The sequence below is a fragment of the Sturnira hondurensis genome, unplaced genomic scaffold, assembly GCF_014824575.4.
Source record: "Sturnira hondurensis isolate 20B ecotype Veracruz unplaced genomic scaffold, ASM1482457v3 Scaffold0013537, whole genome shotgun sequence".
In the NCBI taxonomy this organism is placed as follows: Eukaryota; Metazoa; Chordata; class Mammalia; order Chiroptera; family Phyllostomidae; genus Sturnira; species Sturnira hondurensis.
Genome location: NW_028086168.1, coordinates 1,457,125 through 1,518,072, shown reverse-complemented (window position 1 = coordinate 1,518,072; position 60,948 = coordinate 1,457,125). Strand labels below are relative to the sequence as shown.

Genomic DNA, 60,948 nt, shown 5'->3' with positions numbered 1-60,948 from the left:
GCCTTTGCTCTTGAGGAGCTCATGGTTTAATGGAGACGAAACACAGCTAAGAACTGGCAGTGGGACATGGTAAAGGCCATTCTAATGAACCAAGAAGGGGGGACTCAGGTGACAGGACAAGTGATCAACCAGTTTGGGGTGTCTGAGAAGGTTTCCTCAAGTGGAAGGTAATTTTCTGGAAGAAAGGGGAGAAAGACTTTCTGGGCTGTGGGAGGGGCTGGGGCAGAGACAGACAGTCACGAGCATGGTGTGTTTGGAAACCTGGAAGTTCAGGGAGATGGAGTGGAGGGTGCCTAAGGAATGTTCATAGAGGAGCCTGTCAAAATCTGGGTACTTGCCACTCTCCCAGGGGTCAGAGAAGGGGTTTCACCTTCTGTTGCTGGCCTGGTTCTGTCCTCTTCCAGGTAGCCTATCTCTGTGCCCCTGCTCCCTGCCCAGCTGCAGCTGCTGAGCAGGGGTGGACATCTGCAGAGATGGACTTGGGACAGGCCTGAGGCCCCAGTGTGCTGTAGATGCTCCCGAGCCATGTGTCTGGTCTCACCCAGCCTCGCAGAACCGGGTCAGAGTTGTTTTGCATCAGTTTCTTCCTCCTGGGGAAAGCCAGGATGCAACCAGGGTCTCTGGGTCAGTTGGGAGGAGTGAGAATATCTATCCTTTACCTTGCTCCCCACAAGAATGCCTGCATCTCTGCCTCAGAGCAGCTATTCAAGCTTCTGCTCCTGTATGTTCTTGTTTTTTTCACCATGAAGCAATTCTGAGTAGGGCTCTTGCTGTCTTTCCACTGACCCCCATCTCCTTGTGGCGACCATGTAGCTCCTGAACCAGGGACAGGTCAGTGACTTTTAGAGAGGGGCAGACTGACTGGTGGTTGGACGTCAAGCAGACCCTCTCTGAGGCATGTGGGGTCAGTGGCAGTGGTGGAGGGTACAGGTTAAAGGCACTGGGCAGGAGCAATGAGGATGGGAGAAGACCAGAGAGAAGAATCTGTCTGTTTCTGGACTGCATTCCAGACTCCAGAAGCCTATGTATATGGCGGGACCTGTACTCCCAGGAGCAAAACTAGACACACACACTTCCCTGTCCCCTTACCTATCCTAAGGCAGAACAGTGACAGGAGCTCTGCTGTCACGGGTTTGAATGCTGGTTCTGCCGCACTTACTATGGCGTGAACTTGGGCAGGTAATGACCTCTCTGTGCCTCAGGGCTCTCAGTTGTGAACTGGGCAATGCTGCTGTCACCTCATAGAGTTGTGATGACTGAATGACTTACTGGACATAAATTTAGAGAAGAGCCTGGGATGTACTAAGTACGCTATCACTAGGTAGCAGGCTGGGCCTGGGCCTGGGGAAGCTGCTCAGTGTGATGGTTGAGGAGAATGTGAGGGACCATGCACAGGGTGTGGGTAAGCCGCAGGGACACGGGCAGGGGACAGTGGAGCACCCCAGAGCTAGTACCTCAGGGGGCCTTTACTCTTCACTGTCCCTGGGCCTGACAGGGTGTGGGGCGGGGCAGTTACCTGACACCCTACGGGGTGGGAGTGGAGGGCAGACATACCCCAAGCTCTGATCTCCTGCCCATACCCCGCAAAGACCAGTCCAGTTGGAGGCCAACGGGCAAGGCAGTTAGGTGGCTTTAAACACAGAAGTCGGCCTGCCAGGCCCAGAGCAGGTGTCGAAGGGTGGGCAGATCAGGCAGCCAGTGCCTTCCCGGCACAAATGCCCATTAACGTGGCTGCTGCCTGTCACCCGAGGACGTCACTAATTTCCATTCCTGCCAGCACAGCCCAACTCAGAGGACGGCAGTCAGAGGGCACAGAGCCTTTGGTAGGATAGATAGCAAACCGAGGCAGGGAGGAGGAGGGATGTGTGTCCCGCCCACTGACTCAGCGGTCCTTGAAACTCTATATCTTTCCCATTATCTGGGAAAGAAAGCCTGGGAAACTATGCTTTCATCCCAGGGCCTGAAGGCTGAAAAGGGCCCATAGTGCCTAAAAGAAGAAGCCCATTAGTAGCTTTGGTTATTCAGGCTCCAGTCAAGGAAAGCTAGCACCACCTTTACCTGTCAGTCAATGTGTAACCTCTTCACCCTCTCCCATCCTGCCACCTCTGTAAGTCCTCAGGACAAAGGACTGGGGGAGGGCGTGGTGGGGGCAGCGGGCAAGGTGTGGGGGCTCTGTGCTCTGGGCTCTCTGGATGCTCGTATCTGCCACTCCGGTCCTCACCATCCCTCTGTTTGCCATGTCAGCCTTTGGCCGCCCTGACCCTGCTTCACCCTGAGCCTATGCCTTTCAGCCCTCTCACCCTCACCTTAACTAGGCCCGTTCCCTTCCGTGAGAAGGGATCACCAATAAACCCTGCTTCACGCTACTAGACTCGCTGGTCTCTAACTCCTTACTGCACTGGTGAGAAGAACAGTTTCTAGGAGTTTCTCCTGTAACGTGTTCACCACCCCAATCAAGTCTTCTTCCATCGCCATTTATCCCTCCACACCCTCTTCTACCCGTCTGCTGCACTGGGATTTTTATTATATTTCATATTTTATTTTAAATGTGAAGGGTTTTTTATTTAAACCACAAGCCGTTTGATCACTGTAGAGCCCATACAGAGGGTTAGGACTCTTCAACCAGTGTTCACTGTATGTATTTAGTTTACCTTACCTACTCTGAAAGTGCCCTTTCCGATTCCCCCCAGGCCTCACCACCCTGCCCAGGGAAGTAAAAATAAACCCCCCAAACAAAAACCCAACCCTTATGTAATCAACTGGCAGTGGGATGTTTATTCATCTCTGTCAGGGTGGCGGCCTGGCCTCCGGCAGGCACCAGCTCCTCCACTGGAGAGAGCCTAGGGGATGCTGAGTCATGGCCAGCGGGGGTGCCGGCTGCTGCGGCGGGGTGATTACTGAAGAAAGTGCTGTGTGTTGTGAGTATCTGCATTACTCCCATCCGAGGAAGTGGAAGGCGTTGCCGGGCTGGGGTTGGGGAGCAGGCCCGGCCCAGGCTCCTCCCCACGATCCCCCCCCACTTCATCAGTCAGGCCAGTTTGTGCTCAACTCCACACACCCCCACCCCGCCCCCGCCCCCGCCCCTGAGTTCACTGGGCCCTGACAGGAACCCTCAGGAGTCTGTGCCTGTCGCACGCACTGGGGCTGTCAGNTACTGAAGAAAGTGCTGTGTGTTGTGAATATCTGCGTTACTCCCATCCGAGGAAGTGGAAGGCGTTGCCGGGCTGGGGTTGGGGAGCAGGCCCGGCCCAGGCTCCTCCCCACAATCCCCCCCCACTTCATCAGTCAGGCCAGTTTGTGCTCAACTCCACACCCCCCCACCCCGCCCCCGCCCCCGCCCCCGCCCCCGCCCCTGAGTTCACTGGGCCCTGACAGGAACCCTCAGGAGTCTGTGCCTGTCGCACGCACTGGGGCTGTCAGCTCGAAAGGCCAGAGTTCATCAGGGATGTCTGAGTTTGAGTCCAGGCGAACGTCTTCAGAGCCTGGTTCCCCATCACTGAGTGGCCTTTCCCGAAGTGTCGGCATTGCGGTCCACCACTGTAGACTGCCACCTCTGTGCACAGGGCGGGGCAAATAGAGTTTGCAGTTGTTCTTATAGAAATTAATGCGATAATTAATAATGCAAGAATAAACTCTGCTTCACATACTCACAACCACAAACCTACTTTTGCCCCACCCTGTATTACCTGTATTATCATTTACTTTGTGTTATTTTTTTAATTGCTTTTTTGTACTTTAGAAAATTTTGTTTGAAAAGGAAACGGTATCACTGCCATGCATTGGAACTAGATTCCCCCACCCTAAGTAAGGTCACCATTGACATAAGCACAGAGGATTGTGCCTCCAGCCTGGCTGACTCCGAACCCCGGAGCAGGATGATTTCGAAATAACTCCGTGCATTGGCTGCCCTGAGAGCCTGGCTCCCACCCCTCCCTCTGCCCTGTCCCTAAAATGTGCACAAGCTGATTTGGAATTGGAGTGGAGCCAGGGGGTGCCAGGAGCTGGTAAAAGTTTCACAACCGCTCTGAGGATGTGGGGATAAAGGAAATGTCAGAGGTGGGGAGGGTGTGCCGGGGAGGGGGAGGCGGCCAAGCTGGGCTGAGGGACTGAGTGGATCGGGGTCTGTCAGGAGAGGCTGCTCCTTTGTCTTCGCACACATTCCCCACCGCCTCAGCCCTGCCAGCCCTGTCCAAACCTCAAGGCTCACATCACCTCCTTCAGGGAGCGTTTTCTGGCCCCCTCGTGAAGTCCATAGCCATTTGTATGTACTCTTACTTCAATTTGCTTTGTAATGACATTGTTTATGTAGTGGTGGCATATCCTATGTTACTGTAATTTGCCTCTTTGTCTAATACTTTCAGACTTCTTCTAGACTTCATAGTCTGTATCCTAGAAACACCTGCAGGCAGGCAGAGCTTCCTGTTGGAAGGGCCACAGTCCTGGGTTTTAATCCCATTCCCACCACTTGCAAGTTGTGTGATTTAGAACAAGTAACCTAGTCTCTTTAAGCCACTCTTTCTTCATTTGTTAATGGGAACAATAATTAATATCCACCTTAAAGTGTTTTGTGGGGATTAAATTATATTAAGGATATATAAAAGCACAGGACCAAACACAGAGCAATTGATTGATGTGTATTGAATTGAAGAGAGACAAGTTAGGCTTTGAAGAGCGAGCAGCATTAACAGAGATGGAAAGGTAAGGGGGGAAATGCATACCCAGAGCTATCCTCTCTGGTTCCTAGGGAACAGATGAGAGGGTGGGGTGGCTAGGGAGAGGACAGCAAGTGGGCCACACTCTAGAAGGGACCTCTCTTCACGTTGTCAGCAGAAGCCACTGTAATTCTAGGACTCAGGCAGCCCTGCACTTTCATTTGGTGTAATGGAAACTCTGTTCTGAGCTGCCTCTTCCTTGGTATCACTGTCCCAGGGGCCAGGTCAGTAACCAGAGCAGTGCTTAGGTCTTGTCACTCAGGTGAATAGAGTTGGACAGTCCTCAGGAAAATTCACCCAGGTTTATGAGGGAGACTGGAAAAACACCACAGCTTACTGAAGAGCAAAACTGTTTGGTACCTGGAATGTTCTAGACTGAACTGCATTCAGTACCTTTCTCCTAGGCAAGGCTGGATACGCATAGACTCAATCACCAAGGCCTTCTAAATATCATTTGCTTCAAACTTTGCTTTTAGTTTAATTTTTGAAGTTATAACCTCTCTCTCTTTTACTTTAGTGTCTTTTAATAGTGGCTGCTTCTTTTTTTAATTTTTAAAAATTTATTTTTTATTTATTTTAAAAATAATAAACCCATTACATATTAACATAGTACATTTTTCTAAATATGCATTTTTTAACTTTTTAATTTAAAAATGTTTCATTTATATCTTAGAAAAAGGAAGAGTAAAGAGAGAGACAGATGGATTTGTTGTTCCACTTATCTATCCACTGGCTAATCGATTTCCTGCATGTGCTCTCTTCATGGCGAGAGCCCACAATGTTGGTTTATCAGGATGATGCTCTGACCAGATGAGCTACCTATCCAGCCAGGGCAAAATGTGTATTTTATTAAAGTGAGAGGGGTGGCATTGTCTTACATTTCACAATCCTCTTTGATAGCAGGCTGTAAAAAACACAGCTGTTTTTTTTCTCCCATGCTTCTGCATTCAATCTGTTGCCTAATAGTGGCTGCTTCTTGATCATCTTAATTGCACAAGTAAATAATCTGCCTGGAAAACCCTGGTCTTGGTGGAGATTTTGCTCCCGCTATTACTGCCTCCTTTCCCTGCATCATCCAGTTCTCTCTCTCTTCTGGATTTTTCCCATTTGTAAAATACCATGCTCTCGCTGCTCCAACTTTAAAAAGAAAATAATCTGCCACTTGACTCCACTCTTCTGAAGCAACTCCATTCCTCCGCCCCTTCTCAGCATAACTCCCTGACAGTGTTGCCTATAGTAGCTGCCATGTCTCCTCACTCCCCCTGCACCTCCCCCACCAGCTGCTCTCTGACCTGCTCTGCTCTAGGCCTCCCCAACTCTGCTCCACTGAGCAGCTCCTGTCAACTCATCCTGACCTCCACTGTCTTTTCAGCAGCAGTCAATGGCCTACTCCCCCGCTCTGCTGGAACCCAATTTTCTCCCTCGGGACCCATGACACCACAACCTCTAGGATTTCCCCTCACCTTGACAGCCACTTGTAGAATTCTCATTTCCAGGCTCTGGTTCCTCATGTGAGCTTGAAAATGTTGGCGGTCCTGGGATGTGGTCCTGACTCCCAATCTCTTCTCTGTCCCCATTATCTCCTCATAGGGTCTTCTCATCCCACCCCACAGCTTAAGTACTATATATAGTGGTATATATAGTGTCCCCCCCCCACCCCATGACACTCCAGGCTGGCCTCTCCTCAGAGCTCCAGACTCATGAAACAACCATCTGATTGCTGCCTTCAACTATGTGTCTTTCTGGATTTCTCTCCTTGTTTTCCAGTCTCTTTATCTCCATAAATGGAACTTAACCTAGTTACTCAGGGTAAAAATCTAGTAGTAGGTTCTTCTCTCTTTCTTATTCCTGAAATCCGCATCCCACCCAGTCTCCCTTTCCAATACTTTAGCAACTCCTTTAAAAAACCGCCCAAATATGCCCACTTCTTTTTAGCTTACCTCTACTCGTCCTTTGCCGCCACACCTTACACCTCATTCACCTGGACTCATGCAATAGCTTCCTAAATGCTTCCACTCTTACATACTACCATCATTTTTCTTTACTGAGCAGCTAGAGCTAGTTTTAAAACTCTAAATCAGATTATTTGTGGTTCTTAGAATTTTCCACTGGCTTCCCATTGCACCTAGAAAGAAACCCAGACCCCTGGCCTCGCAGGGCAAGGAGCCAGCTCCTTACTGACCTGCCCTCGAACCAGTTCCCCCTGTGCACTGTGCTCTGGCTGCACTGGCTGGTTCTGCCTCAGGCCTTCTGCACTTGCTGTTCTCTCCCTACCTCCATGTGGTTTTTACACTGATTGGCATCCCTCAGCCTTCTCTGGCTGTAACGGGTTTTAGGCTGGGAGGCCCCAGGACCCCCCAAAGGGGGATTTGTAATGGGGTCCAGAACCTGGGGTGTCTGGGAATTTGGGATATCCACCCCCTGCAAGTCTGGCTGGGGGGTGGGACACAAGAGCAGGGTCATTGAGAGTTATTTTGCATATAAATAATAGCAGGATAGCTCCATATCAATATGCAGAAACGGTTATTTTGCATATCAGCAGCAGGCTAGCTAGGGAGATGGGTGTAACTTTGATTGGTGATGTAGCTGGAACAGGCACCTTGCCTGTTTTCATGCCCTGTTTTATCCTCCAGACCTAGTCTGAGCCCTGACACACACTAGGTGCTCTCAGGTCTGGAATTTTATTTTACCTCACATACAAGATAGTAAGTTAGCTTTTTACTTGTCTGTGAGTGCTAGCAAGAGACATGAGACTCCAGGGTCAGAAACAAGGGACTTCATTACTCCCAGGAGAGCAGGCAGTGTGAGCATTGGCATATTTGGGCCAAATCTCCCTTACCTCCAGCTCTCATGTGCAGGACATGATGTGGGCCAGATGGAGACTGCACAGGCAGTTGAGCAACTGAGCTTGGAGAATCCACAACTTTTATTTTTATATATTTTTAAAACATTTTATTATTTATTTATCTTCAGAGGGGAAAGGAAGGAGAGAGGAAGGAAACATCAATGTATGGTTGCTTCTCGTGCATCCCCTGCAGGGAACTGGCCCCTGCTGGAAACTGGCCTGCAACCCAAGCATGTGCCCTGACTGGGAATCGAACCCCGATCGTCTGGTTCGCAGGCCCACGCTCAATCCACTGAGCTACACCAGCCAGGGCCCCACAACTTTTATAGGAAGCAATAAGTTCCTTCCTTTTGGCCCCAGGGGAGAGTTTATACGATCGTAAGTTTGCTTGCTGACAACACAACCCTGAGAAATGGCCCAAGCATAGAGCAGTCAGGCCTTGTATCCAGGACATACCCAGGAAGATATGTAGAAGCATGAGAGTCTTGGAGAAGGGTGTCTCCTAAAAAGTATGTGGTGAATATTTGTTGAGTGAATGGATGAAAGAAACCTAGTCTAAGTCACCAGTTACCTGAGGTGAACAGCTGCCTGGATTCTCTCTCACTCATGGGTTCCCTTTAACCACCACTCTTATGAGGCCTTATGATGCCTCACTCCTACCTAGACTAACTGAGACTGAATTAGCATGAAACTGGTAGCATCTTCTGTCACTCTTTGAGCCAGATACCACCCTCTGCTTGCTGGATGAGGCTCCCCCCTCCTCTCTGAGGCTGGACCTGTCTCCTCAGAATCTGCCCATCCCACCCCCATATTGCACTGATGTTCAATGGTCCAAGGTTGGTCTTGTCCCAACACACAACATGAGAAGTGTTAACAATGATGTTAATGATGGTATTTTCTGGTACAAATGGGATATGTAGGACCAGCGGTATTTGCTGCAAGCTTGTCTCTCCCCACTCTAGAACCTACTCCATGATATGGCATAAAGTTGACATTTGGAATAATCCTCAGTCCAGACTTAAGAATTCGGAAGTTCAAATTGACAGCGTCCTGATTGACATGATTTGGTGATGCCGACTGACCAAAAGAGCTCTCAGAATGAAGAAACATTTGACAATGAATTACTTTAATTAGCAGAAAGGTGCACAACTGCCAGATAGCTGGAAAATGTATAACCGTCTACCTAGCACATCTTACTCTGTAGGCAGACTACAGGGGGAGTTAAATTGTACTCAGGAGGTTGTGTGGCAGATCCAGGCCCCAGCACCAGCAGCCAGGTGAGAGGGAGGTTGAATGGCGTCCTGTTCCGAAAGCCTGATCTTCACGTTAGAAACAAACCTGTCAGCTCGAGTCTTATCCTGTACCCTGAAGAGTTCTAGGTTTCGAGTCAATCTTTGTCTCTCAGATTCTCCTTTTTCAGTGTTATTAGGGTCGACAATTCTCCCTTTTTGATCAATGCATTCTTTTTCTGTGTTTTACTTCCAATTATTTTAATTCTTTTATCATACAACTAATGTGTGAACACATTTTGTTGTTAAAGATTCAAGCAACACATACACATATAGAAAGAAAAACCATGGAAAAGTTCTCCGTCACGTGTGTCTGCCATCTCCTGTCCCAGTTTCACGGGGCACTGTGAAAGGAGAGGAGCCGGCACATGCAAACAATCGGACAGGACCGCAGAGTGGGCCTGTGACTGTCTCTGGGAGAGGAGTTTGTGAGCGATTGTTTTCTTCACATTTTTGTGCATTCATTTTTGTAACAATTACTCATATGTTACTTCTATAATAAAAAGAATTTTTCTTGAAAAGAAAAAGAGCATTGCCTTTGGAGCCCGGCGGGCATGGCGTGCCTGCTGACTGCAGTTGCATCTCTCTCTGAGGCTGCGCACGGGCTATTTTAGCTACGGAAGCCTCAGTTTCCTCATCTGTTAAGGTCATGACACTACCCCCCCCTTCCAGGGTTGTTATGAATAAAGTGTGAGAGCCCTCCACACATGATTGTCACTCACCAAATAAATTTCTCCCCCACCCCCGCACACCCCGAGGGAAATGAGTGTCACCCTGCAACCCCTTTTCAGACCAATTCAGTTTTAAATGTGAAATGTTTCTGAACCACAGAATTGTGAGGATACTTCACGTACATACGTGGCTGTGTGCAAGAAGAAAAGGAAGAATAAATAAAATTGTTCAAAGGATGCACAACTATGTGAGTGTATTTAATATCACTGAACTGTATATTTGAAAGTGGTTAAAATGGTACTTTATATGTTAAGTACATTTTACTGTAAAAATGTGTGTGTGTGTGTTTTAAACAGCTAAAATGAGAGTGAGAAAAACCTCTTTTCTTTTTCACACCTTTGAAGCCCTAGACTTTCTAAGGTAATCATGCATAGTTACATTTTGTATTTTCTTAGAGAGTTTTAGTCACAGTAAAGGCGTTTCTTCAAAGGGGCTGTTTCTACTCATGTTAATTTTGCTTTTGTAGTAAATAAAGGTGAAAATGCAGTGTGGGAAGTATATTTTGTTTGTTTTAAAAACACTAACTCAATGATTATACATCTTTGACCGTAGGTACAGCTGCTTCTGTGGTCAGGGCAGCAAGTTGGAGCAAAGTGAAGCCAAGGGGGCCTAGGGTCATGGGCTTGGGGGCTGGAGGGAGCACAGGGGAAGAAGCCCCCTGTGACTTCTTTCCCTGTGGAACTTGCTTTCAACCGCTTTTCCCCCGCATCTTTTCATTAAGTCTTAACAAAAGTTACCACCGCACATTGGCTCCGCACATGGAGAATATACTGGAGAAAGGTATGGCGACGCATTAGGCTTCACTCTGCAGACAGCCATCTGCAGTCCAGGCCATCTGACCTGGGCAAGTCAGAGTCGCTGCCACTAACCGGGGTTCTACTGTGACGGTTCCGCCCTCTGTGCTTTGTGTGTATAACTCTCACGGTCACCTTCTCGGGTGCAGTTCTATAGCACAGGTTCTGTTCTGTATCCACCAGGCATCCTGCATCCCAATTTGTTACAAATAAGCGGTATTTCTGTTAATGGTCAATACACATGAAAATCAAACAGCGAAAATGATGCATTGTGCAACATGCTGAAGGGACACAGACTCTGCGATGTGTTCACATCCCAGTTTGGTTGCTTACCAGTTGTGTGGGTTTAGGCAAGTTACTTAATGTCTCTGAACTTTAATTTTCTCTTCTCCAAATTGAGGCTAATAAGCCCACATCCCAATGGGTTGTGGTTATAGGGTTATAGGGTTAATAAGCTCCCATCTCAATGGGAGGGTTAATAAGCTCCCATCTCAGTGGGAGGATTAAATGGGTTAATAGCAACAGGGCACTTTGCACCAATAGGTACCCCCAAGTGGCACCTGCTGCTATCTTGGTGGCTTTTGCAAGCTGATCTTCTCTTGTACTACAGTCCCTGCAGTTCAAAGAAAACTTGACCTGTGCCCTCTGCAAGCATCAGCCTTTGATCTGAATGTCAGGTGACACTNGAGGCTAATAAGCCCACATCCTAATGGGTTGTGGTTATAGGGTTATAGGGTTAATAAGCACCCATCTCAATGGGAGGGTTAATAAGCTCCCATCTCAGTGGGAGGATTAAATGGGTTAATAGCAACGGGGCACTTTGCACCAATAGGTACCCCCAAGTGGCACCTGCTGCTATCTTGGTGGCTTTTGCAAGCTGATCTTCTCTTGTACTACAGTCCCTGCAGTTCAAAGAAAACTTGACCTGTGCCCTCTGCAAGCATCAGCCTTTGATCTGAATGTCAGGTGACACTATGACATAAGAAGTTTCAGGGCATAGAGTGTTCAGGCCAGCATTTCTGTCCACATCTAGAGAATGACTTGGGCAGAGAACACTATTGTTTCCTCCCTTCTCTGGATTATAAGATTTTCTCCCTGCCTAACTGCAGCAAATTCCCCTGTGATTTTTGGTATAAAAATAAAATAGTAACTCTTAAGCTGTTAGCTTCAATTCTGTTATCAGACCAACCAATGGTAGTAATTTATCCAATCAGATATTGAGTGCCCAAGTCCCAGGGATACAGGGACAAACAAAAACTTCATAATCTCTATTGTCCTGAAGTTTGCCCAGGGGAAGCAGACATCAAACATAAAACAGGCACTTGCAACAATGGAGAGCAATGTGAAGGAGAAGATCACGGCACCCTGAAAGAAAATATTAGGAGCTTTGACACCACCCATTTTCATTTACAAAGAGCCTGCTGTGTGCCTCTGTGTAGAATGCACTGGAGCAGGGTGAGAGGAAGGACAAGTGGTTAGGAGTTCTCCCAGCTGGTCCAGGCCCAGGGGGAGGTGGAGGAGCTGGGCAGTGGGTGGAGTCAGGACTGGGAGCAAATTTCCTTCATTTGCCTTAATTACCATAAAATGGCAGTTTATGGTTTTAACAGTTTTGTAATTTTTTCCTTTTACTCATTACAGAATATACCGTGTTGTCATCAAAAAAATTCTAACCAGCTGTGTGGTTTGGGGCCAGTGACTTTCCTTTTGTAGGTCTTATTAATTCATAAATTTATTCATTTATTCACACTTTATTCTGTAAAACAGTGGTAGGGTAGAGGTGTCTAACAATTTCCCCTGACCTGTCATTTAGGAACTTCAAGACAAATTAAAGGTATTCACAAATACAATCTTTTAAGCTTAAAATTAGTAGCAGAAGTGGAAGGTTTAACAATAGAGAAAGCTAGATTTCCTGTTCTTTAAGAACTCTTCACTCCCTTTCTTCCAGGCCAGCACAAGTTAAAGGAAATTATAATCTTACTTTAAATACAGGCCACATGAGTCAGGAAGACTCAAGGCCACAGGCCTCTCAAGCTAGAACTGCAAAGCCGCATCCCTAGCTCTAAACCGTGGTATCTGAGGGCCAACTGGAGAGCTGACTCATCTGCTGACACCCACTGACACACGGTAGGTAGGTCCCAATTATGCCAGAACCACCCTATGCAAGGAAGGATTTACTCACCTTAACTTTTTATGTTATTTATTTTAGATTTTGTATCTTTACATTTTAACTTATTTTCTCCATTACCACTTATTCCCCTTATACTCTTGTCCACCTCCTCCCTCCCCACCAAGTACCTTAACTTTTTTAGTAGCTTGATTGTCTGACAGGTATTAGTACTATAGTAAAAAAAAAATATTAGAAAACAAACCTTCAAATGTTGTTAGCTGGGAAACTTGGGACCAGAGTAGTCAACTGCTAAACCTAAGGCCAGACTGCTGGCTACTTGGCAAGTCCCAAAAGCATGAAGATAGGTAGGTACAAGGATATTTCCTTGGGTGGCTGGGAGGAAGCTGCATGATTCTGCTGTTTAAGACCGAGACACTCAGCCATTAGTTTGAAACTACTGGTAGAGTTTAGGCTCTACTTGGTAGAAGTCCAAGATGGTTGGTGCCTCAGGGACCTCTCCTTGGGTTTCCCATAATTTGCAGCAGGCAGTTCACTGTGAGGACTCCACCCTCTCACTGTGTTAAACTGTAAAGATTCAGGGAAACCAAGACCAGCTCCTCTTCACACAGAGGCTGGGCATCACTGACCTTGAAGTTGGTTGGTTTAAAAATAATTTTTAAAAATATAGAACAATGCGAATACTAACATAACATACACCCAGAATCAATGACTGTTTTCTCCCACAGTATTTTGAGAATTTTGTTTCCATCGGAATGGAGGGCATCGTAAGGCACAGACTGAATCTACCATCTTGTTTGACCAGTCAGATTTCTATCAAATTAGAATGTAGAACTAGGGCAGGAAGAAAACAATTCTTTGTTTTAAAAAAAAATATGGTACACAAACGGACCATGTGATGACAAATGTCTATTGCTGTTTTAAATTGCATGTGAAATTGGGACTATATAAAGACATTTAGTTTACATAATCTTTTTTGCTGTTTTCACTTCCTCCTACAACAGGTACTGACCTGGGGTTTTTTGTCTGTTTTCTGGCAGAAAATGCTTAGTTTCAAAAGAGGCAAAAGTTAAGTTTACTGATTACCAGTGACAGAGACTTAAAGGAACTCCATAACCCTGGGGAGTAAGAGGTCAGAGCTTTGCTGCCCCAAACTTTATTTGCATTTGCTAAGTTAGAACCGGGTCTGAATTTGGAGTCGGGAAGTCTGAACCGTAGAATTGGGGCTGAATCGGGGCTGCCACCGGTGCAAGCGTGGCTGCTGGCCCCTGCCTTCACCTCCTGGGGCTAAAGAGCTAACATTTTATGCTTTGGAACAGCTGATTCCCCTTTTGAGTACAGGTTTACCCTTTGGTACCTTGTTGACCAATTGATCCTGATTTCCTCCATCACATATGATAAGAATGGTTAGGTGCGAACATGAAGTGATTATGACAAACTCGGCTGGGCTATGCACCAAAAACACTGCCTAGGGGCCCTGCCTGCACTGGCCAGAGACATCTGGATCAGCTCTGCTCTGCCATCCTAGTTTCCCCTCCACGGATCCTTCTAGATACTGACTTGCAATGTGACTGATTGGGTGAGCTGTCATTTCCTTTCATTCACCAAATGTGTTCTAAGCACCTTCTTTTGTTCAGGCCACTGCTTTTCACTTTTATTTGAAGATTATATAAGAAGATAAGCCACCTTAGCAATTCTTTAGCTGCCAGAACTCCATCCTGGCTAAAAACTCAACCCTGCATCTCACCTAAAAAACACAAACAACTCAAAAGAATCATTCCCATCTGGTGTTACTATAACAATGCCATTGGGCCACTAAGGTGAGCAGTCGTCAACCCTCACTGAGCATTCGGGGCTAACATTCTGAGTTCTTTTGAGAGTTTAGGGTTGGGACTGAGGGAGTGGGGCACCCTGGCTCAAACCCAGTATTTCAGCTCTGGCCAGGCCTCTTCCTTCTGATTCCGTAATGTATCAGAAATACTCTCCCACCAGCACTGGCACTGTCAGACAAATGATAGCTCTGAGGAGTTCTGTAACACCACCGACAGTCTGTGATTCCAAGAAGTGAGTTTAGACCCCATGCCACCCCTGGCCCGTGTTATGACCTTGGACAAATGACTGTTTCCTCCTGTGGAAACAGTGAGAGCTGCAAGCCCAAGTGGTGAAGTTTCACTGCACCCGCACACAGTAGGTACACGCAAAATACCCACTATTCAATTTGGAAAAGGAAGTACGACATTCATTTTTGGAAAATATTTATTAAAAAACTAAAGTGAATGTGGCAAAAAAACAGAAACAAAAACAAAATCAAGACATAACTTTAAATAGCAAGCATATGACACTGGTTATAAAGCTTTCCCAACTCTACGGACCTAGTCTTCCCCACTGTCTACAGTTGAGGAGGGCCTCCGAGGGAAGCCTTATGTAAACAGGTCATCTACACTAGTGAGCAAAAACTAATTACATGAGAACAGTCAATGGCAATATGACTCGCTTTCCTAGGCAATCCACCCCAAACGTAAGGGACCAAATCTTAGGAGCACTGTGGCTCTGGGGATCTGTGGTTCTAGTTTTAATTTAGGGGCATGGGCTGTTGGGGGATGAAACTGTGGAAAGACAGTGTCAGTAGAAGGCAATCTTAAAGCACCTTTAAAATCTGGGCCCTTCCCCACAATTTAACTGAGTAATTCTCAAACTCGACTGTTGAAAAGAATCACCTGATGAGATTGTTAAATTCACCAGCTTCCAAATCTGCACATCTAAGATGAGTTACCCAGGTGACTCTATGCACATTGGTTAGCCTTCCAGTTTGAGAAACACTGTTTACAATGCATTAAAACAATTCATATCCTCAAACATAAGATGAAAGCAATCTTCTGACAGTCACTGTGCTTTTGTCAATTTGGAGGGACCAATATGGGGGAGGAAGAAGTTCCAATTCCTAACACACCGGTCTACAGGAGCCCCAAGCAACCTGTCAAGGGATGTTCAGGAAGTAAAATTTAATAATCGAGTTACAGAACAGCCTCCAAATGACCAACAGGACAACAGCATTCATCCCAGTCAATGAACTCTGCTGGGTAGATGCCAAATGGGAAGCTGTCGTTCAAACAGAACACGAGGTAAGTGGGGACTCTGACCTGTGAAGTCATCGTGAATAAAACATCTGTAAAAACCTTTATTAACCATACAGCCCCACACCCAGATAATTTTGGTGCATCATGGACAACATGTCGAAATAGTCACATTGATTCCAAGGTTCCCATTATCTGCAAAAAGATGTGCTATGGCTGTGTCAAAAACCAGGCAATCGCTGTTCATGATGGCTGCGGCCACACCGTCATGGATGGACCGGGGTGTGGCCTCCCAGGTCAGTCTCCGCCGGTTTCCGTTCAACTCTAGTCTGTAGGCAAAGTTCTCGGCCTGCTTGCGGGTGCCGATGAGCAGAACGATGGCAAAGAACTGCTGGTGGCCCTCATACTTCTCCTGTTTCTCCAGCACCAGCATGAAGTGATGGCCGAAACAGGACTGCATCATCACCCAGTCGACAGCCCCCGGCAGGTTAATGTCTGTAGCTAGAAAGACGATGTCTTCTCCCTGAAGGGTGGTAATGCTCTTGTGGGCGTGCATGAGATGGGACATCACAGCCTCCAGGGACCCCTGCCACTTGCAGGAGGCACCAGGACAAGGGCAGGAGTAGGGGCGGTATTCACAGATGTCTTCGTGTTCTGGCTTCTCCGTATGGTGCAGGGTCAGGGAGCAGCCTGTGGTGGCATACTGTGAGGACAGAAAGAAATATGTTGAGCCTTCTCAAAAGTCCTACTGGTGTAGATCTTTACGAGTATCCACCCACTCAGGTCTCTGGGGCTTCAACTATGGTCTTATCTCAACTGTTTTTGCTTGGGAGGAGTTGACTATTTCAGAGTACAAGTCTCAGTTCCCACTCGCTATCCGTGTTGCCTGGCATAAAATGGGGGTCAGGTCCCGCACTTGGAGGAACGTGCTGCATTCCATACTGCCCATTCCAACATTCAAAACCTGAGGACTGAAGTGCTCTTAACATAAATACCTCAAACACAATTGTTGAGCCAGTCCTAGGAAAACTGGTCTTCCCTCTTCTTTTTTGTGAATTTAAAAATTTTTTTAAAGAATTAAAAATGGCTGAGTGCAGGCGTGCGAACCAGACGATCGCAGTTCGATTCCCAGTCAGGGCACATTCCTGGGTTGCCGGCCAGTTCCGGCAGGGGCCAGTTCCCAGCAGGGGATGCACAAGAAGCAATACATTAATGTTTCTCTTCCTCTCTCCTTCCCTCCCCCTCTAAAGATAAACAAATAAAATATTTAAAAAAAAAGAATTAAAAATGGCTTAGGGGTAGGGTTGGACAAGGAATACGTTATCTCCAGACTAGTTTTCACTTAAAGACAATTTTGAAAATAGTGTGATTCTTCCTTTTGGGGGGTCTCTTCCACTTTGTCCTGGCTCAGGTTGGAGACTGGCAGGCAGGCTGTGGGGAAGGCGGCCCTTTAAGGCCTCCTGCTCTTGCCTGCTGAAGTGATCAGCCTGGCTCAGACGAAGGCCAGAGACCCCTCACATGACAGTAATATCACCTCACCTTCTCCACCTTTGGAATCTCCCCTTGACAGCTCTGAACATATTTCTTGGGTGAAAGGAGATCACACCCCAGAGCTGCTCAATTGCCTTGGGAGGCTGCCACTCAGTTTGGTTCCAGCCAGTGCAGTTTAAAAGGAGAAGGGCCTCGAACTCCGCCCTCTGAACTTCCCCAGGCCACTCCCTAAAGTCTGACTGCCCACCTCTTCATGACCAAATATGTCAGGTCCTCCAGACAGGCCCAGGAGGAAGGGGAAGTAGAGTGGGCCCTGGTGTACATGAGTTTTCTGCTGTGGTCAATCTGCCCTGAAAATACTGCCCTTAACAGGGTACAAATAAAACCTTTTTCTCCCTTGCACTCAGGATGACATTTTTGATGGATAAATCACAGCTATAACAGGTAAAGACCACACTGAATGGAATTCAGGGGTGCCCAACCCATGGACCGCATGCAGCCTAGAATGGCTGTGAATGTGGACGCAACACAAAGTCATAAATGTTCCTAAAACATTATGAGATATTTTTTGTGATTATTGTCACAATGTATTTAATGTGTAGCCCAAGACAACTCTTCTTCCAGTGTGGTACAGAGATGCCAAAAGGTTGCACACCCCTGAATAAGACGTTTGCTCCCAACCTCATAAAAATGACAATGTTCATTCCTAGCTATCAGATGGAGAGTTGTCCCACAAGCAGACACCTGCCTCGAGTACTATGCTGTTGTCTTATCAAGGATAAGGCAGCCTGAATGACCTTTTTGGGTGAACCCAGAAGTACGCCTCAGCCCCATGGAGCAGCAGTGGTAGGGAAACTGCCTGCCTTACCGCACTTGGACTCCCCCACCCCCTTGGGAGACATGGGGACACCAAATGAGGGTGGGGTCAGGCTGTTTTCCTAACATGCTGCATCCAACTGCTAAACAAAACAGAACAAAACAAAACAAAAAACAAAACAAATAAAACCCCACAGCTGTTTTTGCTTCTCCCTACCCTGCCCTAGGGAATCAAGTCCTTATAAACTTTAAGTAGGTCAAATTCTAATTTTTACAGCTGAATTTACCAATAGCAACAAGCAGGCACAGAGCACCTTCTCCATACAAGTTCCCAAGTTGTAGGCACTGAGGGTACAGAAGCAAAGAAACCAGTTTGCACTCCCCTAATAAGGAAGAAGTGGCTTAGAGAAAGAAATGCAGCCCATTCCTCCCTGTACCTAAAGTGGACGGTGATAATCTTCAATAGAAACTGGCAGAAATTTCACTGTTATTTGCTTTGCCCACAGGAACTGCTTGTTCATATTTTTAACCATGGACTAATTTTAAAAGCACGGGTATAAAAAACTTAATCGGGAGAAACAAGTTTATTTTGTGTTCCTAACAAGGGTAAGGCCCTAATAAACACATTCCTATTAACTGTGTTTTAAATCCAGGGTACAGCTAGGAATAGAGAGCCTTCTGATGTTCTGATGGGCGAGGCATTTCTTCTGCCCAGAGTGTAAAACACACCATAAAAATAGCAAGAATTAACCCAGACCCTGGCAGGTTCTCTGGCTGAAACAAGTCCTCAGTATTTGGATCTGAAGGCATTTCAGAATGGGCTGTTTACCACAGCTGCCCAGGAATAATTCCAGGAATGAGATGAAGTTTGGCAAAGAGCGTAGAGAACAGTACCACCTGCATGGTAACCTTGCTCAGCAGCCTGATGTACAGCACATATCCATCACGAAGCAATCACTTCAGAAGTGTTTCTTGTATATCTCAGGTAGGAGTATTTATATTCTGAATTACTTGGTTTGCCTTACAATTCACACACTCTTCCTTCCACCCAAATATAGAGAAGAGGGAACCTCCCCAAATTACGCAAATAAAAAAGGTATTACTTAGCATTCGTACGGAAAATAACTTTATGAGAAAAGCTCTTGCTACAGCCTCCATTAACTTGAATAAGTTTTTTTTTTAAGTGTTAGGTGCTTACTCCGCTTTTTCTAAAAAAGTCGAACTTCAAAGCCGATCTATTCCTTCTCTTTTTCATCACAGGTGAGGGTGTGTCTTCATGATCACTGGTGCCACATTTGTGACGATTGGATTAGAAATGATTCTAAAAAGAAAAAATCTAAACTTTAAACATGTGTACACTCACACACACACACCCATGCACTCTGCTGTCACCCTTCATGCTTGTAACAGTCTCAGCGTGACAAGGACATTCCCGAACACTACAGTCCTGTTACCTGCATTAGGGGCTCACATTCGGGGACCAGAGGGAGGCTTTGGGGGATACCTGGAGACCGTACGCAAAACTGCTGGGTGCCTCTGAGCAGCAAGCCCCAACTGCACTGGCCCCTGGCCTTGTGTTTTCCTCACAAGGTCCACGGGTTCAACAGGCTGCGAACTCAGAGCTAGAGTGTAGGTGGGTAGCCAGACCTCGCTCTGTGACGTTTCCTGTTGAGAGGGGCCATCCCTTGCAACAGCAAAGTCAAATACAGCAGAAATACAGATAACCATGAGAGGAAGAAAGGGGGTGATTAAAAAAGTGAAGACATGGGGAGGAAAAGGGAGTAGGGAAAGCCTCACTGCAGATACAGGGACAGCGGATGGACTACTTCCATCTGGTTCCAGCACAGGATGAGTGGAACAAACAGTGGGGATAAAGCCTATATGGGAAGGCATGGGAAAGCAGGGACTTCACCAAATCTTTCTTTAGTTTATTTTCAGGGTTTTTCTATGGCGGCATTATTGACATTTTAGACCAATAATTCTTTGTGGTAGAAACTGTTTTGTGCATTGTGGGATGTTCAGCAGCATCCCTGGCCTTTGCACACTAGATGCCAGTAGCAACTGCCCTCTCCCCAAGGTATGCCAACCAGAAACGTCACCAGGCTTGGCCAAATGTCTCCCGGGGGGGCACTATCACCCAGGCTTGGAGGCTTCGATTTCAATGAGGGACAAAACCTGGCTGGGTAGCCAGTCACAGCTGTGAGGAGAGGCCCACTCGGGCAGCCGGGTCCAGCTGGTCACACTGCCTGGCCCCACAGGCACCGCCCAGGACAGCTCAGGGATGCCAGCCCCACGCAGAAGTAGGTCTTCATCGTCTGCAAAGCATGGAGGAAGGTGGCTCCTCCTGTGTTGCCGACTGACTCATCGGGGCTACAGGGCCATTTGTGGCCACCTGGGAGAGGAGCCGCTTCCCATGCTCCCTCTCAGGTTCTCTTTCCCTACCCAGGGCAGCTTAGGAGTCAAACAGAGAACGTTTTGAGAAAAAGAAACTAATTTATTTTTGCTTTGCATCCCCTTCCCCTAACCCAACAAACACAAAAACCAAGGTGAAGAAACACGCTGCTTTTACAAGCAGACTCTAAAATTAACCTTTCCCTTGGTTTTGCAAAGGAGAAAACAGCCCTGCAAGGCCTCTCCCTAAGGAGTGGGGAGCACACCTCACAAATAAGCAACCAGCAATTACGCCCTCCAGCCTCCTCTGGCATCTTGCCAGAGGTTCCACTTTTCCCACTCTGGCTAGAGCTTATCCCACTGAACAGGAAAGGTTCAAAGGTCACCTGCTTTCCTTCAGATGCCTGGTTCTGAGGTGCATGTTCTTGGTTTTGAGAAGAAGCACGGGGGCTGCCTGTGGGTCCTGGTATCTGTCTCCAGCTATAAACGAGATTTCTCCACAGGGAAATATCCTCTGGTGGGGTGGGAATATGCTTAAGTAAACCTCTTGGGGGAGGGGGAACAGGTGAAACACATCACACACAGAAGCAGAAAGCTAAAGAAGAATGCTGAAGAGGGAGGGGTAGGATGGCCCAGCGGACTGAGAAACAAAGAAATGTTGAAATAACATTTCTGACTTCTCTTTAGAAACTCTTTGCATCACAATGGCTCAAAAGTCTTGTGCAAACGTGTTCTGCCTGGAAAGGCAATGTGTAACCTCATGCTTCATGTTTAAGACTTTGCACAAAGCAGTAAATAGAGCTACCGTATTTTTTGGACTATAAGACACACTCCCCTCCCCTCCAACAGATTTGGGAGGAATAATGGCTGTTAATGCTGCTGTTGAATTCTGTTTACATTTACATTGGTCAAATATTATGTTATTTATGTTATTAAATATTTTACCACATTTTTTGCCTCAAAAACTTTTTTCCTATTTTCCTCCTCGAAAACCTAGGTGCATCTTATGGTCTGAAAAATACAAGTAATTCTTTTCCTGGGCACAGGGTTTGAAGATTGTATTTAAGATGGAATTTAGGTTGGGTTTTAGCAAAGCAACCCCTTTACGAACAAATAGGACCAGCTATGTCAGAAACATAGTCAAACCCTAGCACCTGTTAATTTACCTAATAAACAGTCACATTATATTTGTTTATGGAATGAGGATACAAATAGGACAACCCTTCTTAGCCAGGTGCTAGCTGAAGGTCATGGATCCTGTGACTGGTTTAGGACATTTAACCTATTCAATTATATGTGTCCAAGCAATTCAAGAACGATTTGTCAAACTCCAACAACCAACGTCCACTAGAGAGGCAGCCCCAGAAGCTCGGGCAGAAACGTGTCTCTCGTGGGGACTGTGAGGCAGCAGCCTTGCCTCCTTCTGCTTCCTCCTAAGAAAGAGTGAAATTTATTAGCAAAAGATGTGCCAGCACCTGGAATGAGAATATCTCAGGGAAAACAAAGCACAACTGATGTTTTGTTGTTGATACTCAAACTTCTGAATTAAATCCAAGATGGGCCCTTGTCTTGGAGTATGCAAAAGCCAGCCACACTTTGCTTCAATCTAAGTAAGCTGTAATGATCACCAAACACGCACTGACAGCTAAATGCAATGCATGACCGCACGCGCGGAGACAAAATTATCATGAAAGGGTGCAACTGGAGCAACAAATGAAATCTGAATACACTGGATTAGATAGTAGTATCTACTGCATGTCAAATTTCCTGATTTTGGTAACTAGACCTTCGTTATGTAAGAAAATGCTTTTAGGAGAAATACAATGAAATGTTAAGGGGCAAAGGGGCAGGATGCGTGCGATTTACATTCAAATGGTAAAAAATATACATATTTGCACAGAGTGAGCACAAATGAAAAGGCAAATGGGGCAAAAAAGGAAACAACTGGTGAATCTGAAAAAGGAATATATGGGAATTTTTGTACTCTTATTGCAACTGACTGATGTATAAGTTTGGAATCATATAAGAATAAAAATATGTTAAAGAATCCAGGGATATAGTTAGCATATTAATCCCGTACAGGATAGAGAGTCCTTTTGCAGAACTGGTTGAGCAAATTAAGTTTTATCTAGTAGTGTTTTTTTTTAAAGAAAAAAATTTTTAACTATGTATTCATGTATAAATGCAACTAAGTTAGTTTTTCTTTTACTAGAGTCTCTTTGAGACTCATTTGAGTGAACCAACAAAATTTCCCAATGAAGGTGTCAGTGCTTATAATAAATAAATAGCACTTCTCTGATCTCCATGAAGCCACTGCCTTTTCCTTGCTCTTTGGATGCTTCTAAAGGTTTGCGTGCACCTGACAAGTCTGTGGTCCAAGAGTGTAGTTTCCAGCCACCACCCTCAGTGGTCCAAGGTCCAAGGTTTTCCATTCCGGACCACATCTGAAAAAGGAGCCCCAGGAATGAAAGTTACCCTCCCTTCCCCCCCACCCCACCTTTCAGCCCCTTTTAGCACTGGGGAGGCCCACAGAAATGGAATCGGAGTTATCTGAGTTCCACCGGGAGGAGAATTCCCGGCAGCGTAACTTCCTAGGTGTGATAAGCAGATAACTAGGGGACTATGGGTTACAGTCTCTAGCTTCTCAACACTCTTCAGACTTGGTCAGATGAGAGCTATAGCTAGATCTAGTATAGATTCAAATCATGGTAAAACTGACCATTTAACCTGCTGTTAAACTTAAATTCTGCCACCTTTTTAAAGCATGTCTAGCAATTCAAGCTAGCTCTTCAGTGACTTAAATTATTTGTCTATCTCTATATACCACTGAGTGATCACAGGTTGCTTTCCAGTTCATTTATGGACCTATTAATTTTCTTCATTGATTTACTGATTTACTGCCTGCTTCCCAACCTCCTGATATTTGTTGGCAAATGAATATTAGCTTTATCTCCAGAAGATAATTGTTCCTCACCATCTGAATTTCACTTTATTGAAAAGCCTTACTGTGGAAAGAATTGAAACAAAAATTCAATAGACCTTGAGATCATGTAAGGAAAAATGTTTCTTCTGGACTTGTTAACCGGGGTTTGTTTTCTAATTCTTGATAATGCCATTTTATTTACAGGAACTACCAGGGGTGAGGGTGTTTATAGCTTTCTGTCAATCTTCCACAGGTTGGGAAACAAAGGTGCCATTGTCATTTGGACAGCTGTATGCTCTTCTTGCTCTAAAGGTGTTTCCAACCATTGGTAGAGTAGATACAATTAGAACTCAAGCACCCAGGGTCCTCTGTGACCTTGAACTGAGACTGCCAGGTCACCCTTGAGTGCATCTACACATCCGCCTGTGACTCACCCCTTGACTCTCATCAACAGTGGAGCAGTTGAGATGTGGACAACCACAGGTGAAGTGAAATCTCTCCTTGTGAATTAATTATCATACTCAACTTGCATCTGTCTAGCATCCTTCCTGTAAGAGTCTTAGCAAATTTTCACTTAAATCGAAGGCTAACTTCCTCACCTCTGCTATGATGTAGTGCAGAGAGAGAGTTACGCACCAGGAGCACAGTAACAGTTTCACAGATAATAATAGAACAGAACAGTATCACTCAGGACCAGAACTGTTAAATAGTGAAGGGACCAAGAAAATACTGATATTTAACTTTCACGAACTATCTTATTATAGAGAAGGCAATTCTAGTCAAAATCTGGGGCTTGAGAAGTCCGCCTGAGAAGGCTGACAAACACCACATTGCAGACAGCTTTCTTATTAAAGGTATCTTGGTAGAAGACTTCGGCATAATGTTATCTCAGTAATCTGAGAACATTCTGGTTTTGGGGAAATGGGGGAGTACATTTAACCTTACAAAGACTCCCTGGGCTGGCAGGGGTTTATTTTTAATTCTTAGCAGCTTTAAACAAAAGTTGACTTTTGACCAAGTATGTTTCTCATCTGACTGTAGCCAGAGTTAGCAGGCAATCAGACACTACTGTCTTGGAGAACCTGTTTTGTAAGGTCCCTTAGGAGTCTATGTTCAAGCAAACAAAAGCACCTTAAAGAGCCATACTACCAGTATCTTGCCCACCCTTTTCAACGTGCCCTGACTCTTCTATGCTAGGCTCCCACCGGCATAATCAGGTCAACTGCCCGAACAGCTTGTCAAATAGTGCGACATCAGCCCCAGCAGTCCTTATTTCTGGACTAGAGATTTTATTTATTTTTAGAGAGAGGGGAAGGGAGAGAGAAAGGGAGAGAAACATTGAGGCATGAGAGAAATGTATATCCGTTGCTTCTCACAAGCCCCCAACCAGAGACCTGACCTGTAACCCAGGCATGTGCTCCAGCAACTGCCTGGGAATCGAACCTGCGACCCTTCGGTTTGTGGGATGACAGCCAACCCCCAACCCTCTGAGCTACACCAGTCAGGGCAAGAGCAATTGCATTCACCAGGAAACTTAAGTGGTAGGGTTGCCAGATTTAGCAAATAAAAATACAAGATGCCCAGTTTGTCCAGGCGATATTTGGGTTGTATTTACACCAAAAATTGTTTATCTAAAATTCAAATTGAACTGGATATCCGGCAATCCTGATAAGAGGGCCATTCTGGTACCACTGCCATCTCTCCTAAAGCTACTGTGAGAGTGTGGATTGGAAGATCACTGTTCCTCAGCAGGGTGGAGTGGGCAGCAAAAAAGGCAGGAGATTGTAACAGGACACTGTACATGTAAATCACAAGGCCCAGACTATAGTTTCTGCTCCCCAAACTTTCAAACCATGTGACTTTGGGCAAACCTCTTGAGAGGGATACTAACATCGTCTTATCTCCCTTAAAAGTAATTAGGAGAATAATATGAGAAAATATACCTAGGTAAGCAAAGGTAAGCAATGTTTTCTAGCGACTCCAGTGGCCTGCCCATATAACCTCACCAGATCTTCCATCCTTTCCTTCGTGGGCAAACTGCCACTCATCCTTCCAGATGCAGCTCTGATACCACATTGCTGTAGGGGTCTCCAGCCTCCTCTGCTCCTACCACTTCAGAAGGGCCCTGATGCTCTGATAGACTCAGTTTCAGAAGGATGAGGTACAAGGGGAGGCACTGGCTGGCTAGGCAGCTGGGTTTTAAGACGAGGAGGGCTTGGACTGCAGGGGGTGGCAGGGCGTTGCAGGGGTGAGTGCAATGAAAAGTTAGTAGGTAGTCAGGAGGAGCCACCTCTGGCCTGAGGCTGTATCAGAGAGAGAAAACAGGTAACAGCATCAAGAAAACCAAAAGGATAACACCCAGTGCTGGGGACAGACTGATACTCCACTGTAAATGATTCTAAGTGAGAAAGCAACTTGGCTCTGCTATCAAAAGTCTTTAATTTCTGCATATACCATTTGCCCTTCCACTCTACTTCTAGGAATTTATCATTAGGAACTAATACTTTTCTTATACACAAGGATTCAGTTATAGCAGTGCTGCTTCTTCTTTTCTTAAATCACAGTAAGAAAAACAATCACTTATATGACCACAAACACGAACCTGATTAAGTAACTCTGGTACTGCTATAAAACTGCAATACTGTGCAGCCACAAAACATGACCTGAAAGACTATTTATTAATGTGAAGGAAGTAGCCACATTGTTAGATGTAAAAATAGGTTATGAAACAGTGTGTGGATTCTCCATCTTACCTATGTTTTTTTTAATGAAAGAAAAATTCTATGGATGTAGAGGTAAATTGGCAAGGGCATATAAAAACAGTGTAGTGGTGATTACTAGGCGGGGGGATTATAGGGGATTAAAATTTTATACCACTTTCTATGTTCTACATTTTAAAATAATAATAATTTTAACAACATATTCTATAATGTGTAAAAACACACATACACACATTAAAAAACGTTGCTTAATCAAACCAGGCTTTCCCTTCTAAAAGCATTAAAGAAATGAAAAAAGTCTCTTCACTGAAAAACCTATGCTAAAAACAATCTACTGAGCTCTATGAAAACCCTACAGCAGGGAGGTCAAACTCATTTTCACCAGGGGCCACATCAGCCTCATGGTTGCCTTCAAAGGGCTGAATGTAATTTTAGGACTGTGTAAATGTAACTACTCCTTAACTAGGGGCAAGGAGCTCGGTGCTGCTGCCCGGTAGAAACAAGGTGGAGGCCTTGTGTGCGCCACCTGTGCCCTACAGGATTAGGGTTATGGAAGAGCAGCTCAGTGGGAGACTCTATGGGTTCCTAAAATAAAGAGTCCTGTTTTCTTTTTAAAGTTTATGCCTGGCCTGACCTCACACACTGGCCATTGCTTTCTGTCAGCTTCTAATTGTGCACATCTGTTAGTGTTTACTCATGCTGGGGCTGAGCATGAATTATTACCAAATTTGAGCCTTACAACAACCCAATCATCACTCCATTTTACCAAGAAGCCACAGAGGCCTGGAAAGGTCACCTGCCAGTCACAGTGGGATCGGGGCCAGGAGGCCCAGTAGGTAAGGCCTGACCTCAAAACTACCAGAGTCAGAGGTAGCCTGGGGCAAAGCTGTGACCTGAAGACACTGCCTTTGTTGACTCAGAATTTTAAAATAAGGCCCCGGCCCACACCATTATACACATTTAGAGGTGTATATCCCATTCACCTCTATAGAGTCTGTGGCTGAAAACTTAACTCACAGACACTATGGAGTCTAAAAATCATTACAGAAAATCGGTACCCAACTGGAAATGAGAATAACATTTTCTCAATTTTTAAGAAAGTAGTGGAGAATGATGGGCATCTGGGGCAAAGTTAGTGAAAGTCTGCTGGAAGATTTTTAGCATCTCTCGTAACTCTTAGACAACATGCTCTAAGGTTTAACATAAAGATACATTTGACCAGAAAAAGTGTTCAGCTTTCTTATTTTCTGTTTCTGGATGTCCAGAGTGCAACCCCATTCTAATGCCCCAGGTCTGATCACGCCCTGCACGATTTGCCCAATGGCCCCAGTTGCTGCCATTGCTTTGGCAAATGTGCACCTACTATGTGCCCATTTAGAGGAGTGTAGACCTTCTGGGTGTGAATGAAAATGCCAGTTTTTACAGGTGTCATCAGATGTATGTGTCTAGGTCCTAACACATTTCAGTATGTGGGGCTTCAAATGCAGAATGAAGAATCTAACTCAGTCTTAGGCTGGGGACTTTATAGGCCAGACCTGCTGTCCTTTTGGGTTCACTTCCACTCTGGTTGTGCTAAAGATCAACTTTAAGTAATAATGATTTATGCCAGTTCCAGGCCATGATGACCTGTGAAGAATCTTTGGCCAACTATGTGTGGAGTCAACATTAAACTTTAGTACTCCCACAGAGCATTATAGAGCCGTTGTTCTTAATTTGACACCTAAAAGCTGTATTTTCAATGTTGTGAGCCTCACTGTAACTGTGTGTGGACTCCAGTACTTGCCAGCGCATGCTCCTATGAGCCAACCTGGTCAACTGCAGCTTGTAGAGAGGACTGCAGGGGCAGTTTCCAAAATTATTTTGTCTTAGGGGGTGGTTTGAGGCTAAGAAGAGATCTCTGAAATGGTTCTGGCACACTGGCTCATCCCCTCAGAGTCCCAGATGGTCAAGCACTCTCACCTAGCAACAACCCTAGTGCCAGTCCTCTCATATTTGATGTAGTAAGCAAAAGCCCTCTATACTACTTCCAATCTTTTAAAAATTTTTGAAGATTTTATTTATTTATTTTTAGAGAAAGAGAAGGGATGGAGGAAGAGAGGGAGAGAAACATCAAACTGTGGTTGCCTCTCACTCACCCCCTACTGGGGACCTAGACCACAACCCAGGCATGTGACCTGACTGGGAATCAAACCAGCGACTCTTTAGTTCACAGGCCAGCACTTACAACACTCAGCTATACCAGCCAGGGTAATACCCCTTTTACTCTGATCTTAAAGCACAGACCAGGTAGGTATTATCTGCATTCTTTTTAATGGATGAACAGACAGGCACAGGGAAGTACATAACTGAACCAAGGCCATATGAAGCCAGGCTGAGAATTTAGTTTTATCTCCTGGCTAGTGCTCTCTTCTCTGGAGCAGTTTACTAGGTTCTGAAAAAAAGGTCCTTGGCATAATCATTTAGTACAAGCCTTTTTCTTAAAGATGAAGACACTCGAGTGCAAAGAAATAAACTGGCTGGTATAAAGTCAAACAGAGTAACTAGCACACAGTTCAGGTCTCCTAATGTTCAGAATGGAGTATTCTTTTGGCAAAATAAAGGTGAAAGGAAAATTAGCTATAAAATCCCACACAGTTGGGAGCGTCCCGGGGTCCAAAGTTCACGCAGATAAGGCTCAAGGAACGCTTTCTAAAAGAGAACCAGGTTAGAGGTTACACATTGGCAGTTGGAATTTGGTTGTAGACATGGTTGGTTTGGCCTGAAAGTGTTGGCTTTCATTTGAATTTGGGCAATGTTAAAAACAAAACAAAACAAAAAGATACTTTGAGATTTTAACACTAAAAGAAACCCAGATTTTTGGCTTTTCTTAAAAAAATCCAAAGCTCTGGCCCGGCTGCACACACACTGCCACCCTACCAATCACCCAGCACTGGGCACGAGTGGCCCTTTGGACGTGGCACGTGCCCCACGGCTCCCAACGGTCTCCACTGCCCCTTGGGGCCTGCCAAGCCCTGAGGCCAGGGGTCTGATGACTCTCACAGCCTGACATTTGGAATTTGTCAGGGACTAGATGAGTACACACTGGGGGCTTTAATTTTATTTTTTAAAGGATTTTATTTATTCATTTCTAGAGAAAGGGGAAGGGAGAAAGGGAAAGAAACATGCATGTGTGAGAGATACATTGGCCAGTTGCCTCTCGTGTGCACTCAACAGAGGACCTGGCCCGCAACCCAAGTGTGTGCCTTGAGTGGGAATTGAACTGGTGACCTTTTGATTCACAAGCTGAGTCAAGGCCAGTTCTCAACCTATTGAGCCACACCAGCCAGGGCCTCACTGGGAGCTTTGAAACTTTCAACTGGGTTATCTAACTTGACTTTCCCTCCCTCCCTAAGGAACAAGAATAACACCTCACAATCCAAATGCAGGGAAGATATGCTGACTGAGGCTTACCAGTTCAATAATCACTGAAAAATACACTACTAGAAACTTTTAGAGAACACAAAGAAAAAATGGAAAGAAAAACACCTCATCGTGTGAGTGGGCTGGAGTGCTTTTAACATTTCCCACAGCCGTGGAGAGACATCGTTGGCCAACATTAAAATAAAATGTTGGGTGAGGGCACAAATGTGTCAACCTTCACTTCTCCTACACTCGTGCTCCGCTGGGGTGGCGAGTCTGAGATACGGGGAACCGGATATCAAAACCTCTCAGGCGTGGAACAAGCTATAGAATGGACTAAAAATATCACAAGTGGAAGTGAGCCACACTCTGACAGAGAGCCTTTTTTAAAAAGGAGACCTGAGCTAATAATGCACATGGTGCCCTCCATCCAAGGTGCTGGCGGCAGTCTAGCCTTTAATTAAGTGGCCCCACACCCACGTAAGGAAGCCATTTGGCAGCACACCCATTTTGGGCCAACTGAAGCATCACAAGTGCAGAGATGTCAGGAAATCCCCCCAAACATTAGGTTTGTAGGTTATGCTCGCCCCATACTCTTACCCCGTGTCCTACAAAATTTCTGCCAATGAATTTTATAGTGAGCAGATATGCTGTCTTTTGGGGATGTTCCCACCCAAAGCTCATTTGGTGAACTCATCCAACCAGAAGGTTTTGTTACTGGTGACAACCTGGAGTTATGATTTGGAGCCTTGGAGATAAGTTTAGATTCAAAATCCCGATGTAGTGAGTAGTACAAAGGATGCGTTCCTTTGAGATGTAGGTTCACAAGCTGGTCCGCTTACTAGCTGTGTGTCCTTGACAGATCACATAACACTTAACCTCTCTATAGGCATGAGTTCTCTAACAAAAGCTGACCCACAGATGAAGTAGCTGGCACCCATAAGGCACCGAATAAACATCCCACGTAACCTCCCTTCATTTCACAGAATACTAGACACTACAGGGCCTTAGAAGTCGAGCAGTCTAATCCCCTCCTAAACACAGGAGGAAATCAAGGCCCCTGGAAGTGCTCTCAGCCAAACAATGACAGCTTCAGCAACTCTTGAGAGTTGGTACTTAACCCTACACTGGTTTTCTCATACAAGCCAGCCCATGAGACAGATTCTAAGAGCACGCAGGAATAGTGACAAGGCAGTCCCTTTGAGTTATAGTAGCAAGTGCAAGTGCAAGGGCTGTGTACAAAGACCTATTTTGCTGACGTTTGACATAGGCCTTACTACTCCCTACTGCTCTCACCCTCCCAAACTAAACATATCCTGGTTGCTTAGTGGACCTCTATATACATTCAAGTTTGGTTTATCCAAACTGACTGGCTGAGCTGCCCTGTCAATAGTTTGGATCACTGGCCAACCAAAGTTGAGGCACGATACTCCAGCATTATGAACCTCATGCGCGCACACACGCAAGTGACACCGACATCGCGTTCTAAGTTTGGTTCCTGATCTGTAGGGGAATGGCTGACCCTGTTGAATTTCAGCTTGCAAAGTGATAGCTTTGCCCAAGTGCATGCTTAGAATACAGGGACATGGAAAATCAATGACATGTCCAGAAAGGTTGAATACCCCGCCGATTCCTAAGAGAACTGCTCTTCAGGAAAGACTTTACTAGCATGTCAGGTGTTAAGACAGAACATAGAGCTCAATGGGAATCAGAATCCTGGGTTCTCAAAGGGAAACTTCATACTTCATGTAGCATGTTATAACTACTTCCTTCACTTTCTCTTGGGAGAAAAACAATGTGTTTCTGAAAGTAAATTATGGAATATCGTCGACTGATACCAAACACTCATCTGTGAACTGTAATTCACCTAAAGCCATTTCTTCCATTGGTCACTGAAGGTTTGAGGGAAGGCGAAGGGCTGAGAAGACGGTTCCCTGGAAATCCTGTGGTACATCCCCCTTGCAACTCCAGTCCCCACAATGTATCCCAGCATCAAATATCCAACTCTTATGTCCATTATCACCAAAACTTCTCTTGATCATTAAGAAAATTATAGAAACAGTTTGTCCGTATGTTATGAGAAACAACCATTGGACTGGGTGAATTAGTAAGCATTACGGAGAGTGGTTGAAAGCAGAGTAATTTATTACGGTTAACAGAAAACTCAGAGTCCAAACATGAATTCAAACCCTTATTTGAATATGCTATTTTAAATTTGATCTGTGGTAGGGCACTGACCAAATTAAATCACTCATTTTACTGACTTGAGACCCAAGCTTCAATTCTCAGGTGGATTGTTTTTAATTTAAAAATAAGCTCTTGCCCTATAAAAATAAGCAGCCCCAAGGAGAAATGCAAGACAGCTTAAATGGCTCAAGAGACATAGCAGTTACTTTAAAAGAAATTCAAAAGTATTAATGTCATTATTTCCATTTCTAAGTTTAGAAAATGAACTCTATGGCATAGCTCTAGGTTATAATGAAGTAATATACACAGGTAGATCACTGCTCCTTGAGGTTTCTTTAAAGTGACAGATGTAGGTAAACAGATGTCCCACAATGACCACTCAATGCACTACTATGCGGCCATTTAAAACAAAGCCAAGGAGAACTATGTTTCAGCCATAGAAAAATATGTGATAATACAAATTCAAAACAGCAAGTTGCATAAGTCATTTTTTGAGGGAAAAAACTTGTGCCTATGTGTGCATATATATAAACCTTCTTGACACACACTGACATCTGGGATTCTAAATTCAGCTGCAATAGTATATTTAGATTTAAAGAACTGTAACAACAGCTCCTGCGTCCCCTTCTTGTTAAATTCCTGATCAACTTCTGTTTTCAACCCACTTAGCAAAACCCCCCACAACTCTCCAGTCCTTGGAAGACTAGGCGAGGGAAAGGCGTGGCTTGCAGGGTTTTCTTGTTGCTGGAGGAAAGAAAACAGGCTGTAGGTGCCCCCTCCCCCTTTTTAGCTGTACTCCCCAGGGCTCCCACGTGTCAGGGGCGCGGCAGATGGCAGGTGCGGGGTGCAGGAGGAATCCAGTACCAGTCTTGCCAAGCCCGTGCTGGTAAGGGGTGCGTGTAGCTCGCCCATTTCCTCCTTCCTCAAACCCCCATAGACAGCTTCTCCGCCCAAGTTTTACTTGCGAGGCCCAGCCCTGACTCCATACCCGAATACACATCTGCGGAGCACACAGGCACTACTTGAGGAGAGTTGTGATGTGTTCTAACAACGATCGCGTGTCATTTAGTTTGGGGGTCAGTGTTGGGGCAACTGACAGCCCAGAGCTACTCTCCAAGTGGCCAGATGGGGTATGGGGGAAGGTGGACAAAGTGTAAACTTAAAAAAAAATAAGACATGCCACCTGCTTCTCAGCGCCGGCAAGTGGGCTGGAGGAATTAGGAGTTCTGGTAGAGCGCCAGGCAGAAGTGCGCAGGTGGCACCTGGACTTACCTTGCAGGGAAACAGGACTGCCGAGGCCACCTTCTCCATAGCAAGGTTCCTGATACTGGGCGTCAGGGCTCCCCTGCACGTCGGGCAACAGCTCAACTTCTGGCGGCATTGGTTACACACCAGGTGCCCGGCCTGGCACTGCAGGATGGGGGGCAGGACATAGTCAAAACAGACCGGGCACTCGAAGAGCGAAGTCAGCTCGTGGTGCTGCGGGGACACCGGGCCAGCCCCGCCGCCTCCGCCGCCGCCGGGGCCCGAGATCACCGCTGCCGCGGCGGGCACCGCGGACGAGCCGGGGCCCGCAGCCGAGATGGTGGCGGCGACCGAGGGCACAGCCGGGGACGGGGCGTGCTGGGGCTGCGGTGGCGGCTGCTTGCTGCAGGGTTTGTTAGCGCTGGGGCCGGTGGAGGACGGGCGGCTCATCGCGCTCCGAACCAACCATGGAACTGAGGGAGCCTGCCTACCGCGGGGCCGCCGGGGTCAAGGCGGTGCACGACCCCAGGGCGGCGGGCTCCGGGGAAGCGCCACCGCGCCCGCTCGAAACCCGGCAGCGGAGTCGGCCGGCGCCGGGCAGGCTGGGGGCTGGACCGCGCTGTCTCTCTCCGCCGTCCCGGGCGTTCCGAGCACCCCTCCGCGCCCTAGGTCCCTCCTCCCGGCGGCGTCGCGGGCCCCAAACCCCAGCGTTGCGCAGAACCCCGACACCCAGCTTTTGGAGCGGCAGCTGACGTAAGCCCCGGGGGCGCGCGCGGACGTGACGCCTGGACACGTGTACGGCCGCCCTGGCGCGCGGGGACTGGCAGAGCCACCCCGCGACTGGGCGGGCTCCGCCCGGCTCCAGCTGGCAGCGCACGGTACTGCCTAGCGTGGGCGCTTCCTGCTCCGACTGCCAGCACTGACCGCGCCAAAGATCTAGCTGGGCTCTCCGCAGCGGCCCGGGGTCTGCTTTTCGGGGTTGGGGAGGGGACTGCCCTTCGGGAAGGCGTCGCCGAAGTCTTGTGGCCACACCCTGTGGAGCCACTCCGACGCTCCCCCTGGGCTCAAACCAGAAAGACGACTTTAAGCGGGGCGGGAGCTTTACTGATGGGTGGGACGGGATGCGGGCGCCCTTGGACAGGTCGGAAAAACCCGAGAGGTTTCTCTTCCCCGGTTGAGTCACCGGTGCGCGGAGGAGGCGCCTGGTGCGGCCCGCTGGGCTCTTAGTCTGGAACGTGGAGTCAGGAGCTTTGGGTGGAAGCAGGATAGGGGGCTCGTGTTTGGTTTGCAGTGGGCAGAGGACCTAGCATTGGGCTGTTAGGAGTAGGTTCGGGCCCCTCCTTGGTCCTGCTCTCCAAGGTGGGGAGGAGGTAAACTTTATTCTGTTGCTGGTGGAAGGGCTAAGACTTCCTTGAATCGAGCGCCTCTGGCTTGCTTAGTAAGCTGGGGATGGAGTTCATAAACAGTGTTACATGTCCATGTGGAGTTCGAAGTCCCCTAGAAGTGGCGGGAATATGGCTTGGGTCGTGTGGCCACAGGAAGACGATGGGTGACTCCCCAATATAACGCAGTGCCCTCATCTTGAGATTCCCGCGAGTTAAAGGCTTTGATGGGAGGTGTTAGGCGCACATCCTGCAGAGTGAACCACGCACGTGTCACTTTCAGGTATACTCTGTGCTCTGAGTTAAATTGCTTTCTGAGTAGTTGAGCCGCTGACACTGGAATTGGAGGGAGTGGCTTCTTAGATGGGATTCACATGATTTCTGTAGGAGGGACAGTGGTAAGGAATGAGGGACAGGACCGGGTGAAGGATGCGTACCGTCCGTGTCACTTCGGATTTCTTTCATTTTCTGCGCTTCCATTTCCTCATCTGTAAAAGTAGAATGAAAACAGCACCTATGTCATAGGTGGAATAGAGAGATAAGTGAGTTCGATATATGCCAAGAACCTGGCCCATCATAAGCACGGCTTAAATGTTAGCTGTCACTTCAAAAATATTTTAGTGAATGTTTACTACTCATATTGATTACCAGCTAATCGAATCTGTTTAAGAAATACGCTGTTAGAGCCCAGAAGAAATTAAGTTTAATTTTATTTTTTTAGAAGGACTGCATACATGGAGTTGGAATATAATCTGAGTTTTGAAAAAAATTAATACCCGTGATGCCATTCGATCATTCAGTAAATGTTTCCTGAGCATTTGCTATGTGCCAGCCATTGTTTGGGCTCTGAGGACAGTTGTCATCCAGTTCCCCTTCTAGTAAGGGAGCAATGCAGATAACCAAACACTCATGAGAGAGGATGTCAGATTAAGAGGTGAGGTGGGGGTGAAGACATAGTAACAGGGGCTAAAGCACAGTGTGAGAATGCATTTGGGAGTGTGTTGGACTTAGGGTTTGGTGGTGGTGCATGGGAGCCTCAGTTGGCCTGGTAAGACCTTTACTTCAGTGACAAGGAGTAACCACTGAAGGTTTTTGAAAAACACTATAATATGGTTGAGTCAGAGTTTGGAAAGGGGACACAAAGTAGTTACAACTGTCCCTGGCTGGTGTGGCTCAGTGGATTGAGCGACAGCCTGCGAACCAAAGGGTCACTAGTTTGATTCTGTGTTAGGGCACATGCCTGGGTTGCAGGCCACGTCCGCAGTAGGGGGCGCACAAGAGGCAACCACACATTGATGTTTCCATCTCTTTCTCCCTCCCCCCTCTCTAAAAGCAAACAAATAAATAATGTTTTAAAATTCTTTACAAAATAACAATAAGTAATATTTATTGAGTGCCCACTGTGTGTCAGGCATGGATAATTCATTCTAAGGACTTTGCAGTTAACTCTACCTGATGGATACTATTGTTCTTGTTTCTATTGTTATAGTTGAAACTGAGACACAGGGAGATTAGTTTGCTCAGGATCACACAGCTGATAATGTTTGGAAAAAGCTCGGGAGCCCTTCTTAACTACTAGTCTATATCCCTTTCAATGATGCCTGACTCCTACTTACGGTCTGGTTGAAGAGTTAGGATTGGCACACTCAACACAGTCAGGAAACAGATGCAGGGCCTGTAATAAAGCACTGAATTTGGTGGGTGCACTTTACTTAAGTTCTTTCTTTAGCTGGCCTTCAGAAAAAAAGATTAAATCATTCTATTGTTTTTATTCTATTTATTCCATGTGTGCTTTTTATGTCATAAAGAACATACTAATGACAATAACAACAGAAGAAATCAGCCACAGTTTCACTTTTATTGGAGAACCATAATGTTTTCCATTTTTAATTTAGTATCCAAGCAACTGAAACTTTGTAGTCCCTGCATGAGGATACATATATTGCCTGACCAGGGATCAAACCTGCAACCTTTTGGTGCCAGGGACGACACTCCAACCAGTGGAGCCACCCGACTAGGGAACAAGTGGAATTGTTACCAAGATTCGTTTCCTTCCACCTCTGGCCTCTCAGTGCAGGTGGCCCCCATGCCCAGGGCTTACTAGCTCTCATTGGAGAAGCAGGGTCCCCATCTTTGCTATGTTGACAGTGAGCTTTCAGCGTTCCAGCCCAGCTAGGCCCTGATTATCCAAAAGGCAATTTTGTTTTAGAGGTGTTGAAACAATAAACAGAAAAAGCAATGATCTGCAGAGAGATTTGGTTTATTTTTCCAAGAACACCACTAAACCATCTACTCTTACCCTGGCAGTCGCCTCCCATGGTATGGAGAAATTTCTTCTTACTTCCATCTTCACATCATTGCACTCCTGATTAAGTCCAGCAGGTAATTAAAAAAACAAAAGTCTCTTTTGGCAGTTGCTGAAAATAGGTGGGATGGGAGTGGAAAGGCTTGCTGGCTGACCCACATTTGTGACTTCTCAAGGCTGCCAGGCTGGCCTTTCCAGTCCTCCTTCCGTCTTACTCCTCCCTCCTTCCTCAGGACTTTTAACGTCAGAGAATGGTGGTCTTTGCAATTGGACAGTGACTCTCTATCAGGAGGGCTTACATCCGTTGTGAGGTTTATTTGCCCTGGGAAGTTGCTACTATTGCCTGGCTTGTAATTGGGTAACTTTGTGGCCTGGGGAAGAGAGGGGGAGGTGGTCCAGCCTTTTGTTATCTCCTGATTCATGACTCATTTACCATATGTGCGCATGACAGGTTGGCCTCCTTCCCCCCTCCCACTGTGTCCTGGATTGCACAAAAGGTACACGTGCAAAGCAGGACACCTCTGCTTAACCCCCTCTGTACAACCCTTAAAGCCTACAGGTATACTGAGTAACCTTTCTTCCCTTAAAATATCAGGGGGAGCCTCGTTTCTTTAAAAAACAAAACAAAGAGCCACAGAAACCCTCATAAACTGCCAAGCTCGATGACAAAGGCTCCAGTTAGCAGACAAGCTCTTGCCCTTCTTTCTGTAACTTACAAATTGTGTGGTTTTGCAAATCGGGCAACTTCTGCAATCAGGCTAATGGTGTGCATTTTCAGAGCAAAGCATGTTTTGGGTTCAGAGATGACTCAGGATTGCATTGGAACTTGCTGCGTGGAGATTTCTACTAAGGGGAAAGCTTGTGGGAAATTTGGAGGTAACTGTGAAGCCCCCTGATAATTATGGTAGGAACTTCTATCTTTGTAAATTACTTTTGTTTCTGGGGTAATTTCCACATGCTCAAACTTCCTTTTTTTTTTTAACCTCACCTGAGGACATATTTTTCACTGCTTTGAGATAGAGGAAGGGAGAAAGAAACATGGATGTGAGAGAGAAGCATCGATTGGTTGATCCCATATGTGATGTGCCCCACCAGGGAAGGAACCCGCAACCTAGACATGTGCCCCACCAGGAATCCAACTTACAACCCTTCAGTGATGGGATGATGTTCCAACCAACTGAGCCACACCAGCCAGGGCTTGAATAATTGTGGGTCTTTTCAGGTATTTTCTTTTTTAAAAAGTGTGGGTTTTTGTTGTTGTTGTTGTCTGTTTGTTTGTTTTTTTAAAAGATTTTATTTCTTTATCTTTAGAGGGGAAGGGAAGGAGAGAAGTGTCAATGTATGGTTGCCTCTCGTGAGTCCCCTGCTGGGAACTGGCCTGCAACCCAGGCATGTGCCCTGACTGGGAATCGAACCGCGATCGTGTGGTTTGCAGGCCCGAGCTCAATCCATTGAGCTATACCAGCCAGGGCAGTATTTTCTTGAACAACCACCATGAACTCAGTACTGTGTATTGCACAGAGTAGGTATATACACTTGCATTATCTTTGTGTCCATAATTGGCTAAAGTGTTTTAGTGCTCATTCTCTGCCAGGTACTGTTTTAAGCGCTTTACATATTTTAATTATTTTAATATTCACAATGATAGATGTTTACAGATGACAAAACTGAAGTACAGAAAGGTCCAGTTACTTGCAGTAAGCGGTCTTTAAGACACCTCCTCCTGGTGTCCTTCCCTGTGCAAAACCCCTTCCTTGAAGTGAGAGCTGGACCTACTGACTCATTTTAAATGGACAAAATATGGCCAAAGTGATGGAATGTCATTTCCAAGATTAGGTTACAAAGAGACTAAGACTTCTGTCTTTCTCTCTGCCTGTCTGTGAGCCTTCTCTGTGGGTGAAGTCAGTTGCCATGTTGGGAGGAGCCCCATAAAGGCCCACACTGCAAGGAAAACAGCTCCTACCAATAGCCAGCAAAGACCCTAGGTGTAGCTGACAGTTGGATTGTACTCGTGTGAGACCCTGAGCCAGAGGACCCAGTGACAGCAGAGCTGAGCTGACACACAGAAACTGTAGGATAATCAGTGTTTTTTGTTTTAAGCCACTAGGTTTGGGGGGTAATTTGTTACACAGCAATATATAACTAATAGACTTGTGTAAGGTCCAAAAGCTTGTCTGTAAAAAGAATTGAAAATTATAGGTCCTCTACATTTTTTCCTCTTAAATTATTTTTTATTATAATGCTACTTAAGTATAAGAAATACATCTAGGAATACAATTGTTCTGATTATTGTTGTATGCAGCTATAAAAATAAAAAATTGGGAATACCAACATATCCAGAATCTTGCTTTTATTACTTATTCTGATTTAAATTCACATTTTAAAGTATATTTTATTGATTATGCTATTACAGTTGCCCCAATTTTTCTCCCCTTTATAACCCTCTGCCCCACACTCCCCCACCCTCCAGCATTAACCCATTCCTCTTAGTTCATGTCCATGGGTTGTCCATACAAGTTCTTTGGCTTCTCTGTTTCCTATACCATTCTTAACCTGCCCCCGTCCATTTTATGGCTACCAATTATGCTTCCTATTTCCTGTACCTTACCCTTCCCATTCTCCCCCTCTCCCTCCCTACTGATAAATTTCCATGTGATCTCCATTTCTATTATTCTATTTATGTTCTAGTTGTTTGCTTAGTTTTTGTTTTCTTTGTTTTTCTTTTTATTTTAGGTTCATTTGTTGATAGTTGTGAGTTTGTTGTCATTTTACTGTTCATAGTTTTTGATCTTCTTCAATTTCTTAGATAAGCTCCTTTAACATTTCATATAAGAAGGACTTGGTGATGACGAACTCCTTTAACTTGTCATTATCTGGGAAGCACTTTATCTCCTCTTCCATTTCAAATGATAACTTTGCTGGATAGAGTAATCTTGGATGTAGGTCGTTGCCTTTCATGACTTCAAATACTTCTCTTCAGCCCCTTCTTGCCGACAAGGTTTCTTTTGAGAAATCAGCTGACAGTATTAAGGGAACTCTTTTGTAGGTAACTGTCTCCTTTTCTCTTGATGCTTTAAGATTCTCTCTTTATCTTTAATCTTGTATAACTTAATGATAATGTGCCTTGGTGTGTTCTTCTTTGGGCCCAACTTCTTTGGAACTCTTTGGGCTTCCTGGACTTCTGGAAGTCTATTTCCTTCATCAGATTGGGGAAGTTTTCCTTCATTATATGTTCAACTAAGTTTTCAATTTCTTGCTCTTGTTCCTCTCCTTCTGGCATCCCTGTGATTTTGGATAAGTCTTTAACAAGATGTTAAAGTTGTCCCAGAGGTTGTTAAGCCTCTATTCATTTTTTTGAACTCTTGTTTCTTCATTCTGTTCTGGTTGGATGTTTATCTTTTTGTTCCAAATTGCTGACTTGAGTCCTGGTTTTCTTCCTGTTACTGTTGGTTCCCTGAATATTTTGCTTCATTTCATTTTGGGTATCTTTCACTTTCTCTTTCATTTTGCAACCATATTCAGTCGGTTCTGTGAGCATTTTGATCACCAGGGTTTTGAACTCTCCATCAGATAGATTGGCTATCTCCTCATCGCTTAGCTCTCTTTCTGGAGTTTGCTCTGTTCTTTCATTTGGGCCATATTTCTTTGTCTTGGTGCACTGGTCTGGTTGGTCTGGTGTTCTTAAATTTCTTAAATTTTCTTAAATTCCTTGGTTGTTGGAGTTCCATGCAGTTTGATTTTCTGGCACTTCTGGTTGTTTATTGATTTTAGATTGGTTGTTATCCCCCTTTTGGTTGTGTGAGGAAGTGAAGGGTTTCTACCTACACCTCCATCTTGGCCAGAACTTGTAAGGTTTCTTTTGAGAAATCAGCTGACAGTTTTATGGGAACTCCTTTGTAGGTAACTCTCTCCTTTCCTCTTGCTGCTTTTATGATTCTTTTTTATCTTTAATCTTGCATAACTTAATGATAATGTGTCTTGGTGTGTTCCTCCTTGGGTCCAATTTCTTTGGGACTCTCTGGGCTTCCTGGACTTCCTGGAAGTCTATTTCCTTCATCATATTGGGGAAGTTTTCCTTCATTATTTGTTCAAGTAATTTTTTAATTTCTTTTTATTTTTCTTCTTCTGGTACTCCTATGATTCGGATGTTGCAACGTTTAAAGTTGTTCTGGAGGTTCCTAAGCCTCTCCTCATTTTTTTTTTTTGGAATTCTTACTTGTTCATTCTGTTCTGGTTGGATGTTTATTTTTTCCTTTTGTTCCAAATCATTGATTTGAATACCAGTTTCCTCCCTTTCACTGTTGCCTCCCAGTACATTTTGCCTTATTTTGTTTTGTGTAGCCTTCCTTTCTTCTTTCATTTTGCAGCTGAGCTCAATCAATTCTGTGAGCATCCAGATTACCAGTGTTTTGAACTTTGCATCTGATATGCTGTCTATCTCCTTGTTGCTTAGCTCTTTTTCTGAAGTTTTGATCTGTTTTTTTCATCTGGGCCGTATTTCTTCATCTTGGGGCACTTATTATGTTGTGAGTGGATGGAGTCTTAGGTATTTGCCAGGGTGGGGCAACCCTCATTGCTGCTTTGTGGTGCTGTCTTGGGGGCGGGGGTGGTCAGAGAGGAAACAATGCTGCTGCTTGCTCCGCTGTAACCCCACTTTCCAACAAACTCTCCTGTGAGACTGGGAGTTTCTCCTGCCATCTCAATCCCCACGGTATTTTCTAGTTTGAAGTTTTGGATCTTCAGTTTCCTGATAAGCCAGTCCCGTCTCACTTGCACTGTCCGAAGCTGTGCCACATGTCCTCTCTGCATGGCTGCCCATCTCCGCCCCTCCTACCAGGCTGGACGAATGTCTCTCTGACTCCTTGGTTGTCAGTGTCATGCAGTTTGGTTTTCTGGCACTTGTGGTTGTTTATTGTTTTTAAATTGGTTGTTATCTTTCTTTTGGTTGTACAAGGAGGCAAAGCGTTTCTACCTATGCCTCCATCTTGGCCAGGACTCTCTAAATTAATATTTTTAAAACGATAATTTTATGTGGTGGAAGCTGTGCCAAAATGAAATCATTGTTTAGTTTGGAAACAATGTTGATGTGTACCAACAGGAAAATGAACTACATAAGCCATCCCACAAAATCTTCTGCAACTCGGAAAACTAACTGCTCTATTAAAAAAGCAAGCTGTGACCGGGAAGCCTCCCCAAAATCTCATTTATGTAAAAGGAGCCAAAACAAACTATTTCTTTATAGGCCTAAAGGGCATAGGAAGGCCTGGAAGGAGATAGTGAGCTGATGACAGTGATGGATTCTGGAGAGGGGAGTGTGGATGAATGTGGGGAGCTGTTGCCTTGCATTAATATTATCCATATCTCTGTAGTTTCTTTTTCAGTCTTCTCTCCCTTTTTTGAAATAAGAATTTATTCATGTGTTCCTTGAGTACATAGTTTTAAAAAAAGTGTCATCCTTGTTTTTCTGGCATTATTTTAGAGTGGGATTTATTAGCTGTAAGGTTGGTGCCCAAACGAGTGACACATAAAAGACCAGCCAGCCAACAGAGGTGGTCCTGGTCCTTGCACTCCATGGAAAGGTGCAGAGCTTTAATCACGTCTTTGGGTTTGGGAAGGTCCATGTTGAAACTGGCACTTTAAAAAGAGTGACTTAAAGGCAGGATGTGAGTATAACTTGGAGACCCTGGAGAGCAGGAACTAGACAGGCTGGGGGGCTTGGTGCTTCAAGGAAGGCTTCCTGGGATTTTTGGCCATCAGCTGACCAAGGGCAAAGATTTATTCAGGTAACAGTGTCACATTTGGAGGCCAGGGATAAAATCAAACCCAGGCTTGATTTATCAGGGTGCAGTCCAGAAGGGGAATCATGTCAACGATAGTTCACCTTTACAGTGCTTACCATACAGCCGACACCCTTTAAAGCACATTGATTTAATCCTCATAAGAACCCTGTGAACCATTCTATAGATGAGGAAAGTAAGGACTTTGGAGGTCACACACCTGATAACAGGGCAGAACCAGGATTTGGATCCGGATGGTTTTCATTCTAGCACCTGTGTGCTTAACAACTTGGCTGTCCTGCCAGAAATCCTTCTGAAAATCTAATACCGTGTGATAAATGCCACGATAGAGTTAGGAAAAGAGAGGAGGGTGAAATTTGTGCTTTCTAGGTAAGTATGGGGAAGATATCAAGGAAAAGGGACATTGTTTGACTTTGGTCTTGAAGGAGGAGTAGGGGCGTGACAAGCAAAGAAGGCGGTCAGAGTGCAGTCCAGAGACAGGGAGCAGGCCCGGTGAAGGCGCAGGGCTCCCAAACCTCCCATTTACGCGTGGGAGTCTTCTGTCCTCTCTCCCTCACGTTCCACCCGAATCAGACCCCTGCTCTCCTCCTCCTCCTTCCGAATTAGCTGTTGATCTAGAGTTAGAGACCCGTCATGCAGTTCTCCCAGGACTGTTTATTCTAAGATGTCTCCCTTGGGGAGACAATATTTAGTGCAAAACTTTGTGAAAAATGAAGAAATGGGAGAGAATCCCAGATGTTCTCCCCATTGTCCCCGTGTCCCTGGGCATGATCTAGATTCCCCAGGGGGCCTCATCCATGCAGAGCTCAGCACAGACTGTGGGCCACTGAGAACCAGCAAGACTGACATAACCTTGAGGCCTGAAATATTACATTCCTCTCCTTCAATATCAGTTTTGTCAGATTAAAAGTCCAGTAGCAGGCTGTCATCGAGCCTGAGAAAAGAGAAGGTAATAAAAAGGAGAATCTGACTCCCCAATGGAGAGCAGATGATTTTTAAAACTTTTCTATGACTGTGCTACAGAAATTCAGAAACAGGAGAAAAGCCTATGCAGGTATCCAAAGCCCATTTCTCCACACTTCCCACAGACATGCTCCTTCCCCTTCGTTTTTTTCCTGGACTTGCTGAGTGACCCATCACTGCCCCTGTTTGCCTGACTAGGACTCCTGGATTGATTCTCACTTCCCCTGGCACTGGCTCAGCCTAGTTCTGTCTCTCGAGCTCCCACAACCTGCCTCTCCACCACCACTGCTGCCCTGCCTTCCCTGAGGCCCTGCAGAAGGCCCAGGGACTGGCCTCCTGAGACCCTGTCGCTGGCCTTCCTCCTCTAGGACTCCCTTTGCTGTCTCTCAAGAACAAACAGAAATAAACCTGGCAAATGAGTGTCTGGATGTCCTATAACGAGTGATGGCATGTAAACCCTCTACCTTACTGTTGCATTCTCCAGTTGTAAAAGTAAGTGCTTACTTACGGTGAGACCTGCTTTGGGTTAGGTCAGCCTGGGTTCTTTTGCTTGTACAAGATGGAACTTATTCCAGACTAGTCCAGGGGGTTCACATGGAAGACAAGGGTGGGTTGTGCTAGCAAGCCTTGACATTTGAATCAGAAAGCCTCCAGGATGAGGCAGCATGTATTCTCCAATTGTTTCTCATAAAGAATATTTTCTTCCTCTTCCTGCAAGCTGGCTCTCACTGCTGCTCATAGCCCAGGGACCAATGTAGCCAGCCTGCACATTTTGAGTTTCTGGTTCTCTCTGTTCCAGCTCTCTCCCCTGAGGGGTGAGGAGGCACTGCCAGGTCTCAGCCTCCAGCCCAGGTCTCAGGAGAGAGAATCTTCTAATTGGCCTAGCTTAGGTCAGCTGATTATTCCCAGTCCAATCAACTAAGGCCAGGCTGGTGGCTCACTCAATGCAATTTGGCTTCCAGTGCTTCTCCCCTACTTTCTCCCTCCATTCCATTGCATGGAAACTGGGTGTGTTATGGAACCATACTCCCTGGCTGAGTCTGTCTGTTTCTGTGTTTTATGGGACTTGGGAAGGTTCCTTAAGTGTAGAATCTCAGTGTCTTCACTTAGAAAACAGGGATAACAGTACTGGCCTGTAGCAGGCATCTGTAGTTTTCTTTGCCCAGCATCCATTACCATTTCAGAAAAATGCTTTCCAATGTCACTTTGGGGGAACACTCTGTGTGGTTTGTGTAGGATTGATCCCACCTCCTAGCTTGGGAACACACACATGACCCTGGCCGTGGCTACCCATTGAGCACCTTCTTCAGGACAGTTGACTTCCATCTGTTGGAAATTGTTGTAGTTCACATAGAGACCTATGATATCTGGAATGAATGGTGCTTCCTTACAGGTGGTGCTGCCCTACTGCACAAAGTGCTTTGACCTTGGCCAGTTAAAAGCCGTCTACCCTCTTGTCACAGATCGGGGGAAGGGAATTACCCAAGCTAGGCCAATGGGAGGTAGTTGTACCACATAAAAAGTCTGTTTGAGATTAATGCCAAGACAGTGGGGAAAATTGCTGAGAGATGGAGAGAGCCATAAATGTGAGCTACTTGATCCAGCTATGCCTGAAGTTGTAGTGTTATCTGTGGAATTTATCAGTTACATTACCTAATAATTGTTGAGGGAGGCAGTCCCTCCATGGATCCCTCTCACTCCTATACACCATACTAAGTGTGCTAAGAACACAAGGATCTGAGTGTTGGGCCATTTATTGGGCCATTTATTGGGCCATTTCTCATAGTTATGTTACAGCAAGCAGTCTTTTTTATGTTTTTTTGGTTACCATTTAACCTCCTTATACTCCCCTCCCACCCACAATCACCACACTGTTGTCCATGTCCATGAGTCCTTTTTCCCTTTTGCTGGATCCCACCATGCCCTAACTCCCCCTTACCCCATAGCCATCACCCTGCTCTCTATCTACACAGCAAACAGTCTTGAAGGATGAAGTGATGTCTGCCTGCAAGATAAAGGGCAGGCTTTCTTATTGCTTGTTAGAGAAGCGACGGCTTTCCCAAGCTCTGTATTCCTCAGCTGTGATGCAAACCTACTCTATGCAGAGCATCCATCTGAGTCATACTGCCTCACCTCTGAAGGGCTCGGGGTCCAGGGAACCACAGTAAATATGCTGATGCTCATGCTGCTTGTCGGGCCGCAGTGGGTCGGGAGTTTTGTGCCCCCTGCCAGCATGGGCATGAAATAGTGACAGGCTAACTTATCAGCTTGTGAGTAGGGTAGATTCACACCAAACCTGGCAATAATCCTCTCTTCATTTTTGTTTCTTAAGCCAGAAACAGTCGAGATTCTGTCATTTGTAACAAAAAAAGTTCTAGCAAATTGTCTTCACGTCAGTTGAGATAATGTATGTGAAAACTTCTAATCTGTGCTGGGTTGCCAAGTGTGTGTGGTCCTGTAATAAATAGACTGTTTTGTTAAACAACTTAATTGAGGTTTAATTGACATAAGATAAACCACACATATTTAAAGGGTACAATTTGGTAAGTTTTGGGTTATGAATGCACCAGTGAACCTTTGCCACAACTATGATAATAAACCTAAAGATAGATTATTTTTCCTTTTATCCCATTTTAAAAACATTTTCATGGAGATATTAAAATATACACAATGGTAGAGAAAGCAGTATAATAAACTCCCAGTTCCTATCACCATCATATCAATATTCACCCATTCTTGTTTCATTTACTTCCTTCCCAACTCCTTTTTTATTTTGCTGGAATATTTTAAATCAAATTCCAGATATGATCTCAATTTACACATAAATACTTTAGCACATATCTTTAACAGATAAGGACTTTCTTCTTGAATATAACCACAATAACATTATCACATCCAACAAAATTAACAATATTTTTTCATATTATCTAAGAGATAGTCTCTGGTATTTAGTTTCCCCAAATGACTACAAAATTATCTTTTTACAGTTCTTTTTACAAATGGAAATTTAAACATGGTTCACAGATTGCAGTTGGTTAATATACCCCCTAAAAATTCTTTAATCTATAAAAGTTTCTCTTCCCTATTATTTTTCCTTACCATTTATTTGTTGAAGAAACTGAGTCATCCATGTAGAATTTCACAGACCTCAATTAGGCTAATTTTACTCTTTGGTGGAGAGAGGCCTTCCTGTGTTTGTTGTATTTCCACGACAGTGGGAGTCAGCACGAGAGCTGTACTGTCCCCGGGGCAAGCGCTAGACACGTGTGGTGGTGAGCATTTTAAATCTGCTTTATCCAAACTGAAATGTGCTGTAAAGGTAAAATACACACCGTATTTCAAGGGCTTACCATGAAAAAAGAATGTGGAAGATGTTATGGATTTTATACTGGTTACATATTAAACTGATAGTAATTTGGATATTTTAGCTAAATAAAATATATTTAAAGGTCTTTTTTTACCTCTTTAAACGTGGCTGGCTACTAGAAAATTTTAAATCATACATGTAGCTTATATTATTCTACTGGACAGTGCTGATCTAGAGGCTTAATTAGAATCAGATTTATAGTTGTTTTCTTTTTTGACAAGAGTACTTTCGAGGTGATGTGGTGTGCCTTCTTGTGCCATATCTGGAGACACGTATTATCCAGCTGCCCTGCTTTTAATGATGTTAACAATGATTAGTGGTAAGAAAGAGCGAAGCAGGTCCTGATGGGAGTGGGCCTGGCACGCACAGCTAAAACCTTGGTGTTCTCCCCTTGAACGTCAACAGTTTCACAGACCAACATCACGCAAGGCCACTGTGTGACCGCCATGGAGCATGAGAAACACAAAAACTCCATAATCACATCTGAGTTTATATAAAAAGAACACTGTCCAGGGCAAGGGTTTACAGGAACAAGTACAAAGGACACATGGACAAAAACAAGGCGGGGGGGAGTGGAAATGGGAGGGAGGTGAGGAGGGCTGGGGGGTGGGCTGGGATGGGAGTAAAAGGCAGAAAACTGGACTTGGACAACAATTAAAATTAAAAACTAAAAAAAAAGAACACTGTCCAAACCACAGAATTCCCCTCTTTATGGGCTAATGTGAGTAGTGATACTTCTTTACCAGTTACAGTTTTAGCTCCACTTTATTCCTTCTGCCTTTTAAATGAGAATTATGAAAACACTCAGTAACAGAATCACCTTGCTTCCTGATAGCATCCCATAGAGAGCAAAGCCCTATTTACTCGAACTATTCTTCCAATCATTACCACGCGCCCAAATCTTACATGTCCATCCTAACACCTGTCCACTGCGACCTCCATGGCTCCCTCTGGAGGATGTTCTCCCTTGTCATAATGAGTCAATGAACGCAACTTTGTTTGACTGCAGGTGTGTATCTGGTAGACTTTGTCTTGAGAACATTGGCAGTAAGTAGGTGTATCTAGTATCAACCTCATCATTCCATTATCAAGTTTGTGGGGTAGATTTTTTAAGCAGGAGTACAACTTAATGCAATTAGGTGTTTGGGGAATTACACAGTTAGTAGCTATTTGTAAGCCTTGTGAAACTGGATTTATCAACCCAAACAATCAGTGAAGCCTTTCCACAAACAAACCTAAGACTATTTAGACATTGTTAGGGCTGCTGTAAAGAAGTACCACACACTGGGTGACTTAGACAGCAGTCCCACAGTTGTCTCACAGTTCTGTAGTCTAGGAGTCCACCATGCAGATATTGGCAGGGCTGCTTCCTTACAGAATCTGCTCTAAGCCCCTCCCCATGGTTTCTTGTAGGTTGCCTTCAGTCTTTGTTTCTTGGCTTAGAGACACATGGCCCTAATCTCTGTCTGTATTCCACATGGCTTTCTCCCTGTGTGTCTGTTTCCAAATTTTATAAGGGCACCAGTCATAATGGATTACAGCCCATCCTTATGACTTTGATTTAACTTGATTACCTCTGTGAAGATCCTGCGTCCAAATAAGGTCACATCCTGAGGTACTGTCCTAGGAGTTAGGACTTCAACATATAAATTTTTCAAGGCCATTATTCAACTTGTAATAGTCACTGACAACCAGATTCTTTCTGGTAGGTGTTAGTAGCCACCAATCATAGAGGTTAGTGACAATGAATAGTTCATGACAATTTCACTCTGATAGTTTATATTCAAAGCAAGTCTTCAGCCAAACTCCTATGTGCATAGACATTTATTTAACAAGCATGTATTAGTCAGTGGACAAAGGAAGAGTTTATACCATCTGTTCTGTAGATCTTAAGAAATTTCCTGTTTAGGGGCTCCAACCACATCTTGTATGAAGGATTAATCTCAAGTGGTTGCCCTAAGTAAAGGCAGGAGTCAGTTAACCCTAGAGTGGTGTCACCCAACCAGAATCCTCTGCAGTTAGGGCTAGACATGGGGCCATTTCTGATTCTAGTTCTAGGTGTCATTGTTACAGACAAAGAGGCACGGTTCACTTTGATTGTGGAAAGTGAGGAGTATCTCTAAAACATTTTATCTTGAATAGCACCGATTTCACCAATGGCAGTCCATTTATAGTTTCCATAATGCTAATTAACAAGTCATTAATTTCACCAATGAACTCTACTAATAACATTTATTATCATTAGCAAAGCTTCTGGTGTTGATTGGAGGTAGCTGAAGCATTGTGATACCCATGTCTGGTGTGTGGCATTTTGATAAAATGCTAGCTGTGAATTCTTGATTAAGGCAACCACCTGTCCCTAGAGTGTACATGGAGACTAACAAACACACATATTTGTATTACACTGTCTGGGCTGAAGTATTTAAAAGTGGGTTACAGGCCAAAACATTTCCTGGCTGTACTCGGGAGGGTACATGATTAATGGGAAAATGTTGGAGTGTCAAGACCATGGAACCAGGTCAAGTGTGCCCTTTGTCAGCTATCTTTGTGACCTTGGGTGAATCATTTAAATATTCTGGGATTCGGTTTCTTCATCCATAAACTGAAAGGCCTGGATTTAATGATCCTTTAAGTTCCCTTTGGCACTTAAATTCTACAACTCAATTCCAAGAGCTAATAGTTCAACAAGTATAAAATAATATAATATTGACTGAATACATGACTGCTCAGAGGAAATGTTACAAAGGTGAGATTGGATTAGTCAAGGGAAACCTCTTGGGAGAGTAAGACAAGACCAGTGAATTGTTTTATTTGATAGTGTGTGTGCATATGTGTATGTGTTTTTGTGTGTGTATGTATATGTGTCTATACATATTTTTTCCTGTAACTGTATTGCAAAGCAATTCTTGGTACTATAAGACTCAAACTTAGGATATTAGCTATCATTTAGGATGACTTTACTAGCTTTTAGAATGTGTGGCTAGTGAAGAGGCAGAGTGCTGGTTTTGTTTGCTTGAAGTTGACAAGTGCTTTAATGACAGTCTGGCAGCTTCAACTCACAAAGGTCATGTGTCCTACCAGTTTAGTTCTGTGCCACCTCTGTGTGACTTGGAGTAAAATAGCTGTTTGCAAGACTAAAATCTGAATAAAGATTTTATTTTCACTCTTTTATGGTCAGAAAGCAAGGTGAAGGACGAACTGATTTCATATACCTTGATTAAAGTGATAATTCAAATCCAAAACATTGCCTTAGGCCTGCAATTCAAATAAGCCTCACAGGCAAATTGGTTGTACTTGGCTGAACGGTACGGGCTTCCCAGCATTTTCCAGATTTGTTGCCCAAGGATGCTAGCAGCGAATGGACAGCTTTCCTTTGTCTGGAATGAAAACACGGGCTGAACAGTGGTGGGATGGGACTGACTGCCATGGCCATAGGCCCAGTAAGCAAAGTTAGTGAATGTAGCCAGCTGTGAGTCAGTTGGATGTAATGGGACACTGCTGGATCCATCAAAGGGGGAAGCATCGACCAGCCTCAGTGCACAGTGTGAATGGGAACGTACATCCAAGGCTGGCAGATACTACAGCATGTCCAGAGTTCCCGCAATATTTGGCTTCCCTTAAAAAAAGAAATCAAGATTTTTATGTGACAATTCTTTAAAAATTTTTTTACTTGTTGATTTGAGAGAGAGAGAGAGAAACATCAATTTGTTGTCCCACTTTTTCAGGCATTCATTGGTTGATTCTTGTATGTGTCCTGACTGGGGATGGAACTCACTGTGGAACTCATGCTCAACTGTGGCAGCTTGGGGTGATGCTCTAACCAACTTAACTACCAGGCCAGGGCTATGTGACAGTTCATGATTGTTGAGTATTTGTAATGAATTCAGCCTTTTTAAAACTTCCCTTTTAAAACTCCTGAGCAAAACATCTACTTGCACAATAAGGACATTATGTCCATTGACTTATCAATGAGAAAACAAGGACTTCAGACACGTCTGGGAACAAAGCCCAGCAAAACAACTTATTGGTTGTGTAACAATGGGTAGGTATTCAAGATATCTGAACCCGGATTTTCCTATAAGTGAAAATCAGAATATTTTTAGCTATTTAGTAGGATTATTGTAAACGTTGAATAAGAGAAGGTTTTTGACAAAGTGTTTAGTGTGTTCTTTTCAGACACCCTTTGAATTAATGATTATAAATTGGATGATCACAGGTCAAATCCAGCCCACAATCCTTTAAAATTTTGTTTTGTGTGATTTTTTTTCTCCTGAGCTCCAGCATGCCTTCTTCTCTTTACCCTCGAGACACTGAGCATATGCTGGTAGCTTGCCCAAAGCAATTTCAGTTTTCCCTTCTTTGCTCAACATGATCTGGCTGTGTTAGGATTTCAATTCATTATAACTGTAGCCAGCAATGTAAAGTTTGAAAGACATGATGATGGTGATGATGATGATAGTAATAATAGACTACTTATGAGACTGCGAGCATCTACTATGATAGGTCTAAAATACAAGCAGTGCCATTGGCTCATTACTTTAATCCTGATGTCAATACACTGAGGACTTTACCCTCTGTATCCCCGCCTGCAGATACGCTAATACTTTTGACTTAAATTTTTGTTACCCATCAAAGTCATGAGTGTTTTCTGTTTGAAGAGCAGAATTCTCGGGCAACTTTCATCTCTGCATCACTGAATAATTACAATGAGGCCCTGTAGACTTTGCTATTAAATGTTTTACAAAACATTGTTTTTATCCTCACCCAAGGACATTTTTTTTTCTTGCTTTTAGAGAGAGGGAGAGGAAGGAAGAGAGAAACATCAGTGGGAGAGAGAAGCATTGATTGGTTGCCTCCCAAAAGCTCCTGGACCTGGGATCTTACAGGGCACATATGTACCTGGACTGGGTATAGAGGAACGAGCCTACCATCTACCTATGGGCTTTGCCTGGGAATCAAACATGCAACCTTTCCTTTCTGGGATGACACTCTAACCAACTGAGCCACACCAGCCAGGGATACTACAAAGCATGTCTTAATACTTCTATCTCATTTGATCTTGAAAGTGACTCAATTTCTCTCCCTACTTCGTGATGTGAAAAGAGAAAGGCAGTGAAGAAATGAGACTTGCTTATGGTTACAAAGTTCACAAATCATGTTTTAGGGCAGCCTTCAATCGTCTGGAGTGGAGTGTCAGCTTCCTCCCCTGAAAGGAGGCATGAGGCACTCTGTTATTTTCAGCTTGCTACACACCTGATCCCTTAGCCATCTGAGTTTGTGACCCCGTGTCATGTCTTCCCCTGCTTCATCAGCCTCTGTGCAGTGATAGCTTGGTAATAGTGTGGAGAATCAATAGAGACATCATCACCTGCACAGAGACCGTTCAGCATGATCGGGATAAGAGAAAACTCAACAGGAGCGCCATGTCTGTCTTCCCTGGCTTCTGCTTCTGCTTTCTATGAGATCTATTTAATTCATCCATCCATGTATTTATTTATCCATTTGTTTATTTTTATTGAGATTCTTGAGGGTACATTAGTTAACAAAGCCATACAGTTCTCAAGTGTACGACTCAACAAAACGTCATCTGCACAGTGCGTTGTGCACCCATCGCTCATAGTACAGTCTGTTTCCACCCCCATTTATCCCCCATTTGCCTTCTTCCACCTCCCACCACCCCCCTTTTCCCCCCTTTTCTGGCTATCATCATACTGTTGTCTGTCTCTATGTGATATATATTTATTTATAACTATATATATAAGTGTATATATATCTATCCCTCACTCTTATTCCACCCAGTCCCTGCAACCCCATTCCCTCTGAAAGCTGTCAGTTTGTTGTATGTACCTATGCTTCTGTTTCTGTTTTGTTTGTTAAATTATTTTCTTCATTAGATTCCACATGTAAGTGAAGTCATGTGGTATTTGTCTTTCTCTGAGTGGTTTATTTCACTGAGCAAAATATTCTCCAGGTCCATCATGCTGTGACAAAGGGTAAAATTTCCTTCTTTTTTATTTTTAAAAAATATTTATTTCTTTCTTTTTAAAGAGAAGGGAAGGGAAGGAGAAAGAGAGGGAGAGAAACATCAATGTGTGGTTGTCTCTCACATGCCCCCTACTGGAGACCTGGCCCACAACCCAGGCATGTGCCCTGGCTGGGAATTGAACCAGTGACCCTTTGTTTTTTAGGCCAGCACTCAATCCACTGAGCTACACCAGCCAAGGCTCCTTCTCTTGGAGCCAGGTCCTGGCCAACTAGTATTCCATTGGACCTGGCCAACTAGTATTCCATTGCATAAACATACCGCATCTTTTTTATCCATTCATCTACTGATAGACACTTGGGCTGTTTTCAGATCTTGGCTATTACAAATAACACTGCAATGAAAATACAGGTGCATGCATTTTTTTTTTTTGAATTAGCGTTTTGGGTTTCCTTGAATATATTCCCAGAAGTAGGATCTCTGGGTTGTAAGGCAGTTCATTTTTAATTTTTTGAGGAAACTGCATACTTTTTCCACAGTGGCTGTACCAGTCTGCATTCCCATCAACAGTGCACGAGGGTTCCTTTTTCTTCACATCATCTCCAGCATTCATTGTTTGTCGATTTATTGATGATAGCTATTCTGACAGGCATGAGGTGATATGTCATTGTGGTTTTAATTTGCATTTCTCTGATGATTAATAAGATGGAGCATCTTTTCATTTGTCTAGGTCATCTGTATGTCCTCTTTGGAGAAGTGTCTATTCAGATCCTTTGCCCCATTTTTTAATGAATTGTTTGTTTTCTTGGTGTTGAATTGTATGTGAGGTCTGTCTAGAAGTATACAGCCACATAATATGAAAATAAACACAATAAACATTGTACATGGGGCAATGATTCCTCACTCCCCTTCAAAGTAGGCACTTTGGGACCTCATACAATTCTCCAAATCACAAACAGTTTCTGCATCATATTTTTCTGACTGTCATCGATGGTCTTAAATCTCTTCCTTTTCAAAGGTGATTTTAGTTTTGGGAAAAGCCAGAATTCACAGGGTGCCAAATCTGGGCTGAAGGGAGACTGAGTCACCTGGGTGATTTGATGCATGAGTGGGCATATTGTCATGATGAAGCTGCCAATCAGCAGTTGCCCATATCTTTGGCCTTCAAAATCATCTGAATAGTTTACACAGAGGAATGTTCAAGCTTAACACAAAATTCAATGCAGATTTGTTGCTCTACTCCCTCACTCATTTTGAATACGATGGCTGCACAGTACACATGCTCACCCAAAGGTGTCTACCACCCCCACTGACTAGTACAGTGAAGTTGTCATTGTTCATGCATGCATATTCCTGTCCACTCTTGGTTGCCAGTCTACATCAATGTCACGCAAACTGCTCTTGTTATATTAAAATGGCTGGATTTTTCTGGATAGACCTCATCAGTTCTTTATATATTTTGGATATTAACCCTTTATCAAATATATCATTGGTGGATATGTTCTCCCATTCAGTGGGTTGCCTTTTCAATTTGTTGATGGTTTCTTTTGCTGCACAAAAGCTTTTTAGTTTGATGTGCTCCCATTTTTTTTACTTTTTCTCTTGTTTCCCTTGCCCAAGGAGATACGTCATCAAAAATATTGCTATGAGAAATGTTTGAGATTTTACTGCCTATGTTTTTTTTCTAGGATTTTCATGGTTTTGTGACTTATATTGAAGTCTTAAATCCATTTTGAGTTAATTCTTGTGTATGGTATAAGTTGGTGGTCCAATTTTATTTTTTGTATGTATCCGTCCAATTTTCCCAACACCATTTATTTAAAAGACTGTCTTTACACCATTAAATATTCTTGCCTCTTTTGTCAAATATTAATTGACCATAAAGCTATGGATTTGATTCTGGGTTCTCTATTTTGTTCCATTGATCTATATGCCTTTTCTGATGGTAGTACCATGCTGTTTTGATTACTATGACCTTGTACTATTGTTTGATATTGGGTAATATGATACTTCTAAGTTTGTTTTTTCCTCGAGATTGCTGAGGTTATTGGGATCTTTTTGGTTTCATATAAATTTTTTGAATATTTTTTCTAGATTCATGACATATGTCTTCAGTACTTTAATAGGAATTGCATTGACTCTATAGGTTGCTTTGAGTAGTATGGACATTTTAATAATGTTAATTCTTCCTATCTATGAATACAGCATATGATTCCACTTATTTGTATCTTCCTCAATTTCTTTCTTTAGTATCCTACAATTTTCTAAGTATAGTTCTTTTACCTCCTTGGTTAAACTTATTCCTAGGTACCTTATTTTTTGTTGTTGTTGCAATAATAGGTGGGATTGTTTTCTTAATTTCTCTTTCTGATAGTTCATTATTGGTATATAAAAATGCCACTGATGTATGAATATTAATTTTGTATCCTTCTACTTTACCAAATTTGTTTATCAGTTCTAGCAATTTTTTGTAGAGTATTTATGGTTTTCTCTAAATGGTATCTATATAATGGTTTTCTATATATGGTATCAATTCATTTGTGAATAATGTCAGTTTTACTTCCTCTGTTCCAATTTTGTGCCTTTTCTTTCTTCTTCTTGTCTGATTGCTGTGGCTAGGACTTCCCATACTATGTTGAATAAGGGAGGTGAGAGTGAATATCCCTGTCTTATTCCCAATCTTAAGGAAAACACTTAGTTTTTGACNTGTATGAATATTAATTTTGTATCCTTCTACTTTACCAATTTGTTTATCAGTTCTAGCAATTTTTGGTAGAGTATTTATGGTTTTCTATATATGGTAGCAATTCATTTGTGAATAATGTCAGTTTTACTTCCTCTGTTCCAATTTTGTGCCTTTTCTTTCTTCTTCTTGTCTGATTGCTGTGGCTAGGACTTCCCATACTATGTTGAATAAGGGAGGTGAGAGTGAATATCCCTGTCTTATTCCCAATCTTAAGGAAAACACTTAGTTTTTGACCACTAAGTATGATGTTCCCAGTGGGTTTGTCATATAGGGACTTTAGTATATTGAGGTATGTTCTGTCATTCCACTTTGGTGACAGCTTTTATCACAAATGTGTGCTGGATTTTATCAAATGCTTTTTATCTATCTATGATATGATCATGCAACTTTTGTCCTTCATTTTATTTATGTAATGTATTACATTTGTTGATTTGTAAATATTTTAGCAACCTTGCATCCCTGGAATAAATCCCACTTGATCATGGTGTATGATTTTAATGTTTTGCTGGATCTGGTTTACTAATATGTTGTTGAGGATTCTAGCATCCATGTTTATCAGTGATATTAGCCTATAATTTTCTTTCTTTGTAGTGTCTTTATCTGGTTTGGAATTAGGAAAATACTGGTCTCATAAAATGAGCTTGGTAGTTTTCCCTCTTCTTGAACTTTTTGGAATAGTTTGAGAAAGCTTGGCAGTAGTTCTTCTTTGGATGGTAAAATTTGCCTGTGAGACCATCTGGTCCAAGACTTTTGTTTGTTGGGAGTTTTTTCAATTACAGCTTTGATTTTATTACTTGTGATTAGTCTATTCAGATTTTCTAATTCTCCCTGGTTCAGTTTTGAAAGATTGTATGTTTCTAGATATTTATCCATTTCACCCAGGCTGTCCAGTTTGCTGGCATATAGTTGCTCATAATATTTTCTTATAATCTTTTGTATTTTTATTGTATCATTTGTTACTTGTTCTCTTTCATTTCTGATTTTATTTATTTGGGGCCTTTCTCTTTTTTTCTTGATAAGTCTGGTTAAAGTTTGTCAATTTTATTTGTCTTTTCGAAGAACCAGCTTTTGGTTTCATTGATTTTTTTGTATCTTTTTTTATTCTTTACGTCATTTATTTTCACTCTAGCCCTCATTATTTTCTTCCTTCCACTTACATTGGGCTGTGTTTATTGTTCTTATTCTAGTTCTTTTAGGTATAAGGTTAAACTGTTTATCAGGAATTTTTCTCATTTCTTGAGGTAGGCGTGTAATGCTATGAATTTTCCTCTGGGGACTGCTTTCACTATGTCCCATAGATTTTGGGTTGTTGTGTGTTTTTTTTTTCTTTTTCTCCAGGTAACTTTCAATTTCTTCTTTGATCTCATTGTCTATCCATTCATTATTTGATAACATGTTATTTAGCCTCCATGTATTTGGAGATTTTTTTCTTTGGGTTTTTATTTTAATTGACTTCTAGTTTTATACCATTGTGGTCAGAGAAGATGCTTGATATGATTTCCATTTTCTTGAATTTATTGAGGTCTACCTTGTGTCCTAGCATGTGGACTATCTTAAAGAACGTGTCTCTTTGTGTTGTGGTTGAGTGTTGAATTCTGGTGGCCTGTTAGTGAGTAGAGTTAACCCACAGGCTGACTGACTATAAGGATACACCTCATTTACCACGTATGAGTCACTATGCAGGGGCTGCCCTCTAAGGTGGAGTTGTTCCCAGCAGGTTCTAATGCCTGCCGGAGTTCCCCTTTGACTGTGCTGTTTTTGTGGCTAGTTGGGTTGAGCTCTGGTGAGGTTTGAAGCCCTTCCTTGATTGTATTGGTTCTGTATCTTCTTGCACAGGGTGCCAGTGCAGGTCAGTTTCAGACATTGTATGGAACTGGCTTTGGACTACCACCTCTCTAGAGCCACTACACTATTCACTGATTGTGGCTGTGTCTGCTGGGCCTGGTTTGCACGGGAGGGGCCAGGCTGTGTACCAGGCTTAGCTTCCTGGAGCTCTGAGCTGGGGACAGATCAATAAAAGGTCTAAAGCTCTTTGAGGTCAGTGTCTACCTGTTGGCTACTCTGCCACCCCCTGGGGTTGCCTGGAGTTCCTCCAGAGCCTTTGGAAGAAGGACTATTAAATGGGCCCAAGCTGGCCTTGACCCACTGCCCCTTCCACATGGCACAAGGTTGGTAGGGCAGGGTTGATTGGGAGGATGGGGTTAGTGGCTCCCCTACTCTGATGCAGCATCGTCAGGCACACAGTGGGGAGTATGTAGCTGCTCCTCCAGAGCCATAGCACTCAGTCTCTGCTAGCGTCTCCAAATCTAGCTTCCCCAGGAGGAGCCTATCACCAGTTCAGTTTGGGTGCAGCCAGCTGTCCCCACTGAAGAAGCAAGCTCAGCAGGGCAGGGCCACTGGCACTTGGGAAAACAGATCAAGACAGTCTTCCTTTAGGGCTGGCACCAGCTGAGCCGGCAAGAGGGGAGTGAGTTCTGTGCCACCCCTTTGCTGTGTATCTGTACCTGCTTGAGCCTCTGAGGGAGACACACACTGAAGGTCCCAGCTCTGAGCAGTGTTCCTTCTTTCCCTGCTTCCTCCCTTCCCGTCAAATCCGAGCTCAGCAGGATGGGGCCTCCAGGACCTGGGAAGATAAAACAAAACAGTTTTCCACTGCGGGCAGGGCTGGCTGAGCCTGCAGGGAGAGGGAAGACTGGTCCCTGATCCAAAGCCTTAACAGTTCAGTGTCTGTCTGTCTGCCTACAGTCTCTCCAGAGAAACAGTTCACGAAAGGTTCTTATTTGGCACAGCCAACAGTCCTATCTGCTGGACTCGGGCTAGGTTTGTTGTTGTCATCAGTATTTGGAGAACCAGGTTAGTGCACTTCCCCAGCTGGTGCAGTAAGAATAAGAGTGCCTGGCCATGGGAAAATGGCACCTGAGGGTGGTGTGGGATATTGACTTAGGACAGGGATCTCAGTAGCTGATACTCCAGATCTCTTGGGGCCATGCTGCCCAGGTCTTCTCTTTATGACCAGCATATGCCCTGAGCTGCCTTCCCTCTACTGGAGCCCTGGGTGAGTGCCCGAGAGCAAGCTCCTGTGGGATGGAGAGCAACTGGGACTCTAGCAGACTCCATCTTCATCCTGGAGGACAGAGTTTCACTGATTTTCACAGGAAGATGCTACGTAGGCTCCACTCCCTGGTCCTGATGCCCTGGGTTGGAGGTCCTGGCATGGAATTGAGACACTGAGCTCCTCGGGAGGGACTTTTGCAGCTGTTACATCCCTCTGGCTTTTCAGCCAGTGCTTCTGGGTGCAGGGCCGAACCCTCTCTGTGTCTTCATTCTTCTTACGAGTCTCTATGTAGCTTTTTCTGTAAATCCTTGGGTAGAATACACCTGTTCAGCTGTCCTTCAGTTGATCATTCAACTTGACTGCTCTATAATTTTGCTGTAAATTCAGTTTGGAACTGGGAGGTGAGGGTAGCTTCTGCCTACTCCACAGCCATCTCGAAAAACTTCCCATGATATTTAAATGACTTAGTGGATTTATGTGGCTTCAGTCAGCCATGGCACCAAAGTATGAATGCTCATTTCCCCAGCATATCCTGTGCTATAAGCACGATTCAAAAATTCAGAGAACAATGTTTCCTCTATCAAATAATAATTAAAAGGTTATGTCTTTGTGGCTTCCCTAGGAAAGACTTCCCACTGAGGCTTGACAGCAAGTGTTATGGAAATGAATGCAGCAGCTGCGAAAATACGTGTGTGCACAGGCCCCAGATCCTGGGCCTCAGTGAAATATAACGAGCACCTGGTGGATCCTAACATCTTCGAGCCTGGAATATTGCCATTTGGGGAGTTGTAAGCAGTTTATGCTTCCTATGGTAGAACTCGCAATTTGTCTTTGGGGGCTACATCAATTAGAGTCATTTGGTGCAAACACCAGAAACAGACTCCGGCTGATTTTAGCAAAAGGGGCTAGCTGTATTGGTAGGATATAAGGTTGCTCAGAGAACAGATAAAAATGGATAAAATGTGGTCTTTGACAGAACTAGGAATCAGGTGGCAAGAGCTACCAGACAGTCTCTTTGGGTAAATGATCAATTATTTCTAGCCTTAAAGTCACTCAGCTTAAGGTTTGGATTCTAGGGTCGAATATTTGATTTTCTAACAGGTCTCACTCAGGCCAGGGAGGGAGTGCATTTTGATTAGCAGTTCCACCATAACTGCTGGCCATGGGGCTGCATAGTCAAAATCAAATTCTGTTGCTGATTCCAGAAGATGGGGGCACAATGCCAAGCAGTACTTATTTTTGTTCCAGGAGGTACTACTTCCCTAGATCTATTGATTAAGCAACTCTAAGACAAATATCACTGTTATGGAGATAAGATTTAACAAGACCTGTGTCGAATTCCCAGAGAAGAGCATTTGATTGTATAATGTTGGGTCAGATACACCTTTTCGGTCCAGGGTCACTTCTGTAAGCAGCTTGTTACCTAAAGCGATAAACTGAGGGATTAAAAACCTTTGAGAAAGTTTTTTTATGTAGTCACAAACAGAAGATTTTCAGTACTAGCGGAAACCCTTACCCACCTCCCGGAGGGGAGGAGAAATTAATTCTGATGGTCGAGATTGAGAAGGAACCAGGCATGCAGAGCTCAGTGTCCCCGTGCTCTCTGGAAGCCATTTGACAGGCCAGGTGTTGAAGTGAGCCTGGCAGTGCATCCTACTGCAGAGGCTCTTAAAGTGTAGTCCTCGGGACCCTGGGGGCCCCCACGACCCACTCAGGGGGTCAGCAGAGTCGAAAATATTGTCGTAACAATGCTAAGATGCTGTTTGTCTTTTTCACTGTGTTGGATGCTACAAAAAATAGGTGAAACTGCTTTTGCCTTAGCATGAATCAGGGCAGACACACGAAAATGTACTCGTAAGTATTCTATTTTTTTCAGCCACACAATCAGGAAAACATTTAAAAAGTAGTAAACCCAAAGAGTTTCATTTGAGAATATCTTTGGTGAACATTGTTAGTTTTATTACACCAACCATTGAGTGCACGTCTGTTGTATCCTGGAGCACAGTGGCTGTCCAGAGAAAAAGCGCCTGGGCTATTTGGGTTGAGAGCTGAACTGGATGTTCCCACTGAACACCGTGTTACTTGCCAGTCATTATTGAGAAACAAAGTATATTCAGACCTGGACATTTGGCAAGCATGTTTTCTAACAAAGTGATTGTCACTTCCAGGTAATTAACATTATTAGTTGCCAATGATAAAATTTGTGTTTACAGGCAAAAATTAGAATTTTAGAAAACTTGTGTCTACCACCAGAGGCTTCATAACTTTCCAATACTTAAAGGCCCTGGTCAGGTAGCTCAGTTGGTTAGAGCATCATCTTGATACACCAAGGTTGTGGGTTTGATACCCAGTCAGGGCATGTATAAGAATAATTCAATGAATGCATAAATAAGTGGAACGACAAATGGATAGCTTTCTTAATTCAATAAGAACAAAATTCAAAAATTCAAAAATAAAAAAGGCTTTTCTGATGATATTGATAGTGATATTAATGAATGAGGTTGTGGATATAATGAGAAGGCGATGTTTGGAGATCTACTTGACCCAATGAACCAAAACTTCCTAAATGTTCAATGCATGGTGTTGCAAAGATCCATTCAAACTGC

The 60,948-nt window shown here is 44.3% G+C and overlaps 1 protein-coding gene across 1 annotated transcript; it reads right to left on the bottom strand.

The window, feature by feature from the left end:
- Positions 1–14,752: 14,752 nt before the first annotated feature.
- SIAH2 (siah E3 ubiquitin protein ligase 2) lies at positions 14,753–33,753 on the bottom strand. Its single transcript, XM_037061815.1, has 2 exons — positions 32,771–33,753; positions 14,753–16,274 (listed from the first exon to the last, which is right to left on the bottom strand). Exons 1-2 carry the CDS (start codon positions 33,191–33,193, stop codon positions 15,717–15,719), a joined length of 981 nt encoding a protein of 326 aa, XP_036917710.1. The 5' UTR covers positions 33,194–33,753; the 3' UTR covers positions 14,753–15,716.
- Between the last annotated feature and the right edge of the window lie 27,195 nt (positions 33,754–60,948).

Bases quoted from the DNA above. Each gene is read 5' to 3' on its own strand.
- SIAH2 (XM_037061815.1), bottom strand. From the start codon at position 33,193: ATGAGCCGCCCGTCCTCCACCGGCCCCAGCGCTAACAAACCCTGCAGC. The intron at 16,275-32,770 runs GTAAGTCCAGGT...CTGTCCTCACAG, and splicing joins CAGTCCTGTTTCCCTGCAAG to TATGCCACCACAGGCTGCTC.